The 72,089-nt window shown below is 40.6% G+C and overlaps 1 protein-coding gene across 6 annotated transcripts; it reads right to left on the bottom strand.

Moving 5' to 3' along the window:
- Positions 1 to 35,170: 35,170 nt before the first annotated feature.
- On the bottom strand, positions 35,171 to 53,239 carry pdcd4a (programmed cell death 4a). Of its 6 annotated transcripts, none has more exons than XM_026911080.3 (12): positions 52,952 to 53,239; positions 52,415 to 52,479; positions 42,506 to 42,799; positions 42,133 to 42,230; positions 41,944 to 42,057; positions 41,177 to 41,401; positions 40,961 to 41,058; positions 40,684 to 40,798; positions 39,494 to 39,601; positions 38,674 to 38,784; positions 37,602 to 37,741; positions 35,171 to 35,602 (listed from the first exon to the last, which is right to left on the bottom strand). In XM_026911080.3, exons 2-12 carry the CDS (start codon positions 52,458 to 52,460, stop codon positions 35,548 to 35,550), a joined length of 1,404 nt encoding a protein of 467 aa, XP_026766881.1. In that variant the 5' UTR covers positions 52,461 to 52,479; positions 52,952 to 53,239; the 3' UTR covers positions 35,171 to 35,547. The 6 variants fall into 6 exon arrangements, with proteins under 6 accessions (XP_026766881.1, XP_026766880.1, XP_053088602.1 ...); XM_026911079.3 differs by lacking the exon at positions 52,952 to 53,239 and adding an exon at positions 52,558 to 52,860; XM_053232627.1 differs by lacking the exon at positions 52,952 to 53,239 and adding an exon at positions 52,558 to 52,860 and having other exon boundaries at positions 52,415 to 52,464.
- Positions 53,240 to 72,089: the final 18,850 nt, after the last annotated feature.

The raw sequence follows: 72,089 nt of genomic DNA, 5'->3' as shown, positions 1-72,089 counted from the left end.
ACTGTAGCAAAAATTAACTAGGAACAAGACTACCATAGAAGCATACACACCATCAGTTTCTATATGTCTATCTAATTATCTATCTAGCTATCTAATATGTAATAGTGATGACTTTATTAAATTATAAAATTATAATTATAATTATAAAAATTTATATTAATTTAAATTTTCAATGACAAAATATTAGCCAAAAAATTCACTTTTAATTTAAAGTGAGACAAGTTGATAACTGACCATCTAGACAATATAACTACATCAGATCAACAATTAGAATGCTTTACTACCATTTGGCAGATGCCCTAATCCAGACTAACTTACAGTTTATCTCATTTATACAACTGAGCAGTTAAGGGTTAAGGGCCTTGCTTGATAGCCCAGCAGTAGCAGTCCTGAGATTTGAACCCACCACCTTCCAACATGGGGGCAGTCGTGGCCTAATGGATAGAGAGTTGGACTTGCAACCCGAAGGTGAACCTGAAGGTTGTGGGTTCGAGTCGCGGGTCTGGCAGGGATTGTAGGTGGGGGGAGTGAATGACCAGCGCTCTCTCCCCCCCTCAATACCACCGACCCCCAAACTGCTCCCTGGGCGCCACAGCAAAAAGGCTGCCCACTGCTTGTGTGTGTTCGCGGCGTGTGTGTGTGTTCACTACTGTGTGTGTGCACTTGGATGGGTTAAATGCAGAGCACAAATTCTGAGTATGGGTCACCATACTTGGCCACAAGTCACTTCACTTCACTACTTCAATCAGTAGGCCAATGTCTTAATCACTGAGCTACCACTGCCCCCTTTGAGAAGCTAAACTAGACTGTGCACCCTTAGATTCACAGAAACTAATCTATCTACCAGAATCTAACCCCTGTTAAAAATAACCAATTCTTCCTTTTGTGCATAATTCTTTGCTATGTACCTAATCTTTTATACTAGCAGTTATCAAACCCATAATTAAAAACTTGACCTCAACCCCTGTCAGCTGTCCAACTATAGGTCAATATCAAACCTAGATCCTAGAAAAGGTTGTAGCACAGCAGTTAGGCTCATTCTTGCTAAGGAATAACATTCATGAAATGTATCAGTCAGGATTTAGGCCTCATCACAGTATTGAGACAGCTCTTTTTAAAGTGGTAAATGACCTACTACTGGCTTCTGATCAGGATTGTGTTTCCTTGGTTGTGCTGCTTGACCTTAGTGCAGCATTTGACACTATAGATCATAACATTCTTCTAGATAGACTAAAAAATGTCATTGGACTTAACAGAACAGCCCTCTGAATGAGTTTCCTTGGACAGTCTTAGGACTGCAATTGCTATAAACAGTTTTGCACTCAAACCTCCATCATTGAACAGTTGATATCTTCAACAAAATAGACTTCAAGTTAAACCTATGATGAATTCAGAAATGACTCTGATGCACATAAGCTCATATAGTATACGGCTATGGAAGGAAAATTATTTAGAGTCGCTCTTCTGCTGTCACTCAGATGAGGATGGGTTCCCTTTTGAGTCTGGTTCCTCTCAAGGTTTCTTCCTCATGTCGCCTCTGGCTTGCTCATTAGGGATAAATTTATTAATTTAAAATTTAAATCTGGAATTTATATATTTCTGTAAAGCTGCTTTGTGACAAAGTCCATTGTTAAAAGTGCTATACAAATAAAATGGAACTGAATTGAATTCTCTCTCTCTCGCTCCCTTCTCTTGCCCTTCTCCCTCTCTGTTGAGCTACACGTTACCCCTGAGATACTAGCAATCCTGACACGTTCTGCCCTCTAGGCTTGCCAGCTCCATCCTGATACCCCACTTATGCTTGAAGCCTCGTTCTCCTGAAAAATCACTTGCTGCTACTGAGGATGGTCTTGTATGGACATCCTACAGATCACCATGGGATTACTGTGGATGGTACCAGACAGACACCCTTATGTTGGCTGTGGATGTTCATCCTTGGATAGCCTAAAGACAGCAATTGCTAAGAACAGGTTACACTCAACTCTTAATCATTGAGCAGTTTCTAACTTCAGTTTGATACGATGGATTTAAGGTTAAAACTCTAATGATGCTCATATTCAAGTTCCTTTTAATACAATTAGCAATATTTGACTCAGTAGTGTACAGTTATAGAAGAGAAATTATTTATAATCGAACTATCCGGTGTCACCTAGACACAAAGCTGCTTTGTGACAATGTCCATTGTTAAAAGTGATATATAAATAAATTGAATTGAATTGAAGGATTGCAGATAATCTGTCTCAAGTATTGTAGATGTCATTGCATCCAGGCTTCTTCTACTCCCATTCTCACTTACATTCTGCAATGCTATCTTCTCCCCTTAATCCCATAAATATTGGTCTTCATCCCTTCATCTAAACTCACCTTGGGACTCTTATTCTACATGATCCATCTCTCAATGACCTCAGCCTCTCTGTCTCTCAATGGGTAAAGAAGAAGAAGAAGAAGAAGAGACCTTTATTTATTACCTGTACATTACAGTACCCTGAAAATCTTCCTTCACATATCACAGCTTGTTAGAAAGTTGGGGTCATGGCCCTCGGAGCAGAGAAGATTAAGGGCCAAATAGTAACAGCTTGGTAATGCTGGGGCTTGAACCTCTGACTTTCTGTGCAGTAACCCAAAGTCACAACAGTCCTTTCCATCTGTCAATGCTTACAGTGCATTTTTCTCACTCATGGATTGTAGCCCCTCAATCTCTGAAAGATTACAGATGTTCTGTCTCAAAGAATGCAGACAATCTCTGTTATTCATGAATCACAGATGCTCTCACTCTGTTTATTGGGGATTAAGCCTGTATATCCATTAATCTTAAGGATTGCCATCTGTTTTTTTAAACACAGCCCTATTGCCTTTCATGCAACCTCTGTCTACATCAACCCACCCTCTATTCATTGCAATCCTCTATACATCCAAATTCAAATTTCACATTCCAATTATGCTTGAGAGAAGAGATAATTCTGAATAAGTGTTCCAAAACTTTCTCCTACCCTTACTCCATACCACTTTGTATGCACAAAAAAAGCCTGAGGTCAAATTGGAATTCTAGATGAGGGTGTGACAAAGACAAGATGAATATCTCATTGTCTCTGTCTGTCTCTCCTACAAACACACACCCTTTTAAGTAGTACAAATGACCAAATTACCAAGTATACAATTACATGATTTGAAATAATATTTAATGGTCAATTATATTATGCAATCACACTGTGCTTTATCATGCTGACAAATTGCACAATGAGGTTGATTCATTATCGTTGAGCATGTACTTATATGAATATGTGATAATTTTCTCCATGTAACAGAAAGCTGTTTATTCGAACAACTAAAATAGCCAGGAGATTTTCATCTGGTCACTGAAGTTAGGTTTAGGGAGTTAGGTTTAGATGCAGGCATAATATTATTTTTATACAGTAATACAGACTTTAATCAAAATGTTTTTGTGTCAGTGTGTATGCAAGTATGTTTTTGTATGAATGGTTGAGGAGAATAAATAATTAATCTGTACATTCAAGCTGGGTTTCTGAGAACAGCTATTTCGTGTATGTCCACAACTTCTACCATATAGTAAAGGACATCAGTGTAAAGACTGAGGAAGTGTGAATAATCCACATAGTCTGGGCTTTCAGTAAAACAGGCATTAGGTGACAACTGTGGATAATTAAAAAAAATTACAATAACATTAAATGCAAACATTATTATAAAAATTATCCTATTAAGAACATCAACTTGTAAACTGAATGGTTAGAATATGTAACAAAGAACTCTGACCTTGTATAATTATGAGAACATTTTTATTCCCAGCTTTTAACTAAATTTTTTACTTAGGTCATAAGTAGACCTATAAGACTATTTTAAAGATTAATTCTCAGAAACTTTATACATACCAGATTATCTGAGTGACTGCTTTTAGTTCGTAAAGCTCAATTAGTAAATGTAAATGGTGAGTTCTTTATGTGCATAGAAGTAAACGTGGTGTCACAATGCTCTGTTCAAGGCCACGTTCTTTTTTTCCCTGTTAACCTGGGTAAAATTGTTCATAAACATGGTGTTAGCTTCCACCATTTTGCTGATGACATGCAGCCATATGTTTCAGCCAAACCAGATGGCTTTCTGCTGCAGTGGATAATCTCAGTTGGATACCATAGATTTGCCACATCCTAAGAACTCCTTCTGTGGTCTTAAAAAACTGCCCCATGTTAATTCCAGGGCTCCTATTCATAATACGATCACAGCAAACATTAATAATAATAATATGTTTAATTTACATATTGTCATTCTCACACTTAAGATCACTTTACAATTACAAAAAACTCAGAAAAAACAAAAACATAGAGTCTTCCAAAAGCTGCCGGGATCTAATTTCAGTGGCATAGTTGCTCATAGTTCCACTGAAGGCCTACACAGGTATGTGTGGTTTCTCACAAGGTTTCTTCCTCATATGGAGTTTTTCCTTGCCACCATCGCCTCTGGCTTGCTCATTAGGGATAAATTTCTAAATTTTAAATTTATATCCAGAATTTATATATTTGTGACAATATCCATTTGTGACAATGTCAATTGTTAAAAGTGCTATACAGATAAAATTGAATTGAATTGAATAAGCAAAAAGAAGGAACACCTCAGCAAAGCAAGCATTTGAGTGCCTCAAAGAGGTTCTCACCTCGGCCCCCATACTCAAACAACCTGACCCCCCCAAGCCCTTCATAGTGGAGGTGGATTCCTCTGAAACAGGAGCGGGGGCCATCCTGTCACAGAGATTTTGAGTGAAGGCCAAACTCCACCCCATGGCCTTCTTCTCCAAAAAGTTTTCCCTAGCCGAATGCATCTATGACATTGGTAACAGCAAGCTCCTGGCCATGAAGTTAGCCTTGGAGGAATGGCGCCACTGAGTCGAGGGGGCCCCCCCATCAGTTCACCTTTTTTACAGACCACAAGAACCTAGACTAAAGTCAGCTAAAAGATTAAATTCTCACCAGGAACACTGGCCCCTTCTTCACCAGGTTGCAATTTACCATCTCCTATTGACCAGGTTCCAAGAACACAATGACACTCTCTACTGTCTCTGTCCAGCCCCTCACAGAGAAACCACAGAGGACTGTATTGGGAGATTGTACACTGAGGACACACACAGAGAACCCACACAATGCCCAGCCATCAGAAAATACATGCCTCCTCACCTCAGAGACAATCTGATCAAGTGGGCTCACGCCTCTCCAGCTACTGGACACCCCAGCACTAATAGAACACACCATCATCTTCAGGGCAAATACTGGTGGACCAGTATTTCTCACCCACAGTAGACAAGTCAAGGCAAGTCAAGTCAAGTGTGATTTTATTGTCACTCCTCTATATAGCATGTATACATTGGAATGTGTCGTTTTATTCAGGACCATGATGCAGCACATAACAGTACACAAGACAACATAAAGTGCAAATACACAGCAGCATGAGATGAGTGCAGGACAATAAATACACAGAACATGGTCTGTAAACTGTAAACTATTTAGTAGTGCAGCAACAATAAGTATATCTGTAGCAGCAATAAGTATAGCATTCCATAAAGTATCTGATGCATTTTTGTGCCGTGTGTAGTGGTATTAAGTCATACTGGGTTAGGTGTTTGACTAGCCCAGCAGAGCATTGGGAGGCAGCAGGGAAGAAACTGTTACAGATGCTCCTGTACCTTCTGCCAGATTGGGGGGGGGGTGGGGGGGGGGGGTTGAAGAGTCTGTGAGATGGGTGAGAGGGCTGAGGGGGTGAAATGGGTGTGACTGTCCAGTTCCTGTAACACATAGTGAGACAGCTGGTCAGGACACTTTCTTTTGTCGCTCTGTAGATGTTGGTGAGGACAGGGGGGAGGTTGACTCTCTTCAGCCTCCGCAAGAAGTGGTGATGCTGCTGGCCCTCCTTGTCTAGGCAGGTGGTGTTGAGAGTCCAGAAGAGGTCCCTTTCATGTGCACATGAAGAAACTTGGTGCTTTTGACTCTTTCCACAGTTATTTCATGGATGAGTGGTCTACTCGGGTCCTCCTAAAGTAGATGATCATCTCTTTAGTCTTGTCAACATTAAGAGATAGATAGATTGTTGTCTCCACAACATTTTGTGAGCTGGTTCACCTCCTACCTGTATGCTGACTCATCATTGTTGCTGATGAGGCCCACAAATTTAGTGTCATCAGCAAACTTGATTAAATGATTTGAACTGTATTTTGTAGCACAGTCCTGAGTCAGCAATGTTCAGTGTGGTGGTGCTGGAAGTGGTGTTGCCTATCCTGAAGGACTGGGGTTTTGCAGACAAAATGTCCAGGATCCAGTTGCAGAGAGAGATGGTCAAACCCAGCAGCCTTAGCTTTCCGCTCAGTTGTTGTGGGGTTATTGTGTTGAATGCTGAACAGAAGTCTATGAACAGCATCCTTACATAGTTGTCCTTTTTGTCCAGACGGGTCAGAGAACAGCGGATAGTTGCAGATATGGGGTCCTGAAATGGGTTCACTGTGGTGGGAAGACTGTTCTTTATATGTTTCATGGTTAGCCGATTGAAGCACTTCATAATGATAGATGTGAGTGCAATGGGCCAGCAGTCATTCAGGCAGGACAGAGACGATTTCTTCGGCACAGGTATGATGGTGATTGTCTTGAAGCACACAGGGACAACTATTTGGCCCAGGAAAATTTTGAAGATGTCTGTGAGGACATCAGCAAGCTGATCAGCACATCCCCTGAGCACCTGGCCAGTTATATTGCGAGGGCCCACAGCTTTCTGTGGGTTGACTCTGGACAGAGTCTTCCTGTCATCTACTGCAGACAGAATAAGTACTTGGTTGGTGGGAGGGGGAGGTGGTCTTCCCTGCTGGCATTTTGTTCTGTGCTTTGAACCGTGTGTAGAAATTATTCAGTGCATCTGGGCGTGAGGCATCACCATCACAGACAAGTGCTGTAGCTTTGTAGTCTTTTATGGCCTGAATGCCTCACCACATATGCCGTGTGTCCTTGGTGTTTATGAAGTGAACATGGATTCTTTCTGCACAGTCTCTGATAGCCCAGGACAGATTGGCCCTTGCTGTATGGAGGGCTGCCTTGTAGTCAGACCCGGAAGGCAGTGTCTCAGGTTTTCAGCAGCAAGCGCACTTCACCAGTCATCCACGGTTTCTGGTTTGCATGTGTGGTGATAGTCTTGAAGGAAGTCACACAGCCAGCCACAGATGCTATGTATTCCTCCAAATCTGTGGTGTTGTAGTATGTAGCAGCCGCCCTGAATATATTCCAGTCTGTGTGCTCATAAAAAGTGCAGAGATGGCTCCCTCAGACCAGATTATTATCCATTTCAGAACTGGTTGGCACACTTCAGAAGAGGTCTGTATGCGAGGATTAGCATAACAGAGATGTGGAGGGGTGCAGCTTGTAATTACCATAAATGCTGGTGTAAATAAGGTCTATGATGGTAAACTTTCTGGGGAGGTAGGTTGGCCAGCACTTTACAGTCATAAATGCCACCAGCAACAAACAGTTCAACCACAACCACAACAGCATTCCTGTACCATTCATTGTTTGTGTAAATACACAGAGAGTCTTACCAGACTCTGCTGCTATCCTGTCAGCATGATGTGCGGTTAACCCAGATACCTGAATGGCTGCATCTAGAATGCTGTCGTTGAGCCACGTTTCTGTAAGAACAAAGACATAGCAGTCCTTCAGTTCACGGTTGGTAGTTTACTGTAGTTTGAGGAAGTCCAGTTCAAGGGAGCAAACATTGGAAAGGAGAATAGATTTGTTTTCCAATGCTCAGCAAAGTTGGCAATGATAGACATGTTCACCAGTGTTTCCAATGCACATGCCTGGTAAAAGTTTTCCAGTTGGTATGGATTACACGTAACATAGCACCATATTTGTGGAACCTAAGTGGCCGCTGCATGCTACCGTGCCATCTTGGAGTTAACTTGTTTGGCAGGGTGAATAGATGAGGGAAATGATACTGTTTCTGGTTTTTCATTCTTGCCTTGCCTTATTATTGCCTTAGTATTTGGATCTTTTGGGTAATTTTCTAAATAAAGCTGTTTGTACCTGCACTTGCGTCTGTCCCTGCTGCCTAACAAACATGATATAGCCCTTTAAACAATGGACATTGTCACAAAGCACCTTTACAGAAATCTATATATAAATTGTAAATTTTAAATTCATGAATGTATCCCTAATAAGCAAGCCAGAGGTGATGGTGGCATGGAAAAACTCCCTGAGACAACATGAGGAAGAGATTTTGAGAGTAACCAGACTCAAAAGGGAACCCATCCTCATTCAATTCAATTCAATTTTATTTGTATAGCGCTTTTAACAATGGACATTGTCACAAAGCCGCTTTACAGAAATAAATGGATTCACAAAAAAATATATTGTAAATATGTGAATTTATCCCTAATGAGCGAGCCAGAGGCGACGGTGGCAAGGAAAAACTCCCTGAGATGATATGAGGAAGAAACCTTGAGAGGAACCAGGCTCAAAAGGGAACCCATCCTCATCTGGGCGCAACAGCAATTATAAATAAATCCCTTTTATTATTGTGTACTATATGGACAAATAGTGCAATTGTGCAACCAATAAATTCACCACAGTTTTTGCAAGAAGTCCGGTTGGTTAAAATCTATCCCCTGTCCACTGATGGAGTCCTGAGTCTGAAGGTGTTCGTGGCAACCGAAGCCCCAAATCCACTACAGCAATCGCAGTCCCAGGCCATTACAGTAAAGCTCCCAATATGTGATCCCCAAGCCATCTCCACAGCCCCCAGGTGGGACTATCCCCAGCAAACCAAAGGGTTCTTCAGACCGTCCATATGGGGCCGCCCCCAACAGCAGCGAGCGAACTCAACCGATGAGAACTCCAACCAGAAGTACGGCATCAGGATGGGTCAAGCAGCGAGGAGGAGCAGAAGGGGCATCAGGATGGGTCAGGGGGCAAGGAGGAGCAGAAGGGGTCAGGATCACTGGCATTTCAGAAGTAGCATGTGTAGCTCAACAGAGAGTGAGGGAGAGATGGAGAGAAAGGAAGAGATTGTTAGGTAAGCTTTTGTCCTCTAATGGTTAAGGACAATGTACTTTGCATGCAGAGTGCAAGCAGGGACTCTGGCAGGACTAGCTATGACAGCATAACTGAAAGGGAGAGCCAGAAGCTAACACAGACAGGAGGGCGTCCTGGGACATAAAGCAGCAGCCACTCCACCATCAACAAACCTGTGTGAACGCGTGAGAGTGGGGGGGCGACAGCATCCAAAGTTCCCAGTTCACCACAACACTCTAAGCCTGTGAAACCCTCCAGACCTGCCCCTGTACCTAAGAAAAAACTATTCACAAAAGGCTTGACTAAACAAATATGTTTTCAGCCTAGACTTAAACACTGAGACTGTGTCTGAGCCCCGAACACTAAGTGGAAGGCTGTTCCATAACTGTGGGGCTTTGTAAGAGAAAGCTCTACCCCCTGCTGTAGCCCGCATTATTCGAGGTACCAACAAATAGCCTGCACCTTTTGATCTGAGTAGGCGTTGCGGATCATAAAAGCCCAAAAGTTCACTCAGGTACTGTGGCGCGAGACCAGTTAGTGCTTTATAGGTCAATAGTAGTATTTTATAATCAATACGAAATTTGATTGGGAGCCAATGCAGTGTGGATAAGATAGGGGTGATATGGTCATATCTTCTGGTTCTAGTAAGGATTCTTTCTGCTGCATTCTGGACTAACTGGAGCTTGTTTATGCTCCTACTGGAACATCCAGACAGTAAGGCATTACAATAATCCAACCTAGAGGTAACAAAAGCATGAACTAGTTTTTCTGCATCATGTAGTGACAATATAGTTCTTAGCAATATTTCTGAGATGAAAGAAAGCAATCCTAGTTATATTATGTACATGAGCTTCAAAAGAAAGACTAGAGTCAATAATCACACCAAGGTCTTTTACTGCTGCACATGATGAAGCAGAAAGGCCATCCAGAGTTATTATGTAATCAGAAAGCTTACTTCTAGCTGCATGTGGTCCTAGTACAAGTACTTCTGTCTTGTCAGAATTAAGTAAGAGAAAGTTAATAAACATCTAGTTTCTAATGTCTTTTACACATTCCTCAACTTTATTAAGCTGGTGTCTGTCATCTGGCTTTGCTGAAACATACAACTGTGTGTCATCAGCGTAACAGTGGAAGCTAATGTCATGCTTATGGATAATTTTACTCAGAGGTAGCATATATAAAGAAAAAAAGCAGTGGACCTAAAAGAGAACCTTGCAGAACCCCAAACTTTACCTTAGTATGCGTAGAGAAGTCATCGGTTACATCTACAAACTAATAACAATCAGTGAAATAAGACCTTAACACCAACAACATTTTCTAGTCTATCGAGGAAAATAGCATGATCAATGGTATCAAAAGCGTAACAGTGGAAGCTAATACCATGCTTACGGATAATTTTGCCCAGAGGTAGCATATATAAAGAAAAGAGCAGTGGCCCTAAAACAGAACCTTGTGGAACACCAAACTTTACCTTAGTATGAGAAGAGAAGTCACCATTTACGTTTACAAACTGATAACGATCAGTCACATAAGACCTGAGCCAGGAAAGGGCCGTTCCCTTAATGCCTACTACATTTTCCAGTCTATCGGGGAGAACAGCATGATCAGTGGTATCAAAAGCTGCACTAAGGTCAAGCAGCACAAGCAAGGAGACACAACCCTGATCAGAGGCCAGTAGTAAGTCATTTACCACTTTAACCAGCACTGTCTCTGTGCTATGATGAGGCCTAAATCCTGACTGATACATTTCATGAATGTTATTCCTATGTAAGTATGAGCATAGCTGCTGTGCTACAACCTTTTCTAGGACCTTGGAGCTGACAGGGGTCAAGGTCAGGTTTTTTAATCAAGGGCTTGATAACATAGCCAATGCTAAGGGAAGAATTGATTATTTTTAAAAGAGGTTTAATTATTTCAGGAGTTATCTGTTTGAGGATCTAGTATACAGGTTGATGATTTTGATGATGAAATTAGTGAAATTAGTTCAGTCTCTTCAAGGGGTGTAAAACATTGTAATTGTTGATCTGATATTATTATATTATCGTCTACAGGGTTAGTTATAAAACTGTCTGGTTGTAAATTAATAGTCTCATCTGTTCTCCTCATCTATGCAAACTGTACTAAGCAATTGCAGTCCTATAGCCATCTTAATGTTTCTATGTGGTACCATCCACAGTAATCTTTTGGTGAACTTTAGCCCTGGCTCTATCAATGTGGGACCAATTTTAGCAGCGAGTGATTTTCAAGTGACGAAACAGAAGGATCATGTCTAGCTTGAGAGAGAGCGAGGGAAGGGGAAGAAAGAGGGAGGGAGAAGAGAGAGAGAGAAAACACAAATTATTAGGTATGCTCTTGTCCTTTAATGGTTTAAGAAAATGTACATTGTGTGCAGAGTACAAGCAGGGACTCTGGAATTGGAAGGCCATAACTGTGGGGCTTTGTAAGAGAAAGCACTACCCCTTGCTGCACCTTTTGATCAAAGTAAGTGTGGCAGATCATAAAAGACCAGAGGTTCACTCAGGAAGGGACCATTCAGTGCTTTATAGGTTAATAGTAGTATTTTATAATAAAAAGTGAAATTTGATCGGGAGCCAGTGCAGTTTGGATAAGATAAAAGGTGTTGTGGTCATATCTTCTGGTTCTAGTAAGGACTCTGGCTGCTGCTTTCTGGACTAATTGGAGCTTGTTCGTGTGAATAAACTTTATGGAACTCTTGTGGTATTTATATGGAATCAGTTGCCATTGGCAATGGTCTAAAAGACACAGCAGAAAAATTATAAAGCCTAATCTAATCCTTCCAGAGAGGAAGTATAAATCCACAGCTCTAATTTCATTATCTTTTACAATTTCATTTATTTCAGTAGGGTCGTGCAGCAGGTAGCATTGTCTCCTCACAGCTGCAGGGTCCTGAGCTCAGGTTATGGTTTGTGTGGAGTTTATGTGCATGTTCTCTCCATGTCCATAAATGATTCCACTTCATTTTAATAGGTTAATACAAATGTCAGCAAAATAAAAACATTTGAAATGTCAATTTAATATATTAAGAATTTCAATAAGGCAATAAGAATTTCTTATTTTCAAAAAATAGTTGATATCTTGTTAGTTTGAAGAACAAAGTTTGGTTCCTGATGTCTCCTTGACACTCCCAGCCATCACATGGATTTGTTAAATTCCATCACCAGCATACACAGTGAAGTATTGAATAGCCAAACCAGGTATTGGATGATAACTACAAATAATACTGGGCTGCCACAATGTGGGGTTTGGAGATGGTTAAATGAATACATTAACATAAATAAAATCACTACTTTGTATATCATTGTTATATTCATGTGTAATATTTGTGTTTTTCTGAGCAAATTATTGCTTACTGCATAGATAGCTTTTTAAAAGTAATTTTATGTGGTGCCTAAAACTGCATTGAACTATACATTCAGTAAATGTGTTGAGATTATTCAGTTCAGTTGTATTTTATGTATATAGCACTTTTAATAATGGACCTTGTCACAAAGCAGCTTTACAGAAATCCCTAATGAGGGATTAGGTCATTAGGTCCCTAATGAACAAGCCACAGGTGACAGCAGCAAGGGAAAAACTCCCTGGGATCTCCTACTGGGAGACATCAGATAGTGGGATAATGAGTCATTACCCATCCACAACTGTATACTAGAAGTCAGTATAATGTATACTTTCACTAATTTTCTAATCAAAATCATCAACTTGTATAATAGATCCCTTACCTACGTGTTTCTTCAAACAGATAATTCCAGAACCAATCGAACCTCTTCTAAAAATAATCAATTCTTCCCTTAGCACTGGCTATGTGCTTAAATATTTTAAACTAGCAGTTATCACACCCCTGATTAAAAAATCTGAACTCATCCCCTGTCAATTGTCCAACTACAGACCAATATCAAACCTCCCCTTTATCTCCAAGATCCTAGAAAAGGTTGTAGCACAGCAGCTATGCTCACACTTACATAGGAATAACATTCATGAAATGTATCAGTCAGGATTTAGGCCTCATCATAGCACAGAGACAGCGCTGGTTAAAGTTCTAAATGACCTACTACTGGCCTCTGATCAGGGTTGTGTCTCCTTGCTTGTGCTGCTTGACCTTAGTACAGCTTTTGATACCACTGATCATGCTGTTCTCCTCAATAGACTAGAAAATGTTGTAGGCATTAAGGGAACGGCCCCCTCCTGGCTCAGGTCTTATTTGGCTAATCGTTCTCAGTGTGTAGATGTAAATGGTGACTTCTCTATGCATACTAAGGTAAAGTGTGGTGTTTCGCAAGGTTCTGTTTTAGGCCCACTGCTCTTTTCTTTATATATGCTAGATCCTAGAAAAGGCTGTAGCACAGAAGCTACACTGATCAGCCATAACATTAAAACCACTGATAGGTGAAGAGAATAACATATCTTGTTACAATAGCACCTGTCAAGAGGTGGTCTCAGCATAATAGTGGAAGCTAATACCATGTTTGCGAATAATTTTACCCAGAGGTAGCATATATAAAGAAAAAAGCAGTGGGCCTAAAACAGAACCTTGCAGAATACAAACCTTACATTAGTACACGTAGAGATATATTACTGCATCAGACATCGCCTTTTCTAATTTACAGACCTCTACAATGTTACTCTTTGTAACCTCTGACTGACAACAGGTATATATCATGCCTTTGAAAATCTGTGCTTGCCTATGAACCTAAGATTGCCTGCTATGACTGGTGCCCTGGCTCCTGGTATACACCTAATTAGTGCTGCTGGTGCCACTAAAGGCCTAGCTAATTTCATGTGACACGTGAAGTAGAGAGGAGTGGTGCTCCTGTGGTCACCTTTAGCCTTAGCTTTGGGTTCATATTTTAAGATCTTTGAAAGCAAAAAAACAATTATTTGCATGGATCGTTCTATGTTTGTAGAACTTAAAGAATTTAGTTAGAACAACTTGACTTTATGGGGGGCACAGTGGCTTAGTGGTTAGCGCTGTTACCTCACACCTCCAGGATTGGGGGTTTGATTCCCGCCTCCTCCCTGTGTGTGCGTGTCGTGTTTGTATGTTCTCTCTGTGCTTTGGGGGTTTTCTCCCCCAATCCAAAGACATGCGTTGTAGGCGGATTAGCATTTCCAAATTGCCCGTAGTGTGTGATTGTGCCTTGAGATGGGCTGGCATCCTATCAAGGCCCCCGCCTTGTGCCCTGAGTCCCTGGGATAGGCTCCAGGCTCCCCCATGACCCTGTGTAGGATAAGCATTACAGAAAATGGATGGAACTTGAATTTATAGTACTTCATTTTGAATTACTTTAGTTTTATTTTCTACAAAAACTTGAGTAAATTCCACATAAAAATTTTGATTTGATGGTTAAATAATATTAGGGTGAATGAACCTAGTGATTTTAGTTATCCTGTGGTAATTTATTCAGGTATATTGTAAATGACTTAGATATGTTCAGTTTAAAAGAACATAATGTTAATTCAACTCAGAAGGATCCATTGAAAAACAATGCCAAATACAATGCCTTAATTTTTTAAGTAATTTTAACTACTTATCTTTTAACTAAAATTAAAAGTAACTAAAAAATTAATAATAATTAGCTCAAAATAGTTTAATTTAAGTCATAAATGATGTTAGCCAAACATGCTTAATTACAGGAAAAAAAAAGTTTCAACATGATGAATTTAAGTTAATCTTAATCTTAAATAAACATTCATTTATTTATCTTCAATAAGCACTTTATCCTGGTCAGGGTGGTGGTGGATCTTCTTCATCTAGTCTTGTTCATCACTACATAACTCTGCCCTTTCAAGTCAATGGAGAACCTGTTTTTCTTTTTTAAATGTTTTACAGTTAAGAAAATGCATTTTAAATAAAATTCCAATTTTATTTGTATAGTGGTTTCAATAATAGACACAGAACAGTTTTATGGAAATCTGGATTTAGATTTAGATCACAATTTTAGAGGATATGGATATAAGAACAAATACCAATTATTATAATTGTATTGTCATTATAATTGTGATTTAATTGAGTGCAAGTTGTTTATATGTGCCAAAATGAGATTATTTATTTATTTATATTAATTTTATTTGATAAATATAGGCACCGCGTCCAGGGTGTCCCCCACCTTGTGCCCTGAGTCTCCTGTGATAGGCTCCAGGCTACACTACGATAAACATAAATCAAATATTTACTAAAGTTGAGCTTCAGTTAAATGATTTTTCACAGTGTTGAGATGTTTGAGATGTTACTGAGTGGGGTAGGTCACTTCAGGATAAAAAAAAGAAAAGACAAAATGAGCTTGTACATTGTTCTGTACAAACTGAGCCATGTATGAGGACTACTTTACTGCTCTCATTACAAACATTCAGTGATAATGAAAAGAAAAAAGCAGATACACAATGCTAAACACTGCAAAAATACTTGTTTAATCTCATACCCATTTACTTTTTAACATCAATTAAAAATAAAATTTGTACTAACCACATCGGGTTGCACCCAGTTTCCGGCATCGAATTACGCACAAATTTACCGCAGCATTGTTTCCCACCACAAAAGGCATTTTGAGAGATAAAGGAAACCAGAAAATGTTTGTGACTGCAGTTTCAGTAATGCTGCTTTACTGTGGTGCAGAAAAAGAGCTGCAGTCACGCCCGCTTTTATTCCTCTTCTACAATATACACTAGCTTTCAGCTCCTAAAAACAAACCACATGCTGTGACAATATTATTACCTTTATCTAATTTATGTACTAATACTAATTTTAAATCCTACTGTTAATAATCTTAACAAGAGTTTAAGCAAAATCAGCCCTGAGTCTAAAGAACTCAATTTAATTTATTGCTGATCTTATTTTAATCATCATTTGCTTTCCTTTTTTATTTTATAGTAATTTGTCAGTATTGTTGTTTGTTAAATAATAAAAGCAAAAAAAAAAAAAAAATCAACAAATAAAGAAGAACATTAAATTGTGTTATTACTGCAACTGCACTGTAACATCTATATTTATTTTATATAAATATATTAAATATTTATTATTAAATATTATATAAATATTTATTGTATATAAATAATATTTATATACATAAACTTTGCTGCAAGACACACATCATAAACAAAATCAAATCACAATGTATACATTTCTTCATTTAAAAAAAACAGTTTCGGATTCTGAATTTATTTTATAAATGCATATCACTTCCTGGTGGGCAACATGTTTATTATTGTCAGAAACACAGGTGATTGTCCACATGCCTGAATGACATGAATCTTTTACGACATGAAAACGCTGCTCTTTGTAGTGGGTCTGTCACAAAATTGGGCTTTAAAAAGAAACAACACAAAGTCATCAAGTGTAATTCTAGACATTTGATGCGTAAAATTAGAGGTTACACTATTACAATAATTCGCATAGAGGGAACAGGGAATTCACATACAAAGATCTTTTTCTAACAATAAAACCCTCAAGCTCCAAGCTTATGACATCTTTAAGTGTATAATTATACAAAAATGGTAATCGTGGTTAGACACAGTGATTATAAATCTTTAGATGACAAAATGTTTGATGTCTCTATACATATAAGCTTCAGAATAATCTTTATTCTGTAATTAAAGATGTGAACTCTGGTTCCTTTTTTTAAAAAATCAGTTCCTCTGGTCCACATATGGATAGAAGCCTGGAGCTTTGTGTTTATCAAACACACTAAGCCTTTTTAGAATGCACCCCTATATGACTGTTATTGGCAGTATATATATGACTGACAGCCATCCATATGACAAACCGGTTCTACAAAGACGTTCTTGTTAAGCCAGGTGATATAGTAGAACCTGAAATTGGAGATATGTCTAACAACAAATTCTCCACCCTTTCCTTTCAGAAGAGCACTATTGTTTCCTGGAATGCAGTTCTTCAAGTCCTGCACTTTGTAGTTAATTAAATACTTTAACTCTTTTAAGCCTAAAGTTCTGTGAGTGATAATAGGGAGTGATTTAATTCCAGAATATTTATTTATTTGTACAGCGCTTTTAACAATGTGCACTGTCACAAAGCAGCTTTACAGAAATAAATACATTCAGGATATAAATTTTAAATGTATGACTTTATCCCTAATAAGAAAGCCAGAGGTGATGGTGGCCAGGCAAAACTCCCTGAGACGATATGAGGAAGAAACCTTGAGAGGAACCAGACTCAAAAGGGAACCATCCTCATCTGGGTGACACCCGATAGTGCGATTATAAATAAATCCCTTCTATAACTGTGTACTATGTGGACAAATAGTGCAATTGTGTAACCACAAAAGTTCATTATAGTTTACGCATGAATTCTATTTTGTTGAAGTTATCAACTGTTCACTGATGGAGACTTGAGTGCAAAACTGTTAGTGGGAATTTCAGTCCTAAAGCTATCAAAGCAATTGCAGTCCTAAGCCATCACAGCAAAACTGTTCATATCAATTGAAGTCCAAAGCCATCTTTATGGTTTCTAAGTGGTACTATCCACAGTAATCTCATGTCACTTTAGGCTGTCCTTGTGGGGCCATCCTCAGCAGTATGCAAACAGCCCAGTTCACCAAAATGCTCTATGCCCGTGAACCCTGGAGATCTGCAACTTTACCTAAGAAAAACTATTCACAAAAGCCTTGACTAAACAAAGATGCAATGTTGAAGGAATTAGCAGATTGTTGACTAGTGTAGATGAACTGAAAGTTTTGTTGGTTTAAACTTGGTGGAAACTTCCACCACAACTGTTACAGAAACTGGCTGATGTCTACACGTTGTCAAGATGTTCTCCGAAATAAAGGATGGCAAACTAAATACTAAAACACTGTAACTGGGATCATTAATGAAGCCACTACTGACTGTCCCAATTTATAATTTTTTGTCTAATTATGACCAGTATATGTATTAATTTTATATTTCTAAATATTCCTATTAATATTTTAACTTTCTTAACATCTATTTTTTTTGGAAATGTTTTGCTTGAAAAGTGTGCTAGTGGTATCTTTCTTTAAAATAATTTTCTTTTAAAATCTCTCCCACTAAATTGTTATTGCTGCCAAAAGCAATTCCTAAACCGCTGTGAGCTCTCCAGCTCTCATAAAAAAAAAAAAATAAAAAAAAAAAACACTGCTCCTGTTATACACATTCAGGTGAAGATTGGATGCATAATGGCATATTTAAGAAAAATATTTAAACACAGAGCCATGCGCTGGTTTAAAGGTCAGTACTAATCTTTTGTGGTTTCTTGTTTGATCTGCTGGTAAATTTTATTTGACAAGTGAAAGCTTGAATGCATGTTGGAGCCCTGCCCTTTTAGACGACATACACACACACACACACACACACACACACACACTCACACACACAGAGTGTCACTGTTAATGCTGTAATTTGACTTCATTAGTCAAGAATGTTAGAGTGTTAGTGTTAGCTGAATGATAGTGTGTTTTCTATTAAACGTGTGTAGCAGAAAAACAGTAAACAGTTCTGCAGTAATTCTCTGTGTGGGTTTGTGTGTGTGTGTGTTGGAATATATCATTACAGATATTATCTAACCTCAGTGTGTTTGTGAAGTGGCGTGATGCTGCTGCGGGTTTCCAGACTGACACAGCATCATTCTGTGGTATGATGATGTCAAACTCCAGCATGACACAGAAACACTGATTTAGTTTCCTTACTGTTGGAATGGTCATGTGGATTAGCTCAGATTTACTCTTCAGTAAATAAAAAAACACTGGAAAATTATTTCAGGTGACTGTGCTGTGACAAGCCAGTGATCTGCATAAAGACTTGTTTATTATTTGTGAGTATTAGGAAATAAAAGTGCAAGTGATGAGGTAAAAGTAGTGAGAAACTAAAAGTATATAGACAAAACATGCATTGTCCAATCAGAGTACAAATTAAACAAAAGGACAGACATCAGAACAGTAAGTTTGTGTATAAGGAATCTTGATAAATTATGTTTAGTCCTTTTCCTAAAGGAGTAAGCCCAAAATGATGTAATTCTCAGTACATATGAGTAGTTATGAGCTAATTCCATCTCTGAGGAAGGCAGTTCAATATCTTCTGTTAGGAAGAGAGGAACCTCCGGATCTGATCACTGAGCTATGGAGGATGTCATCTCTGTCTAACTCACAGAAGATGAGGTGTTGCCTCGTCTTATTCTAGGCATCACACAAAAACTTGGGCATGAAGTTGATACATTTGAAGTTATAGTAAAATAACATAGGTAGCCACAAAAAATAAGTCTACCCAGTCATTTCCACTAATTATTATTTACAGACCCCCAGGGCCGTTTTCTGATTTCATGAATTTGTGGATTTCATCTCAAACCTGGTTGTTACTTTTGACAAGGTATACCTGCCTGATCCATCCTGATGCCCTACTTCTGGTTGGAGTTCTCATCGGTTGGACATCGCTCACTGCTGCTGGGGGCGGCCCCATATGGAAGATCATTGGGATTGTTGGAGATGGCTAGGGGATCTCATATGGGTTGCCGTGAGCAGTTTTGCACTCAGGTCTCCATCAGTGGACAGAGGATAGGTTCAACAAAACAGACTTCATGCATAAACTATAACAAACTTTCATGGTTACACAATTGCAGTTTTTGACCATATAGGATACAGTTATAGAAGGGAATTATTTATAATCACACTATTCTGTGTCACCCAGATGAGGATGTGTTCTCTTTTGAGTCTGGTTCCTCTCAAAGTTTATTCCGCATATAGTCTCAGGGAGTTTTTCCTCATGACTGTCACCTCTGGCTTGCTCATTAGGGATAAATTCACACATACAATTTATATCCTGAATGTACTTATTTCTGTAAAGCTGCTTTGTGACAATGTCCATTGATAAAAGTGCTGTACAGATAAAATTTAATTGAATTGAATTGTAGGATACTTTAATATTCATTTTCATATTCCAGAAGACCCTCTAAGAACAGCAGTTGTATCAATTCTAGACTCATTAGGGGTTAATTAGAACATAATATGACCCACTCATAATGGTAGACACACTCTTCATTTAACAATGACATTCGGATTAAATATAGAAAATGTAGTCACATTTCCACAGTCTGAAGCTATCTCAGCTCATTACCTCATCTCATTTAAAATGTGTCTTAGTCATAATATATGCACCTTGCCATCCTACTACTTCAAATGTACATTCATGTCAGCTAGGTTTAGGGTTAGGTCCCTATATCTGACTAATCAGAATCAAGTATTTAACAGCATGTATTATGTATAAATGGGTATATAGCATTTTTGATGAATTGCATATATATATATATATATATATATATATATATATATATATATATATATATATATATATATATATATACTGTATATATATATATATATATATATATATATATATATCAGCCGCAGAGAGTTTTATCAATAATCTCCCAGAGTCATCAACTATGATTGGATCACTGTCTGATCCCACAGAACTTGATCAGGCGACTGAATGCTTAGAGTCATTGTTATACTACACAGCAAGTGAACAGTCAGTTCTCGAAATTGATGTGCTTGAAGCAGGGAAAATGGGTAAGCGTAAGGATCTGAGCGATAGTCACATTTCCACAGTCGGAAGCTATCTCAGATCATTACCTCATCTCATTTCAAATGTGTCTTAATCATAATATATGCACCATGCCACGCTACCACATCAGACGTACGTTCACTTCAGCAGAGTTTTATCAGTAATCTCCCAGAGTTATCAACTATGATTGGATCACCGTCTGATCCCAAAGAACTTGATCAGGCAACTGAATGCTTAGAGTCAAAGTTCTGCTGCACACCCTGGTATAACGATCACACACACACACCTTAAAAAAAGACCACTTGAAAATTTGAATGTAAATGGCGCCAAACTAAATTGGTAGTATTTCATACAGCATGGAAGGAGAGCCTCCAGAGCTATAGAAAAGCTCTTAGTGCTGCTAGATCAGTGTATCTCTCCACCCTAAGAGAAAATAACAAAAATAACCCTAGATTCTAATTCAATAATGTAGCAAAATTAACTAGGAATAAGACCACCACAGAAATATTGACACCATCAATAATGTAGCAGGGATGACTTCATTAAATTTTTCAATGAAAAAATTGAAAATATCAGGCAGAAAATTCTGACTATAAATTTAAAACCAGACAGTTTTATAACTAACCCTGTAGATAATAATATAACAATATCAGATCAGCTATTTTAATGTTTTACTCCACTTTGAGAGACCGAACAAATTTCACTAATTTTCACAAATTTCACAAATTTCACTCCTCATCAATATCATCAACTTGTATACAAGATCCCTTACGTACATGTTTCTTCAAACAGATAATTCCAGAAGCAAAACTCTTTTAAAAGTAATCAATTCTTCCCTTAGCACTGGCTATGTACCTAAATCACTTAAATCAACCCCTGTCAATTGTCCAACTACAGGCCAATATCAAACCTCCCCTTTATCTCCAATATCTTAGAAAAGGTTGTAGCGCAGCAGCTATGCTCATACTTACATAGGAATAACATTCATGAAATGTATCAGTCAGGATTTAGGCCTCATCATAGCACAGAGACAGCGCTGGTAAAAGAGGTAAATGACCTACTACTGGCCTCTGATCAGGGTTGTGTCTCCTTGCTTGTGCTGCTTGACCTTAGTGCAGCTTTTGATACCATTGATCATGCTATTTTCCTCGAAAGACTAGAAAATGTTGTTGGTGTTAAGGTCTTATTTCAATGATCGTTATTAGTTTGTAGATGTAACCGATGACTTCTCTACGCATACTAAGGTAAAGTTTGGGGTTCTGCAAGGTTCTCTTTTAGGCCCACTGCTTTTTTTCTTTATATATGCTACCTCTGTGTAAAATTATCCATAAGCATGGTATTAGCTTCCACTGTTACGCTGATGACACACAGTTGTATGTTTCAGCAAAGCCAGATGACAGACACCAGCTTAATAAAGTTGAGGAATGTGTAAAAGACATTAGAAACTGGATGCTTATTAACTTTCTCTTACTTAAATCTGACAAGACAGAAGAACTTGTACTAGGACCACATGCAGTTAAAAGTAAGCTTTCTGATTACATAATAACTCTAGATGGCCTTTCTGTTTCATCAGGTGCAGCAGTAAAAGACCTTGGTGTGATTATCGACTCTAGTCTTTCTTTTGAAGCTCATGTAGATAATATCACTAGGATCGCTTTCCTTCATCTCAGAAATATTGCTAAGATAAGAAATATAATGTTACTACATGATGCAGAAAAATTAGTTCATGCTTTTGTTACCTCTAGGTTGATTATTGTAATGCCTTACTGTCTGGATGTTCCAGTAGATGCATAAACAAGCTTCAGTTAGTCCAGAATGCAGCAGCTAGAGTCCTTACTAGAACCAGAAGATACCTTACTAGAATCGAAAGATATGACCACATCACCCCTATTATAAAATACCACTATTGACCTATAAAGCACTGAATGGTCTTGCGCCACAGTACCTGAGTGAATGTTTGGTCTTTTACGATCTGCCACGCCTACTTAGATCAAAAGGTGCAGGCTATTTGTTGGTACCTCGAATAGTGCGTGCTACAGCAGGGGGTAGAGCTTTCTCTTACAAAGCCCCACAGTTATGGAACAGCCTTCCACTTAGTGTTCGGGGCTCAGACACAGTCTCAGTGTTTAAGTCTAGGCTGAAAACATATTTGTTTAGTCAAGCCTTTTGTGAATTGTTTAGTTATGCTGTCATAGCTAGTCTTGCCAGAGTCCCAGCTTGCACTCTGCAATCAAAGTACATTGTCCTTAAACATTACGAGACAAAAAGCATACCTGCTTTTTACGAGACAAAAAGCATACCTGTCCCACACGGACAGCCTGAAGATAATTGAAATTACTGTGGATGGTGCCACTTAAAAACCATGAAGATGGCTTTGGACCACAATTCATATGGACATCACCCATTCACCCCGCTGTGAAGGCTCTAATGCTGGAGTTGGGGGATTGCTAACTCTGGCTAAAGCATCCAAACTTTCCCCTACAGAAACTACGCTGCTCTTACTCTTCCTAACCCTCTCGCATCTGAATGCACAGCTCTAATGCTGCAAGTCCCTGTGAATGAGCTGTTACTACAGAAACGACAACATATTAGAACAAATGCATTAATATTAATCAGTGATTTGCAGCTGCACTACAGTCAGAGCTGCTGTTATAGAAAATCAATTCAATTTTATTCATATAGCAGTTTTAATATTGGACATTGTCACAAAGCAGCTTTACAGAAATAAATACATTCAGGATATAAATTTTAAGTTCATGAATTTATCCCTAATGAGCAAGCCAGAGGTGATGGTGGTGAGGAAAAACTCCCTGAGACGATATGAGGAAGAAACCTTGAGAGGAACCAGACTCAAAAGGGACCCATCCTCATCTGGCTGACACCAGATAGTGCGATTATAAATAATTCCCTTCTATAACTGTGTACTATATGGTCAAAAAGTGCAATTGTGTAGCCATGAAAGTTCGTTATAGTTTACGCATGAAGTCTATTTTGTTGAAGTTATCAACTGTTCACCGATGGATTCTTAAGTGCAAAACTGTTAGTGGGAATTGCAGTCCTAAAGCTATCAAAGCAATTGTAGTCACAGCAAACTGTTCATATCAATTGAAGTCCAAAGCCATCTTCATGGTTTTATGTGGCTTTAGGCTGTCTGTGTGGGGTCACAATCACTAGTATCTCAGAAGTAGCATGTGAAGCTTGACAGAGGGGGAGAGAGAGAGATTGTTAGGTATGCTAATTGTCATGTAATGGTTAAAGAAAATGTACAGAGTGCAAGCAGGGACTCCGGCAGGACTAGCTGTGACAGCATAACTAAAAGGGAGAGCCAGAAGCTAGCACAGACATGAGGGAGTCCTGGGACATAAAGCATCCAGCCACTCCACCGTCGACACACCTGAGTGAACGTGTGAGAGTGGGGGGCGATAGCATCCAAACATCCCAGTTCACCACAACACTCTATGCCTGTGAAACCCTCCAGACCTGCTCATGTACCTAAGAAAAAACTATTCACAAAAGGCTTGACTAAACAAATATGTTTTCAGCCTAGACTTAAACACAGACTGTGTCTGAGCCCCAAACACTAAGTGGAAGGCTGTTCCATAACTGTGGGGCTTTGTAAGAGAAAGCTCTACCCCCTGCTGTAGCCTTCACTGTTTGAGGTACACCTTCACCACCACCTTGAATCACCACCTTCTGATTCAAGAATTCAGCAGTTCTGTGGTGTAATGTGTATAATATGATCAGATCCTCACTAATTTATTGCTGATATTTCATGCTTTATCGGCAACAAATTTGTGTGTATAGCTGTGGGCTGTGTGTGTGTGTGTGTGTGTGTGTGAGAGAGAGAGTGTCTGTACTTGTGGGCAGTTTGTGTGTGTGTCTGTTCTTGTTGTTTTGTATTATTTCTCTGTAATTAGGTGTCATCACTTACTATGTATTCATGTGATGCAGTGTGTAATTATTTAAAACCACAAAATGACATCAGTGTGCTTTATTCTTTATAAACCTCAGGCTGCTCTGCCATAAAGACACACACACACACACACACACACACACACACACACAGCAGCTGTTCATCTGAGGACTTATACACACACGGCGTAGTATTTACATTTTTGTTCGCATTATATCCTGAATTTCTGTATGATATATCATCATTGTAGTGATTGTTTCCATGTTTGTGTGTGTATACAGAAAATGATCTGTCTGTGGTGGATTATCTTCAAAACATTTTTCCTCCTGGTAAGATATAAAACTCTTATTTTTGCAGTTTACTTATTTCTGTGTTAATGATTTTTGTTTGTGTTTAGGTGAAGGGAGGAGCTTCATCAGGAAGTGCAGAGGTAAAACTAATGAGAATAATTACAGTCTGAGTGTGCTGTGCTATTAATCATTTATTAAACTGTAATAAAGACCATGGTATTTTCTGATTGGCTGAGACCAGCAAGGTGTGTTCTGATTCGCAGTACTTTGTCTTCTAATTGGCCGAGAGCACTACAGTATGTTCTGATCGGCTGAGAGCAGTACAGTGTGTTCTGATCGGCTGAGAGCAGTACAGTGTGTTCTGAGTGGCAGAGAAAAGTACAGATTGGTTGAGAGCAGTATGTTGTGTTTTGACTGGCTAAGAGCAGCACCGTGTTTTATGTCTTTTTTACTTAGCTTCTTTTTCTTCTTTCCTCTTCCCAATTTTAGAGTGTTTTTTATATCCTTAAAATGGAATAGAATATATGGAATACATTTATGGCACTTGGCAGATGCCCTTATCCAGAGCAACTTACAGAAGTACTTTGAAGTCACTATCAATAAATACACCCTCTTCCTGGTTCACTAGGTCACGGACTAAGAATAAATCTGATGCAGGCAGCTACAGAAAGCCATTAGAGGGAGCGTAGCAATGGGGTGGTGTGGAAGAACTTAGGAAGGTTGAAAACAAGTCATGCAGCTGCATTCTGGATCAGTCCAGTCTGAACAATCATCTGACTGGCCTGTGTGGGTACAAATGAACAAATTCTTCTGGTGTTATAAAGGAGAAATCAGCATGAGTGTGTCAGATTATCAACGAGAGAGGGAAAGGACAATTGATTGTCCATGGTTACCCCAAAGATGCCTGCAGGGACAGAAGGTGAGATCTGAGAGTTTTCCAGGGAGATCATAGGATTCTGACATGGGGATGAATCACCTGGGATGAACAGCAGTTCACTTTTGCTGGGATTAAGTTTCAGCTGATGAGCTGCCATCCATGATGAGATGTCTGCCAGATATGCTGAGATCTGAGCAGAAACATGAGTGTCTGAGGGAGGGAAGGAGAGGATGAAATGAGTGTCATCCGCATAGCAGTGGTATGAAAACCCACGTGAGAATATGACCTCACCAAGCAATCGAGTCTAGCGGGAGAACAGGAGAGGACCAAATACTGACATTTGTGGGACAGCAGTGGAGAGTCTGTGAGGAGCAGATTTGGATCCCCTCCACGTCACCTGATATGCCTGACCTTCCAGGTAGGAATCAAACAATTGCCATGCTGTGCAACAAAGTTCAAGACTCATGAGGGTGGACAAGAGAGTTGGCTGACTGTGTCAAAAGCTGCTGAAAGATCGAGGAGGATGAGGACTGATGACAGTTTGGAATGGTTAGGATTTGGAGATTGTTCTGTGAGAGATGGAAAGACAGTTGATTGTAGACAGTAAGTTTGAGGGTTTTAGAAAGAAAAGAGAGAAGTGATACCGGTCAGCAGTTGCTGATATCTAAGGGATCCAGAGTGGGTTTCTTCAAGATGGGAATAACCCTTGGTGTCTTGAATGCAGTTGGTACAAGACCAGATGTAATGGAGCCATTATTGATAGTAGTGATGAATGGGAGAAGGAGGTCTTGTGAGATTGTCAGGAGCATTGTGGATGGGATTGGATCTAATGGGCAGGTAATACGATTGCAGGACAAGATGACTTGCAAGATTTCTTCTGTTGCTAGATGAAAAAAAAATGTGCCAGTGAAAGATAAGGGGAATCATGAATGTATAGTGTAGGAGTTGGGGTAGAATTGGACATCTGGCACATTTTTTTCAATCTTCCCATCATAAAAGGTTGGCAAAGTCTTCAACAGTCAGAGAGGGTGGAGCAGGAGGAGCCAGCAGGTTAATAAATGAAGAAAAGATGTGGAGCTTGCAAGGATCTTGTGCAGACATTACCAGCTTTTACATTTAGAAGGGAGGATCTGTGTTGATTTGTGATTTCTTCCACCTTCTCTCTGCTGTTCTTAATTCACTCCGATTGCTGCACAACACCTCCAATAGCCAAGGAACCGGACTAGAAATCTTCCTGGGTTTAGAAGGTTGAGGGCAGAGGAGGTAAATGGATGAGGAGAGGAAATTGTCTGTGGCTAACACCAATGGTAGGGAGGAAACTGAATCAGGGTCTGGAAGGGATGATAGAGTGCAGGAAGCTACGGAGGAAGAGATAGAGTGGCAGTTTTGTGGGAGAAAAATATCGAGAACTGATTTTAGGCAGGATAGGGAGGGTGATGGTGAAAGATACCAATTGATTATTGGAGATGTGGAGTGGGGTAGCATTGATGTCTATAACTGGAGAGGGGCTACTGAAGACCAGGTCCAGGACATTTCCTCCCTTGTGTGTGGGAGGGCAGCTGTTCATTATTAAGGAGCATCTAAGGAAAATGTTATAGTGTTTAATCACTCTGTGTGTGTGTGTGTGTGTGTGTGTGTGTGTTTAGGCTGCAGGTGGTCTGAAAGGCGGTGCAGGACAAAATGCAGCTGGAGTAATGAACAGCATGGTTCTCCCACAGGTGTGTGTCTGTGGACTGCATCCTAAAACATATGTTACTAAACATTGTGTAAATAATAAGCACTACAGCAGGATGTGGTTTGGGATATGTTTTCATGGTAACCAGGAGAGTATTGCTGGTATACGTGACACTGAACACTTCTCCTGATAAACCTTACTCTCTTAATGTAAGTTTTTAATGCATTGGTTAGTGACTCAGTTGTGTGTGTAGCGGGCACTGTTCGCTTTTTTCAGGTTGACTGAATGATGTGATATTTAACAAAACACAGCTGTAATGACCTAAAGATTTTTAAAATATATTTTCCTTCTGCTTTATTTCAGTTGCTGCTTATTCAACAGGTTCCTGCTCCTATTGGTGCAAATAATAACCAGGGGGCAGGACTTCCTGTGGTATTTGTTCAGCAGCAGCAGGCTGGAGTCCCGAACAGTCAGGCTCAGCCCAATCCCCCCGTGAGCACTTTATCATAATATTATTATTTATAAAAGAACATTACTGTTTAATATTAATTCTCTTTCCTGGTTAAATTTCTAGATGGTTCCAGTTTTAGCTTTACTGCCACAAGAACCGAATGGAGTGAATGGACAACAAGTTCAGGTAAAAGCAAGAAGAAAGATAATTTACAGTCAGAAACATTAGCATCAAGTCTGCAGAATACAATATAACATTATGTGTGTGTTTCTCAGTTGGTTCCTGTTGTTGCTCTGAATGTCCAGCAGGGGGCAGCAGCAGCAGGAAAAGCACGAGTGAAGGTGCAGTAATAATAATAATAAAAATAATAATAATAATAATAATAATAATAATAGTTTTTAATTAAGGATGTGATGTTTAACCATGTATTATATAATAAATCAGATTATAAAGGGTTTATAATCTGCCATGAGATTGCTGTGGAGAGTACTCTTTAGGGATCTAAATCAAAATCCATATTCAGATTTTTGTGAAGCTGTCTGTGACCATGTCCATTGTTAAATGCGCTATATAAATAAAACTGAACTGAATAAGTAGTCATGTCCACATACTTGTAAATATATATGATTTTATGTTTCTTCTGCAGCATTCAGTAAGTGACTGGCTGTATACAAACATGGTACACACACACACACACACACACACACAGTGAGAAACAGAAACACATTCAGTTTTTTAAAAATGTGTGCTTTTAACTAAAACATCTAAAATATTTCCTGTTGGGTTACAGAGAGTAAAGTTAAGGGTTAGTTAACTCTCTCTCTCTCTCTCTCTCTCACACACACACACACACACAAAATTTATTTAGTTTCTCTCTCATCAGGTGAATGAAGATCTGAGACCAGTTTCTGATAATCGCTGAAACTTTGGTAAATTATCCTCACAAATCAAACAGTAAAATTGTATAATTAATAAATAGGAATTTACAGTTTGCAAAGCAAGATTCATTTTTAATTTTTAATTGCTCTTACACTCCACAGGTTCCAGAGGCTCTTCAGTTCTTTTAATCACTCAGCCATGTTAATGTCATAAACATGTTTCGTATGAATTAAATAAATTGCAAGAATTTTGCATATGGGTGCCAGTTTGTTTTGGATGTGAATCTGGGATTTGAACTCATCATGAACTCATCAGTGTGAGCTTTATAGATAATTGGAGTAGTGTTGAGGGCAAGGCTGGCCTGTTAGGGCGGGACGGTGCCCATCCCACTCGGGAAGGTGCTGCTCTAATTTCTTGCAGCATAGCACATAGTCTCAGAACAGGCCTAGTTAATCGGACAATTCGGAGCCAAGGCCAGGGAGCAGACAAGCAGGCTAAACCGACCGTCTGCTAGCTGCACTGAGTCATCACTCAGGTTCCAACATATTGAGACTGTGTCTGTTCCTTAGCTAAACAGAAGTGCAGAAATACTCAGAAAGTTGGTTTCTGTAACCTAATTAACATAAAATTAGATCACACTGAATGCACAGCCAGCTATCTTTGATCTGAAGCTAGGAATCTTAAATATTAGATCTCTTACATCTAAAGTGCTTATTGTTAATGAAACTATTACTGATCATGAACTAATTGTACTGCATTTAACAGAAACGTTGATTAAATGAAGCCAGTCCTCCCAGGTACAGTTACATACATCAGCCACAAAAAACAAGTCTACCCAAATGATTCCACTAATTATTATTTACAGACCCCCAGGGTCATATTCGGAATTCCTATGTGAATTTGCGGATTTCATCTCTAACCTGGTTGCTTCTTTAGACAATGCATTTATTGTTGGAGACATTAATATTCATTTTGATAATCCAGAAGACCCTCTGAGAACAGTGGTTGTTTCCATTCTAGACTCAGTAGGAGTTATTACATTATTATTATACATTTATTTATAGGCGCCTTTCATGGCACTCAAGGACACCTTACAAAGTCCATAAAACAGAATAACATTAAACAATAAAGGCCAAAACAACAAACAAACATAAAATCACATAAAAGCCTGCCTAAAAAATAAGTTTTAAGACGAGATTTAAAGACTGGAAGACTTGAACTATTGCGAACTTGTACAGGAAGTGAGTTCTATAAAATCTGGGAGTTAATCAGAATGTAATAGGATCCACTCATAGAGGTGGTCATACTCTTGATTTAATACTAACATTTGGATTAAATATAGAAAATATAGTCACATTTCCAGAGTCTGAAGCTATCTCAGATCATATATGCACCTTGCCACGCTATAATCAGTTCTTCCCTTAGCACGGTCTATGTTACCTCTAGGTTGGATTATTGTAATGTCTTACCGTCTGGATGTTCCAGTAGATGCATAAACAAACTCCAGTTAATCAAGAATGCAGCAGCCAGAGTCCTTACTAGAACCAGAAGATATGACCACATCACCCCTATCTTATCCACACCGAATTGACTCCCAATCAAATTTCTCATTGATTATAAAATATTACTATTGGCATATACAGCACTGGATGCTCTCAAGCCTCAGTAGCTGAGCATTCTTTTGGTCTTTTATGATCTGCCACGCCAACTTCGATCAAAAGGTGCAGGCTATTTGTTGGTACCTTGAATAGTGAAGGCTACAGCAGGGGGGTAGAGCTTTCTCTTACAAAGCCCTACAGTTATGGAACAGCCTTCCACTTAGTGTTTGGGGTTCAGACACAGTCTCAGTGTTTAAGTCTAGGCTGAAAACATATTTGTTTAGTCAAGCCTTTTGTGAATAGTTTATTCTTAGGTAAAGGAGCAGGTCTGGAGGGTTCCCAGGCATAGAGTGTTGTGGTGAATTGGGATGTTTGGATGCTGTCACCCAGGACTCCCTCATGTCTGTGTTAGCTTCTGGCTCTCCCTTTTAGTTATGCTGTCATAGCTAGTCTTGCTGGAGTCCCTGCTTGCACTCTGCATGCAAAGTACAAAAAAAACATTACAGGACAAAAAGCATACCTAACAATCTCCCCCTCTCTCTCTGTCGGGCTACGCATGCTACTCCTGAAATACCAGTGAAAAAGGAAAAGTTGGAAACCTCTGCACAAGATCCTCGCAAGCTCCATAACATCTTTTCTTCACTATTCAACCTCCCTGACTGCTGAAGACTTTGCCACTTTTTATGATGAGAAGTTTGAAAAAATCTGCCAGACATTCATTTCTAACCCACACTACACTACACACTGAGGATTCTCGTTCTCATTCGCTTTGCACATTTTTCTAAACTTGCAACAGAAGACATCCTGCAAATCATCTGGTCCTGCAATCCTACCACCTGCCCATTGGATCCAATCCCATCCACAATGCTCCAGACCATCTCTCAAAACCTCCCCCCCTTCATCACCACTATCATCAATGGCTCCATAACATCTGGTCATGTACCAACCTCATTCAAGAGAGCAAGGGTTATTCCCACCCTGAAGAAACCCACTCTGGATCCCTCTGACATCAGCAACTACCGACCGGTATCACTTCTCTCTTTTATTTCTTTTGCTCCTCGCAGACTCTCCACTGGTGTCCCACAAGGCTCAGTACTTGGTCCTCTCCTGTTCTCCCTCTATACTCGATCTCTTGGTGCGGTCATATCCTCACATGGGTTTTCATACCACTGCTATGCAGATGACACTCAACTCATCCTATCAGACATATCAGCATGTCTGGCAGACATCTCATCATGGATGGCAGCTCATCAGCTGAAACTTAATCACAGCAAAACTGAACTGCTGTTCATCCCAGGTGATTCATCCCCATCCCAGGATCTTGCAATCTCCCTGGATAACTCACTGATCTCGCCTTCGGTTACTGCACGCAACCTTGGGGTAACCATGGACAACCAACTGTCCTTCTCCTCTCACATTGCTAATCTGACACGCTCATGCCGACGTTTCCTTTATAATATCAGAAGAATTCATCCATTTCTTTCCACATGGATGCTTGTTCAGTTCCTTGTCATTTCAAGACTGGACTACTGCAACTCACTCCTGGCAGGTCTGCCTCTGAGCGCCATTCGTCCTCTACAACTGATCCAAAATGCAGCTGCATGACTGGTTTTCAACCTTCCTAAGTTCTCCCACACCACCCCATTGCTGCCCTCCCTCCACTGGCTTCCTGTAGCTGCTGCATCAGATTTAAAACACGGATGCTTGCCTACAAAGCCAAAAACAGTCCAGCACCCGCTTACCTCAAAGCACTTATCACATCCCACATGGCACCACGCTCCCTCCGATCCTCTAGTACTGCTCGACTGCTCCCACCATTTCTCAGGGTACAAGGAAGACCTGCATTGAGACTCTTCTCTGTTCTGGCACCAAGGTGGTGGTATGAACTTCCCCTAGATGTCCGAACAGCTGAGTCACTGGCAGTCTTCAAACGATGGTTGAAGACTTACCTCTTCCTAAAGTACTTAAATTAGCACTTAAAAAAAGTATTGTCTGAGCGCTTGTCTATCACCTCCCCAACAGTTTTTGGACTGATGGTATTCCTAATCCGTGACCTAGTGAGCCAGTATCAGAAAGTATTTATCGATAGACTTCAAAGCAGTAAGTCGCTCTGGATAAGGGTGTCTGCCAAATGCCGTAAATGTAAATGTACCAGTGATCCTGACCCCTTCTGATCCATCCTGATGCCTTACTTCTGGTTGGAGTTCTCATCGGTTGGAGATCGCTCGCTGCTGCTGCTGGGGGTGGGCCCACACGGGCGCCCTGAAGATCATTGTGATTGCCTGGGATTGTGCTGCTTGGGGGCCGTGGAGATGGCTTTGGACTGCAGTTCATATGGGCAGTTGTACTGTGATGGCTTGAGACTGCGATTGCTGTGGTGGCCGCAAGCAGTTTTGCATTCAGATCTCCATCAGTGCACAATGAATAGATTCAACAAAACAGACTTCATGTGAAAACTGCAATCAATTTCCTGGTTACACAACTGCACTATTTGTCCATGTAGTACACAGTTATAGAAGGGAATTATTTATAATCACACTATCTGGTGTCTTCCAGATGAGGATGGGTTCCCTTTTGAGTTCTTTTCTGGCTCCTCTCAAGGTTTCTTCCTCATATTGCCTCAGGGAGTTTTTCCTTGCCACCATCACCAAATGTATGAATGATAAATTCATACATTTACAATTTATATCCTGAATGTCTTTATTTCTGTAAAGCTGCTTTGTGACAATGTCCACTGTTAAAACTGCTATACAAATACACTAGAGACCAGGTGAGAGCTGCGCTCAGGAAAATGAAAGCAAGGAAGGCTGCTGGTCCTGGTGGCATCAGTGCTAGGCTCCTTAAGTCCTGTGCAGACCCGCTATGTGGGATAGTGGAGTTCATTTTCACTGAGCTTGAAACTGGGGAGAGTGCCACAGCTGTGGAAAACATCCTGCGTGGTTCCAGTGCCGAAGACGCCACACCCCAAGGACTTCAACAGCTACAGGCCAGTGGCTCTGACATCCCATCTGATGAAGACTCTGGAGAGGCTGGTCCTTGTGCATCTCCGTCATCTGGTGAACCCATCAATGGACCCACTCCAGTTTGCAGACCAGCCTGGCATTGGGGTGGACGATGCAGTCATCTTCCTCCTGCACAGGGCCCTCTCTCACCTGGACAAGCCTGGGAACACTGTGAGAATCATGTTTTTTTATTTTTCCAGTGCTTTCAACACTATACAGCCTGTGCTTCTGAGAGACAAGCTGGAACACACAGGGGTGGACCAGCACCTTGCATCCTGGATCCTGGACTACCTTACCAACCGTCCACAGTATGTGAGGGCTCATAACTGTGTGAGTAGGGCCTTTCGCACCACGGGAACCTTTTCATAGTACCTGAACTAATTGTGGAACTACCCACTTTTTGGCGTTTTCGCACCTCCGGAACTGGGTGTGATTTTAGTACCGTACTGCCTTTTTCGAGAACCAAATTAGCTCCTACTCCAGAGCAGGGTCTAACCAGCACAACTGGTACTATCCGTGACGTAAGTAGACGTTGATTGGCCAAACGCGTACGAAAACGCCCTCACCCGCCATGATTTAAAACGCCGTGTAAACATACTGTAGCGTCAACTTATTTTGCAAGTATGGAGAACAGCGATAGATGGACACGAGACACAACAAAAACACAGCTCCGATCACAGCGTCCTCCATCCTCCGGTTGTTTACGTTGTTCTTCTGTTTCTGTTGTTGAACGCCGCGCACAAATGATTGGATTTTTGCAGACACGTACACTTACCCCTGACACCGGTGAACATCCAAGGAATGGACATTGAGATAGTGGACTCATAAGTACCTGGGTGTTCACCTCAACAATAAAATGGACTGGACAGACATCTCCACTGCACTCTACAACAAAGGACAGAGCAGACTGTACCTGCTGAGGAGACTTAGGTTTTTTGGAGTGCAGGGAGCACTTCTTAAGACTTTTTTGACTCTTTGGTGGCATCTGCTACCTTTTATGGGGTTTTCTGTTGGGGTAGTGGCATCTCTGCTGCAGACAGGGAGAGACTGGATAAAATCATAAGGAGGGCCAGCTCTGTTGTGGGATGCACTCTTGACCCAGTGCAGGTGGTGGGAGAAAGGAGGATGATGGCCAAGCTATCACGTATGCTGGAGAACGACTCCCACCCCATGCATGTGACTCTGGAGTCACTGGGCAGCTCCTTTAGTGACAGGCTGCTCCACCCAAATGTGTGAAGGAGCGATATCACAGGTCCTTCCTATATTTACATTTACAGTATTTGGCAGACACCCTTATCCACTTACATTTATCTCATTTATACAACTGAGCAGTTGAGGGTTAAGGGGCTTGGTCAGGGGCCCAGCAGTGGCAGCTTGGTGGTGCTGGGGATTGAACTCATGACCTTCTGATAAGTAGTCCAACATCTTAACCACTGAGCTGCCACTTCCCTTCCTCCCTGCTGCTGTGAGACTGTACAACCAGCACTGCTCTCAGCAGACCCCACCACTTAACTGGACAATAAATCTTTGGTAACCCCCATCTCATGGGAACAGTGCAATAATGCAGGGGCCCAGCAGTTAACACAAACAAAGTTAAAAAAACACAAACACACCTGTTGTGTGTTTGTGTTTTTGTGCATTCTTGGTGCGTCTCTTTTACACTTATATTTTTTAAATTTTTTATATCTTTATATCTGCTGCTGTAACAATGCAAATTTCCCCATTTTGACGAATAAAAGGATTATCTTATCTTAAATAAAACTGAATTTAATTGAATCACCTGCTGAACTGCTGCCCCCCGCTGGCAAGCATGTGAACACACACACAGTTTATCTTAATATGGATTATAAAATCTTTCTAAATCTACTGATTTAATCCAAAACACAAAAGAGAAAATGCAGAAAATCTTTATTTTTTTCTTTGTAATACACAGTGTGAAAATGTGTGAATTTAATGCCAAGGCCAAAAAAGCTTTCACTCTGCATGCACACATACACACCCACACACAGTGCAACATGCCTGAGTAAAAGCTCAATAATTACTCAATAATAACTTCAGATGGGGAAAAAAAAAAAAAACTGTCTGAGAGTGTGTGAATGTATTAGTATGTAAGCACAGCTGTGTATCTTTAAGTGCTTCATTTTTTTTTTTTTTTTTACATGCAAATTAACTGTGACCAAATTCAACTCTGCCTAAATCCTTACATCACCACTTAAAACTCAAACTTGGTGTGGGTGTGTGTGTGTGTTCGTTCTCTCCGCTCCATCTTCAGCTTTTAATGATCCCTCCATCTCCTTCACTCACAAACCGCTTTCTCCCCCTGCTGGACAAATAAATCAGTGTTACATAATGACATCCACTCGCCTTTGCTCACTTCAACAAATCACTATAAAATACACATCATTTAGGGCACTCCAGTGTGCACTTACAGTGTTTATAAGAACAAACTGTTTAAATGGGAACACACAAACCAGAATGCATACACGCGCATATATATATCACACACACACACACACACACACATGATCATCTCACGATCATCTCATTAGAATGGCACCTGTCAAGAAGTAGGATTTACTAGGGAGCAAGTGAAGTCAGTTCTCGAAGTTGATGTGTTGGAAGAAGGAAAAATGGGCAAGCGTAAGGATCTGAGCGACTTTGACAAGGGCCACACTGTGATGTCTAGATGACTGGGTCAGAGCATCGCCAGAACAGCAGGTCTTGTGGGGTGTTCCCAGTGTGCAGTGGTTAGTACCTACCAAAAGTGGTCCAAGGAAGGACATTCGGTGAACCAGTGACAGGGTCATGGACGCCCAAGACTCACTGATGCACGTGGGGAGCGAAGGCCCGTCTGGTCCGATCCCACAGAAGCGCTACTGTAGGACAATTTGATGAATGAGATAATGTTCGCTATGATAGAAAGGTGTCAGAACACACAGTGCAGTGCAGCTTGCGGCGTATGGAGCTGCGTAGCTGCAGAGCGGTCAGAGAGCCCATGCTGACCCTGTCCACTGCCAAAAGCTCCTACAATGGGCACGAGAGCATCAGAACTGGACCATGGAGCAATGGAAGAAGGTGGCCTGGTCTGATGAATCACATCATGTGGAAGGCTGTGTGTGTGCGCGTCGCTTACCTGGGGAAGAGATGGCACCAGGATGCACTATGGGAAGAAGGCAAGCCGGTGGAGGCAGTGTGATGCTCTGGGTAATGTTCTGCTGGGAAACCTTGGGTCTTTCATGTGGAGATTATTTGACACGTACCACCTACCTAAACATTGTTGCAGACCAAGTACACCCCTTCAGGCAACTGTGTTCCCTAATGGAAGTGGCCTCTTTCAGCAGGATGATGTTCCCTGACACACTGCAAAAAATTGTTCAGAAATGGTTTGAGGAACATGACAGAGTTCAAGGTGTTGACTTGGCCTCCAAATTCCCCAGATCTCAATCCGATCTAGCATCTTTGGGACGTGCTGGACAAACAAGTCTGATCCATGGAGGCTGCACCTCGCAACTTACAGGACTTAAATGCACTGCTGCTAAAGACTTGGTGCCAGAAACCACACACAACTTCAGATGTCTTGTGGAGTCCATGCCTCGACGAATCAGAGCTGTTTTAGCGGCACAAGGAGAACCTACACAATATTAGACAGGTGGTTTTAATATTATGGCTGATCAGTGTACGTACACACACACACACAAAAAAAAAAAACTCTGGTTACCAGGCTAACATATGGGCATTTTACAGAATATGTGTGAGCATTTACAATGCACAAAACTAATAAAAGTGTATTGCCCTCGATAACACAGTGGAACAAGGTCTCTATAAAAGGTGTATAAATTTCAATTTGTACTGCTGTCAAATGGCACTATACAAATCCAAAATAACACTTTCCTACTCATCAGAAATTTCCTAATAGATTCATTCTATTTCTTCAGAACCCACCTGAGAACTGGATTTGTTCTGCTGGATTGGAATTGAGCTGCATGTTAATGCAAAACTGTGGTGGCATATAGTTGATCTAATCATGTTTACTTGAATCATGTTTACGCTGGGGCAGAGCTTACAGAAAAACTGAGGCACTAAGCTGTGGTTGGGCTCTGCATTACTGCATCATTTTATTCCACACAGTATTTTATGTAAGGTTTCTGAAAGTTTACACTCACTACTCTCAGTGTATCATTTAGTACTTAACAACCCAAGGCACCCTCAGTATGAAGTTTACCTGCTGTGACTCGAGTGCCAATATTTTAACCAATCATGTCCTGAGTCACAGGCACTGCGGGTGAACACAGCTGCCTATCAAATATGTAACTGAGGAATACCTGGAGGGGCAGGCATCTCTGAGCTGCTTGGTGATGACAGACTGCTGATGACAAACATCCACAAACGTCTCCATGATGGAGTGAGCATGAGGAACATCCAGGCTGATCTCCGGGAGCTCATCATACACACGCTGGAAGCCCTACACACACACACACACACACAGAGTTTACAATGTAAAGTTCTAAATCTAATTTACTCAAACAGCTATAACTCATGAGTGCTTATGTGGATTCACACAAAGTTTGAAAGGCATATACATTACAAGATTCTGACGTCATCTGCAGTTTGGGGCATGGTCATCCAAAGTGGGTGGGGGTAAGGTCAGATATCTGTTTCTCAGGAACCATAAATCCAATCGAGCTGAAATATGGTTTGATGCATCTATGTGCTAATCTCTAAGTGGATTTAGATAACCTAACTCGAAACTTGAATGGTAGGTTCGGGTAGGGACCCTCTATTATCTCATAGAAGCTCTCTCAAATTGGCCATTATTGTTGACAGATTTAAAATTTTGCCTTTAAATGGTAACGTTATGATAGGTTTAATTGTTTATTAAGTTTAATTCTTGTGATTGTGATTCCATGTATCTGGGTGCTACAGGACAGTATGCATACTTTTGTGTACTAGTTCTGGGATTTTTGGCCTATCTTCACAATTGTGGTGTCAAACTACTCTGCAGTATAACCTCAACGATTATCAAAAACATGTTGACATTTGTAAACCTATACAATCAGTTCCAAGGAGATGAAGCTAGATTACTCAAATAGCTGTAATTCATGACTGGTGATATGAATTTGAAAAACTTGAAAAACCATGTTCAGTACATAGATATAAGGACATCCAATTAAGCTGAACTTGATCTGCTAATCTAACTATATTTGTAGCCATCATGGAATTCAGTGGAAATTTCACACAGATAGCTTTGAGTTATCGCCACAAAACTTGAGAAGTATGTTAATGCATGTTTTTCTTTATTATTCTATGTATCTTGGCAAGAACTGGCCACTCAGGGCAGTATTTGTGAGTGCTTGGACCGTGTAGATCGCCACATGCAGCTATATTTAGCATTACCCGGTTCATCTGGTCCAGTGTGATGAGTCCAGACTTCCAAAATGACTGCAGCAGTATCACCATCGACTGAATTGCTGCATCTCCATTAGACTCCAACACCATCAACACCGCCTACACACACACACAATAATAACGCCTATACAATAAACTTTACACCATCAGGAAGTCATTATCTCAGGTGTATTCCAACATGGTGGCTCCCGTGAGTCGCACAAATGGCTCACAGCTTCACATTCTCACACAGGACAAACAATAATAATATTTACAAAAACCTCAAGGCTAAAAGTAGCTTCTAACTGTCAGATTTAGGAGAATATATTGACAATTAGGCTAAACAAAACCAACCTTTACGAAGGATTTTAGGTCTCCATAAACCAAAGACTCATGTCATTGTGACTGAATCACTAACATTAAAGATATTACTAATGATACAATAAAGTTCATGTGATTGAAATATTTCATAATAATAATACCAGGCTTTAATAAGATCTCGAGAATTACAGACACTGTAGCCTTAACAAGGAGGCAACCAGTTACACAGCACAGGCAAACCCCAAATATCTGCAACTTTCACAAACAGGAAGTGTTCCCTCCAGATTCACATGATCCGACATCAACCTGTTTATATTCATACAATCACTAAATCAGGCGATGTCTGGAGTTCAGTGTGGAGTTTGTCTGGAGTCTCTGACTGTCATTACAGTGAGCTCAGGACTCAAAAGATTTTAACAAGTAACATTTACAAATTTATCATGGTAAAAATACACATTTTATTAAAATGAATCCAGATTCATAACAAATCACTCTAAAGTGTGTATACCTCATAGACCAGTTCGTGGTGGAAGTGTGGAACCTCGAGGTCGCGCAGACAATGTTCCGCCTCCAACAGCTCACCTGAGACCAGGTACTCCTTTAAAAGCAGATTCATCTACCCCCCCCCACACACACACACACACACAGTGTAATAACTAAATAATAAACTCTTATTAGAAATGTTTGTAGCTTTTTTACTTTACAGGTATGTCTAAGTGCAGACTGGAATGAGTGTGCAGGTAATCCAACACACTCTGCAGTGGTATTATCTGGCACGCATGCACACGCACACGCATGCACGCACACACGCGAATATGTACTTAAAGCCTTTAAACTGGCAGTTATCAAACCACTGATCAAAATACCCAACCCTGACCCCCGTCAGCTGTCTAACTATAGGCCAATATCAAACCTCCCCTTTATATCCAAGATCCTAGAAAAGTGTGTAGCACAGCAGTTAAGCTCATGCCTACATAGGAATAACATTCATGAACATGCATATCATTGTGCTGTCACATTTCAGTCAGCAATTAGGCCTCATCAAAGTACTGAGACAGCATCGCTTAAAGTAGTAAATGACAAAACATTGGCCTCTAATCAGGGTTGCGTCTCTCTGCTTGTGTTGCTCAATGTCAGTTCAGCTTCTGATACCATAGGTCATAATCTTCTAGACAGACTAGAAAATGTTGTTGGAGTTAAGAGAATGGCTGTTTCTTGGCTCAGGTCTTATGTGACTGATCGGTTTGTAGATGTAAATGGTACTTCTCTATGCATACTAAAGTAAAGTTTGGTGTTTCACAAGGCTCTGTTCTAGGCCCATTGCTCTTCTCTCTATGTACGCCACCTCTGCGTAAAATTCTTCATAAACATTAGCTTCCACTGTTATGCTGATGACACACGATTAATTGCTTCAGCAAAGCCAGATGACAGACACTGACATAATTAAGTTGTGGAATGTGTTAAAGGACATTAGCCACTGGATGCTGCCTAACCTCCTCCTACTTAATTCTTACAAGACAGAGATAAGTCTACTAGGACTATTATCACGTCACTCTGGATGGCCTTTCAGTTATGTCATGTGAAGCAGTGAAAGATCTCTGTGCGATTATTGACTCCAGTTTTCAACTTAGAAATTTTGCTAAGATATGAAATATATATAAAAAAATTATATGAAGTTGCAGCCATGCCCCCTCATACCTCTTTGATAAGGAGTTTGACAGGTCTCTGGCCACCACCCACTCCCCACACGTTATCCAATCGCACAGTCTCTCGCTTCATGGACAGCAAGACTGATGCTCGGTCCAGAGCTGCCCTGAAACACATACAACATGCATTTCCCATAATGCACCAGTTTTCTCTGATGCATCCTAATCCCCATCCTACAATGTGTATGTAAAGGTATTAATACTACACTGTGTTTAACATGTACTACCCACAATGCATTAGTCCTCTGTACAGAAACACAGATCCATACCGAGCATGCTCACAGTCCACTTTTCCTTTGTACTGGTCCAGGAAGTCCATGGGCAGGGCGTGGTCAGCGATGGCTCGGGCAATAAACTGTCCCAGCATCTGAGGGGGTGGGAAACAGCATGAGCTCAACATACTTATCAATCAGGTGTATCCAGGATGAGCTCAGATAGCTGTATAAGCGTATGTGCAAGTGTGAGCATCTGTGGGTGAGTGTTACCTGAGGAGCGTCAGGTGTGTCCAAGATGAGCTCAGGCAGCTGTGTGAGTGTGTGGTTGAAGGCAGTCGTCATGTCACCCTCATTCAGGACTTGTTTTGCAATGAGGTCAGACAGCAGGCGGGACGTGAGCTCACGCTGACTGGCTTTACACTCCAGAGACAAACACACAGCCAGAGATGGGAACACACACTGTCGCGGTCCCAGGTTCAGGTCTTTCAGGAGCATCTAACACACAGATATTGCTGTGAATACGCCTGCACTACATGCTCCATACGCCTGCACTTCGCCATACACCGCGTACGCCTGCACTAGGCCTGTATGCCTATACCTCACTACACACCCAGTACAGCTGCACTATAGGCCCTGTATGCTTGCATGATATGCCCCAAACACCTATACTCCATTACATAGCCCATATGCCTGCCCTGCAGTACACTCCACAAGTCTCAAATTAAACTCCAGGTCTTTATGTTACTAAACCATGGTTAAACCTTCATGGGAACTAAAGGAGAATTTCTCATACAGATCCAGATCCTTCAGGAGTATCTTACACTCACACCTGGGTTTCACTGTAAACTATACAACTATAGTACACGCCCCATTACAGAGAATTTCTCACAGTTAGACACTGGCAGTGGCGCAGTCTTCTCACGGTGCGTCAGCCTTTCAATAAAATATAAAGCACAGCATCCTCCAGTGGCCCCAACCACTGCTACATATAATTGTGTGTGTGTCTATGTGGGTGTGAACGTGTGTGTTAATCTCACCTCCACCTCTTTAGTGTCTCCATGTTCAAAGTACTCCTGTATGATGGGGTTCATGACCTTCTCCAGCTCTCCTTCTTCCAGCTCAGGAACCACTGTGGCATATACTGTGTCCCCCTACACACACACAGAGATCACTTATAAATGCAAGGTCTTGATAAATAATGCTAGGCAGGTGTGTGTTCCACTCACCTGTGCAGACTCATCATAGTTTGGATCTTTACAGTCTGGTTCTTCCATCTCGTACACCAAACCAGCAGCTCCCCACACACCCTTTCCCCCAGCGCCACCTACACACTCGCACACATGCATGCATGTACACAGAGACACACACACACACACCCTTTGAAGTGCAGTGACATATCATAGGTTTAAAACACACCCATAGTGTGACCTGACATTAAAATTCACCTGCACGACTTTTTAGACTTCCTAGATTCTCCACGGAGATTTATTGCAACCAATTATCTGCACTGATCTCTATGACATCACAAATTTACATAAAACAGAAAGCTCTACAAGTGCGTGCATGTGTATGTATGTCAGCATTAGCAAGGTCACTTACCTTTCTTGGGCAGTCCTCGTCCTTTTCCCATGCGAGACTTCCTGTCGTGTGTTTGCGTTTTTCCTTTAGGGCTGTGAGGGTCAGGCACATCCCCGGTCACACATTCAGACAGAGAATCGCGGGTGGAGTCACGTGATGATGACGACTTCCTGAGACGACGTTTAGCCTTTGCTTTGAGCCGGGCCTCATGAAGAGCCTTTTCCTGTGGAGTCCAGTTCCCATTCACCTCACTGTCAATCAGCTCCTCATCATACACTGACTCCGCCTCCTCATCTGCCCCCACTGAGAACACACCTGTCAACCCCCACCACACACACACACACACACACACACACACACACACACACACACACACACACACACCCACACACCCACACACCCAGGCTCAGTGCATTTCAGCAGTGAAATATAGGTGCAAATTATTTCCACTAATTCAGGCTGGCGCTTCAATTGAAGTGTTAATCTTTGACCAGTTGATAACATCAGTTATAAGAGATACAAATTCAAGAGAAATTCAAATACAAGAGAGACTTCAAGTTATAACTCTAATGATGCTCATACTCAAGTTCCTTTTAACACATTTAACACTGCTTGACTTTATAGTACACAGTTGTAGAAGAGAAATGATTTATAATCGCACTATCTGGTGTCATCCAGATGAGGATGGGTTCCCTTTTGGGTCTGGTTCCTCTCAAGGTTTCTTCCTCTTGCCACCTTCACCTCTGGCTTGCTCATTAGCGATCAATTTAAATTTTATATCCAGACTGTAAAGCTGCTTTGCGACAATGTCCATTGCTAAAAGCACTATAAAAATAAAATTAAATTACTAACATTTAGATTAAATACAGAAAATATTTTCACACTACCCCAGTCTGAATCTATCTCAGATCATTACCTCATCTCATTTAAAATGTGTTTTAATCATAATGTATTCACTTCACCACGCTACCACATCAAACATACAGTAACATCAGCTACAGGACATAGTTTTAGCGATTATCGCTAAAACTGAGTTATCGATCAGGAAACTGAATGCTTAGAGTCAACTTTCCACCACACTCTAGATAATGTAGCCTCACTTAAAAATAATTAGAGAGAAAAAGCTGCACTCTGATATAACGATCACGTACACACCTTAAAACAGACCACTCGAAAATCAGAACGCAAATGGCATCAAACTAAACCGGTAGTATTCCAAATTGCACGGAAGGAGAGCCATCTTAGCTATAGAAACTCTCTTCACTCATGCCGACAAGAAAAAAAAAAAAAAACCCAGTGGAGTCACAGCACCTGAAAAATCTAAAATATGGAGAGAAATTACAGAAGTGAAGTTGGTGTCAACCATCCACACACACACACGCATGCACCTGCACACACATGCAGTATTCAGTCATATTGCTGGAGAACTCTCACGTCGTTCTGCTTTCAGTGTGTCACTTTTTTTTTTTTGTTGAGACAAATGCGTTTTTTCTGCCCACCGTTTAACTTGAATAAACACATACGCCACAGTGTGATATGTTAGAGAAGACGTTTAGCGCTGAATGTGCAAACACAGATAAGAGCTGATAAAGTGCATTTGTCTTAAACATGACCGTTTATTTCTGTGCTGAGAAAAAAAGCAGATGTTACAGACATTAAATTCACACCAACGTCTGCACAGCCATTTGCAACTCAGCATACACAGCTGCTTCATCATATTATTATTAGTATTAAAATTAAATTAAAATTTTCTTCATGTATATACCATCTTTATTATTATTTTATAATAATAATTACTATTATTAAAACAAAATCCTAGTGATACAATTTCAACAAACAAAATAATATTTATTCATTATTCCTAAGTCGCAGTGATTTTCAGTGGTTCTTTGATGTGTAAATAAGTAAATTCTAGTGTGGTTCATGTGACAGCTCCTAAACTATTTGCCTCTGCTTGTAACAGGGCCAAAATTTTAAGGGAACTGGATGTCTAGCTGCGGAAATATGTTTTATCCATAGAAGAGAACCACAGATTACATTCTTTACATGAGTAATTGAATCAAATCTATTTGGAAGAATCTAAGGCAGCCTTTATTAAGTCTAGAACCAAATGGCTGGAGTTTGGAGAAAAGAATTCTGCCTATATTTATACTCTAGAAAAGAAAGGAGACAAATTGAAAAAGATATTTACTTTGCTTATTGAGATTATCTGCATCTCTGATGAGAAACATATTTCTTCCTATGTGTCTAAATTCTACAAGAATTTATACAGCTCTTCTTCTGATATTGTTTAATTTAAAAAATGTTTTGATAAAACTCAGGAGTTTATCCATATCACAATTATGGAAATTGTAAAATCTGTGTTGCCCCACTAACTATGGCAGAACTGGAGGGTGTATTAAAGAAGACTCCTTCAAATAAGGCACCAGGGACAGATGGGCTCCCCTTCAAATTTTATAAAATATTTCGGAATATAATTTTAAAAAATTAATTTCAGACGTTTTTATGGAATATATTAATCAATGGGAATTTACTGTGTCTATGAAGCAATGTCTCATAACCTTAATCCCCGAACCAGACAAAAATCTATTACTTCTTGATTATTGGCATCCAATAACTTTATTAAATTCTGACTAAAAGTCACATGCATCAGTTTATTCTAACAGGCTTAGGCTTTGTATACAAGAAATAATCGCAAATACACAATCAGGTTTTATGAAGGGACGTCATATTTCAAACAATATTTGCCTTATCTTGGATATGTCAGACTATTCAGATCTCAGTCAGCATGCTCTTATTCTTTTTGCTTTTTTTAAAGACTTTTATAAAGCCTTTGATTCAGTGGAGCATGGATCTATTTATGTGGCACCTAAACGTTTTGGATTTGGGGAAAAGTTTATTCAAGTTAGAAACACTTTATAAAAATATTAACAGCAGTGTAGTCAGTAGGAAATGACCAGGTTGTCCCATCTCAGCTTATTTGTTTTCAGTAGTCACAGAACTCCGGAATTTGTGACTTACTGTTCTGACATAGACGCTATTAAGATTGGAAGATTGGTGATATTATTATTTTATCAGTCAGTTGGCTGATTTTTGAAGAATAGTGCTCAAGTGCCCATTATTTTAGAACATCATCAGGTATTTAAAAAAAATAAATAAATAAAAAAATAAAATAAAAAATCACTTAAGTATTTGGGAATCAAATCAAAAAATTTCCCCCTAAAATATACAGTTAGCTATTATATTTAAATTCATTTGGCAAAATAAAGTAGATTATATTAAAAGAATAACATTTATATGGAAATACACTCAGGGTGGATTCAGTGTTATAGACTTCCCTTCATTAAATGTTTTTAAAAGAAATTGGCTCAAGCAATATTTAAAAAAAAAAAAAAAAAAAGAGCATCTTCAGAGGTTCTATGCATGTAATATGGAGTTTAAATGATGTGGTCTTAGGTTTCTACTTTTGTGGAATTTGTATATTTGTAGAAAGCTACCTATTATAAGCTATCACATTCACAAACACGCCTTGGAGTCATGAAAGCTAGCTTTTAAACAATTTCTCTCCACACTCCTGTACTATTTGGAATATTCAAGATATTTTTCAAAGTAAAAGAATATACATTAAGTCATGGATAGATATTGGGAATAATGGGCAGAACATTTTTAAAAGATTATGATAGAGTTATTCCAGGATCACTAGATCCTGGAATCCTGGTGTCTTACCTCAGGAGCTCCGCCAAGCTGACCTAAAAATTTCTCGATTTTTATATTAATCTAGTCCTATTTCTTAAACTTTGTATAGTATTTATAGTAGCTGATAGTATATTATAATATTCTCATTCGAAACGCTTTTTATAACACTAGTTTTATTTTATTTTGTTCTAGAACACCCGCTTCTAGCCGGTTAGCCCATTAGCATCGCTAGCCCGTTAGCACAGCTACCACAAGTTTGTTTACGCTTCTCACCGATTATTTCTGTTACACTACTGCTCTAAAACACCATGTCGGTTGTGTGTCTGCCTTTGAGTGCAGGTGAGGATACACCCGAGCTTCACTCGGTGGATCTGGAGTTGGAGGCCGTGGAGAAACAGATCCGCGACCTACAGGTGAAGCAGGCCCAGCTGCGACAACAGAAAGCCGCGCTGGAATCGTCCCGGACTGACGCTCACCTGTCCCAGGTAAATCCGCGGCGGGAAACAAACACTCCCAAAACCTCAACTCCGCGTACTTCTCTGTCCAGGCCTAGTGCACCAAGGACGCGGCCCGCCCAGGTTTCGTTCACTCCGGCGCCGGGGTACCACGGAGCCTGGATGCAGCAGCAGCGGAAGACACGAGCCAGGACCCGGGTGAGGACCTCTCCCCCTCCGCCGCCACCCGTTTTCAAGATCTCAACCAGGAACCGCTTCGCTCCACTTCGCTCCACTTCGCGAGTCGGAAAGCGACGCGGTGATCATCGGAGACTCCATCGTCCGGCACGTCCGTGCTACCACGGCTAAAGGTAAGGTGCGCATTCGCTGTTTTCCTGGTGCTCGTGTTCTTGACGTCGCTGCACAGGTACCCGCGATACTGAATGGGAAGAACAGCGGAGCTGTGGTCCTCCATGCTGGCACGAACGACACCAGGCTGAGGCAGACGGAGATCCTGAAGAAGGACTTCAGAAGCCTGATTGAGAAGGTACGCAGCACATCGCCCACGACGAGGATCATCGTGTCAGGACCGCTTCCCAAGTTCCAGCGAGGAATTGAGAGGTTCAGTAGGCTATTTGCTTTTAATGAATGGTTACAGTCATGGTGTCAAGACCAGAAATTACCCTTTATTGATAACTGGAATATTTTCTGGGAGCGTCCTAGGCTCTACCACACTGACGGCCTGCACCCAAGCAGAGCTGGAGCAGCGGTCCTCTCGGACAACATCTCTAGGACACTACGCACCATCTGACTGGTAAGCCATACCTTAGATTACAATTATAATGGCCACTGTCCAACTCACCAGACTGATACAATTGGCTTAACCCAACCGTCTGCTAGCCGCCTAGAGTCGTCACCTAGGGTACATAGCATTGAGACTGTGTCTGTTCCCCGTGCTGTATTAAAATTAAGAAAGAATAAAGTCTGTTTTAGCAATTTAATAAACATACCTACATTAGATAATAATACTGAGAGTGCAGCCTGCACCTCTACTCTAAAGCTAGGTTTGCTAAATATCAGATCTCTTGAGTCTAAAACGCTCTTAGTTAATGAACTGATCACGGACCAGGAGTATGACGCGTTATGTTTAACAGAAACGTGGATTAGGCAGAACAAATATGTTGCATTAAATGAAGCTAGTCCGCCCGCTTATAGCTACATACATCAGCCTTGTTTAACCGGTAGAGGAGGAGGCGTCGCAGTTATTCATAAGGATAATCTGACCATCGTACAGAAACTAGGACAAAACTTTAATTCATTTGAAGCACTTTATAGTAACATAAGTGCAGTCGCTAATGATAAGTCATCACAGTCCCTTCCGTTAGTTATTATCTACAGACCCCCAGGACCGTACTCTGAATTTCTTAGTGAATTTACAGATTTCCTATCAAACCTAGTTGTTTCTGTGGACCGAGCGTTAATTGCCGGAGACTTTAACATTCATTTTGAGAATATAGGCAACCCGCTGAAGATAGCGTTTACATCCATACTTGACTCATTGGGAGTCAATCAGTGTGTTGTAGGATCCACACATAAAGCAGGTCATACGTTAGACTTAATATTATCTTTTGGAGTTAATATAACAGATATAGTAATAATCCCGCAGTCTGAGGCAATATCAGATCACAGTCTGATTTCGTTTTGTGTGCGTCACAGTAGCATTGTACACACAGAACCGCGCTACCGATTTAGCCGTACAATAACACCTGCGACCGCGCAGAGCTTTATTAATCACCTACCAGAATTATCCGCTAGTATAGGGTCACCATCAGACCCTTTAGAACTCGAACAGGCGACAGAATTTTTAGAGTCGACATTCCGCTGTACCTTAGATAATGTAGCCCCACTTAGAAGAAAAACAATTAAAGATAAGAAACTCGCTCCGTGGTATAGTGACCACACCCGCTCTCTAAAACAGAACGCCCGAAAGCTAGAGCGTAAATGGCACCAGACCAAACTCCTAGCATTTAAAATAGCATGGAAAGACAGTATTTTAGCCTATAAAAAAGCTCTAAGGCAAGCTAGGTCCACTTACTTATCAACGCTTATAGAAAATAATAAAAGTAATCCTAAATTCTTATTTAACACCATAGCAGAATTAACTAGGAATAAGACATGGACAGAAATCTCCACAATAACAGCATACAAAAGTAACGATTTCATGAAATTCTTTGATAGCAAAATTGAAAACATTAGGCAGGAGATACAGGCCCAAAGTCCAAATTATACAATAGACTGGGAGGATAGACTAACCATAGATCAGAGCTTAGAAAGTTTTACTCCTCTTGAAGAGAATGATTTAATCTCGCTCATCTCTTCTGCTAAATCATCAACCTGTCTATTAGATCCGGTACCAACACGTCTTCTTAAGCAAATAGTTGGAACCGTAACTGTACCCCTGCTTAAAATAATTAACTCCTCACTGAGCAATGGGTACGTTCCAAAATCACTTAAATTAGCTGTTATTAAACCACTAGTGAAGAAACCAGACCTTGACCCTAACAACTTAACTAACTATAGGCCGATTTCAAACCTTCCCTTTCTATCTAAAATATTAGAGAAAGTAGTAGCGCAGCAGCTAATTTCATATCTACAAAGTAATAATATCTATGAACTTTATCAGTCAGGTTTCAGGCCCCACCACAGCACAGAGACAGCATTAGTCAAAGTAGTCAATGACTTGCTATTAGCCTCTGATCGGGGTTGCATTAGTCTATTAATTTTACTCGACCTTAGCGCAACGTTCGACACTATCGACCATAATATCCTTCTTCACAGACTGGAAAAGGTCGTAGGAATTAAGGGCTCAGCCCTCGACTGGTTTAGATCTTATTTAACCGACCGCTATCAGTTTGTAGATTTAAACGGTGACCACTCAGCACGTTATCGAGTAGAATATGGCGTTCCGCAGGGTTCAGTCTTAGGCCCACTGCTTTTCACGTTATACATGCTCCCTTTAGGTAACATAATCCGCAAACATAATATTAGCTTCCATTGTTATGCTGATGACACACAGTTATACGTCTCAGCTAGGCCAGATGAGAATAGCCAGTTAAAGAAAGTTGAGGCATGTGCGATAGACATAAGAGACTGGATGCTAAGCAACTTTCTCCTGCTAAACCCAGAAAAAACAGAGGTTCTGGTACTGGGACCACAAGCTGCTAGAAGTAAGTTTAGAGATCACACTGTTACTTTAGATGGTCTCTCTGTTTCAAGTAGTCTAACAGTAAAAGATCTCGGTGTGATTATAGACTCTAATCTCTCATTTGAGGCGCATGTAGATAATGTAAGCAGGTTAGCATTTTTCCACCTCAGAAATATTGCTAAGATTAGAAATATACTTTCACTAAGTGATGCTGAAAAACTAGTCCATGCATTTATCACGTCCAGATTAGATTACTGTAATGCTTTACTATCTGGATGCTCGTCTAGATGCATAAATAAGCTTCAGATAGTTCAGAACGCAGCAGCGAGGGTCCTTACTAGGACTAGGAAGTATGAGCATATCACGCCAGTCTTATCTACATTACACTGGCTCCCAGTAAGATTCCGCATCGATTTTAAAATATTACTCCTAACCTATAAAGCATTAAACGGTCTCGCTCCGCAGTATTTAAGCGATATGTTAGTACCTTACGTTCCGCCGTGCCTACTTCGCTCTAAGGATGCAGGCTGTCTATCAGTACCACGCATTGCCAAAACCACGGCAGGGGGCAGAGCTTTCTCTTACCAAGCCCCAAAATTATGGAATAGTCTCCCAGTTAATGTGCGTGAAGCAGACACGGTCTCAGTGTTTAAGTCGAGGTTGAAGACTTATTTATTTAACCTAGCATTTAGCGACTAGTGTTTTTATCAAAGGAGTAGATCTGGGGGACTCGTGGATGTTGAGTTTTATCTCCACACGGTGACTGTGAGTGTACCTAACCACTTTCCTTCTCCTTCTGCCGAGCTACACTCCTGAGCTGCCGGTGATCCAGACCTCCCCCCCCTTCACTCTGGACCAGATGAGCATCACTCCTGAGCTGCTGGTGATCCAGACCTCCCCCCCTTCACTCTGGACCAGATGAGCATCACTCCTGAGCTGCTGGTGATCCAGACCTCCCCCCCTTCACTCTGGACCTGTCCACCGGCAATGCTTCATACTGCCACGAAAACGCTTCAGCTGTTTTCCATGGACTACACCAACACACATTGTGCTCACACACACGCACACTACAGTGTAAACCCATATGAGGATGGGTTCTCTGTTGAGCCTGGTTCCTCTCAAGGTTTCTTCCTATCACCATCTCAGGGAGTTTTTCCTTGCCACCGTCGCCCTGCTTGCTCATCAGAGACGTCACACACACACTTCACTTTACTTTTGTTTGTGTAAAGCTGCTTTGAGACAATGACCTTTGTAAAAAGCGCTATACAAATAAGAATGAATTGAATTGAATTGAATTAAGAGCCTGCCACATAATTTTCTCCATTTACTAGATTGGTCATTAATGTACAGCAGACGAGTGGGGAACCTCCCCTCATCCAATATCCCCTCCTCACAAACACAATATTACTCATATCAGAAATGTTAGCATGTCAGATTAGCATCCCCCTAGGTCAGAGATTTTCTTACCCTGACATCCCATTTAAAAAATATTTATACTTATTGTAATAAATTATTTCTACTTAATAAGATCAAAGAAATACACTTGAAAATTTTACATAGTTTTTACCAATATAAGGCCTTACTGAACACTTTTATTGATGCTCCCATTAACTGCTCTTTCTGCTTAGATCAGCGGCAGTCTTTGGAACATTTGTGCTTTAAATGCGATTTGATTTCAGGTTTTTTTGGAGAGAAATTTTCCTCTTTCTCAACTTTTAACAGGCTTGTTTATTAATAACTGCATTGTAATGCTTTTATTTTGTAACACTGGATGCAGACATATGCTATAAAATTATCACTTTTAGGGAAATACTACTTCAAAAGTGTTCTGTGATCAAACGTAAACCCCAGATAAGAGATGTTTGTATAGACCTGGTATATATGAGACTCTCATAAAAATTTAAAACAACAAAAAAATCTCTATTTACTTCCCAAATTCTAACAACTATCTTATCTGCAAATTTTAATTTATTTATTTTTTTTAATTGTTTGGGTCCCCCCGTCCTCTTTTACTTGCTATAATAGTCTGTTGGATTTGAGATACTATATTCCATATATGCAGTTCTTCAATATTTAACTCTTAAAATGTGAAATAAAAAAAAATGCTACCTTTAAAAGTTAGCTTAGCACATATGCTAGCGCGCTAACGTGCCACCCCAAGCTCCCCGACTGCGCATGCGCTAGATTACAGTACACGCGTTACATTTAGTGCGCGTGCGTTGAAGTAGTGCGCATGCGTAGTGCACTTCGGTCGTGTTGTTTAGCTGAGAGCTAACAGGAAAGGGTTAAAGAAACACACCTACACGTGTCATTTTACAGACATTCATCAGAAATTATTAAAGATATACATCTATATTTATCTCACATTGCACTTTTAGTAACACAGCCTAACCATAATGACATTAATATTAGCCAACATTAGCTGTGTTAGCTTTACAAAAGGAGAGCACATGGCGGAGAAAGGAAGCGCGTGCATTAACCAGTGCAGGATAAACACACTGGTACAGGGTTTACTCGCTCATGTAGGACTGAGGGAGGATAAACACGGTGCAAAGGAGTGTGTGTGTGTGTGTGTGTGTGTGTAAACGCGCTTACCGTCGCGCTGAGCTGCGCAGTTCCACGCCTCCACCTCCGCTGCCATTTAACTGCAGATTTAAAGCCTGTTTACACACCGATAAAAAGCTGCAGTGATTTATTCAGAAACGTCGCCTGCTGAACTTTAATAACGCTGAATTCACCTCAACACTGAAATGCACAACTTCTGCTACTTTTGCCCAAAAATCAAAACAAATCCTCAGTTTTAAGGCAAAACAAAATGAACACGTGTCTGTAAATCCTCTGAGAGTTAATAACAATGTGATTTATCTCGGTAAAAACCTGCTGTCAAAGCCTTGGGGTGGTTTGTTTCTGCAGCTGAGGAGAAGTAAACACTCTGTTTATAACGCCACTATCAGGTCACGTGACCAGGCCACAGACGGGGGCGTGGCTTTCAGCCAATCAGATTTCAACAAGGGTTTAAAGGTCGCGCGACCCGTTTCTCTGCTTTTATGCTGCGTTAATGACAGCTGCTAACCCTAGCCCTACTTCCCACATCAACAGCCTTGTGGAGTGGGAAATAAAATGAACACTCACCGTAATCTGTCTAGTAAAACTGGAATCAAAGAGTTGTTTGGTTAGAGCTTAATTTATTTTTAAAGGGTATGTGATAATTCACCGTTAATAGCGCCGAAAATTACATTAAGAGCAGCTTGATCAAAAGATACCGCAGAAAGCGAATTAACGTTTCGATTATCAAAGTATCACCTAGCATTTAGCGATTTCAAATATAATCAGCAACTCAAAAGACTGCTTAAACCCCTTAAATTACGCCGTTATTTCTTGTTCTTCCTTTTTATTATGAGCGCCGCCATGTTGAAGTGACGTCACGGGGACGGGCTCAAGATGGTCTCGTGAACGGTCGTGGAATTTCAAGCAGAGAAACAGGGTTGGGAGGGTTACTTTAAAAATGTATTCCGTTACAGTTACAAATTACTTCATTCACTTCATTAATCCAAGTATCACAATATGAAAGTAACATTATCTGATTACTTTTGGATTACTTCAAGGTCACGTAAATAAAGTCAAAAGAAAAGCAATATGAACAACATCAGCAGCATCACAAAAGCATTTCAGAGAACAACTTTAGAGTTTCAGCTGAAGTTATGATGGAAATGAGAAGTGACAGTGGAGCACATTTCTGCAAGAACGGTGACCAATCCAAAATCTGATGATCGAAAATATTATTAATTTCATACTTTTGCCGCATGATCTTAGATAAGTGCGATCCAGAAAAAATCAAGTTCTTTGTACATTTTGTTCTTACACATTCAAATTTCATTAACTGATGTTAATAAGTACAAGGACAAAATGTCATTACCATCACACACACACACACACCATAAAAAAAAGTCTACACCATCTACATTAGGCTATTTCAAAATACATGTTGATCAAGGCCGTGATCTTTCTTCGTTTCATTGATCAAGCTTGGGGGATTAGCAGGAGTTCCCCTTACTGGCTTTGACAGCAGGCATCCCCTGTACCGGGAATAGATGGAATGGGGTGAATGGACGGAGCGGGGTGATCATGGGGGTGGAGTCATGTTCATTTCTACCAGAATACAGGACGTTCCCAGCTAAGTCAGCACAGCTGGCAGCTTCACCCACAGCTGTGATCCTGCAAACCAGGGAATATGAAAGCACTAACCAACACTAAATAATTTTAGCTAACATAGCTAACATGATTTCTGTGCTTCAATGCTTCTTTAAATTAAATGTCGAGTCCTTTGATAAAGACCGCGTCTTCACAGCAGGAAGGCATAACACTGTACCGTGATGATGTTGTTTCCATTTTCTCCTTTATAGACAAAATTTCCACAATTATAACGCATATTTATCAGTATTATCTATTATTATTATAAATATTTATCAGTATTATCTATTAGTATTATTATAAATATTTATTTATTAGTATTATCAACAAAGAGTGTCATTTAATGGCCCGTGATAGTTTAACACTGCTTAGAGCAACTTTTGGCGACTTTATTAAGGGGCTAACAGCACTTGATAATCACCTCGAAATTGATGGACAATGTTAAAGTTGGAAGACTCTACGGAAATGGGAACAGAATTTGCAAAAGAAAAAGGTGTATAAAAGATCTCCATTCTTATGCTTGCAAAGTGGTTGAAGGAGGTACTCGTGATTCCAATCCCAGTACTCCAATCAAACGTCCACTAAAGAAAGCTAAGAATGATGGAGGGAATGTACCATCTTTGCTTGAACTCCAAGAGAACATCATTCACATTTTGATGGCAAAAATCAACCAAAGAGCTGATCAAATTGACATGGCAGTTAAACAAAGTCACTCAATAACTGTTATCAAGACATTGCTGATTTAAATAAGGAATATACATGTTTTAAAATATAGTGCATTGAATCTCTAAATAAGATTACAGAAATGGAGCAGAAGATGATTGATGCAGAGCGGTACAACAGACGATGGAACCTGCAGCTTTACGGAACCTCTGAGGGATCAGAATGAGACATCAAAGCGGTTGTGAAAGAAATATGTTGAGAGGTCCTTCCAGAAACTGAGTGCAATTCTGTATTTTACAGGATGGGCAAACCTCAAGAGCTGAAGAACATTATCACACCGCGACCAGTGATCATCAGGTTTCTTTCACGGACAGCAATAGATTTGGTGTGGACTAATGCCAAAGTGAATGAGCATTTGGAAAGTAAACACCATTTTCTCCGTTTTAAAGAGGATCTGACCGCCACGTCAAGCATGCATTAAACTCTGGCCTCTCGTGGAAAAGGCACGGAACGATGGAAAGAAAGCATATTTTGTAAATAATAAGGCTTACAAACATAAGAAAGAAGTTTGCGTGGCTTAATGCTACAGTAATTGAATTGAATTTCCCTTAGAAATACTCAAACTACCTTGCTTTTGAGTAAGCAATGTGTAGGCTGTATAGGTAACAAGTTGTAGTTATGCTAAATAATGATACCTATACATAATGTGTTATAATTCCTGGTCTCATCAATTGGAAATCACTGCTGAGGATGGCCCCACATGGACAGTCTGAAGATCATTGAGATTACTGTGAATGGTACCACTTAAAAACCATGAAGAGAGCTTTGGACCACAATTCATATGAACAGTTATGCTATGATGGCTTAGGACTACAATTGCCATGAACAGTTTTTCACTCGAGTCTCCATCAGTGCTGCTGGGGGTGACCCCACATGGAAGACCTGAAGATCATTGGGATTGCTGGGGATGGCGCTGCTTGAGGTCTGTGGAGATGGCTTTGGACTGTGGTTCATATGGGCAGTTGTGCTGTGATGGCTTGGGACTGTGATTGCTGTGGTGACTTTGGGGCTGCGGTTGCCGTGAGTAGTTTTGCACTCAGGTGTCCATCAGTGGACAGTGGATTGGTTCAACAAACCAGACTTGAGAAAACTAATGAATTTCCTGGTTACACAATTGCACTATTTGACCATATAGTATACAGTTATAGAGAGAGAGAATTATTTATTTATAATCACACTATCTGGTGTCACCCAGATGAGGATGGGTTTCCTTTTGAGTCTGGTTCCTCTCAAGGTTTCTTCCTCATAAAAACTCTCAGGGAGTTTTTCCTCACCACCATCACCTCTGTCATTAGGGATAAATTCATACATTTAAAATCTATATCCTGAATGTATTTATTTCTGTAAAGCTGCTTTGTGATAATATCTGTTATAAGTGCTATACAAATAAACTTGAATTGAATATATAAAATTGTTTTTGTTTAATTGGTTTCTATGCCTACAATTGCAACTATATAAGTATACAATCTGTATTTATAGTTTGTGTTACATATTGAATGTGTATTGCAGAATGTTATATACTGAAGATATTTCTGCACCAGAAATTATTGAAAGACCCTAGTAATTTAAAGATATTAAGAGAAGGACAAGTGTAAAGTTTGATATCTTTCAGTTTTTTTTCAATTAATGCCAGAGGTTTGCATAATCTTTTGAAAAGCAAATCTTTATTTTTATACTGTAAAGGAAAGGGTGTCGATTATTATGCAGGAAACACCTGCATGTAAAGATGAAAAGTTCTGGAAAAGTCAATGGGGAAATAACATATGGTTTTCACATTGTAGCACTAGATCAGCAGGGGTCACTATACTAAAAGGAAATTTCAGAGATTGGATCTTTAGCCATGAAACTGATAGATTGGGAAGAATAGAAATATTATATGTTAACATTCATCATACTCATTACACTCTTGTGAATTCATATGTAACCAATAATAGACAGCTATAATTACACATTTTATACATATATTGAAACCAAATTGAAACAAATAAAAAATAAATTTCCTGTGGCCAAAATACTCTGGGGACATGATTTCAATAGTGTATTTAATGAGGACTTAGACAGTGGACATCAGTGGACATCAGTGGACATCAAGAAATAATAAAACTCCTTGTGAAATTAAAAATGTATGTACTCGTATAGGTTTAAATTGACATTTGGCAACACAAAAATCCAGATAAAAGGATGTATACATGGAGTAACAAAGATTATTCTAAATAATTGCACATTGATTTTTTTCCTGATATCATATGAACTAGAAAATTGTGTCCAGCCTGTTTCTATAAAGGCAACTGTTTTAACTCACCTTAAGGGTATATCAATGTTTGTTAATATATATGGTTCATCTGAGTTTAAATAAAAAAAGGGGATATTGGCACGACGGCTTGTGCTTCCGGGTTGACAGTGTGTTTTTGTTTTGGTTTCGGGCCTGTCTCTGCCCCTGCCCCTGTCATGTCATTGGTTGCTCCCTAATGTGTCTTATTCATTCACACCTATTCCTAATTTTCCCCTTGATTAGTCTGTGTATTTCTCACCTCCAGAGCTCAAGCCTGAGGCTGAAGGAGCGGCCTCCCCTGCAGAGCTCCAGCTAGAGGCTAGAGGCCACCGGGTCATGAACATAGGATTATTATGTACGAAAGTCAGTATGCTGCTGAAAATGATTTTTTTTATCTAATCATTTTATAATTATAAATAATAAATTAAGAATTAACTTTTGTTGTTATGGAGATCAATTTTATAAAGTATTTAAAAATTTCCCATGGCCAGCTTTACAGAAATCTGGATATAAAATTATCCATAATGAGCAAGCCAGAGGCAATGGTGGCATGGAACAACTACCTTGAGAGGAACTAGCTTGGTGGCTAGTTGGTGGCTAGCACAATGGTGGCTGAATGGTTAATGCTCTGGGTTACTAAGCAGAAGGTCAGGAGTTCAAGCCCCAAGCACTGTCAAACAGCTACTGTTGGGCATTTGAGCAAGGCCCTTAACCACATCTGCTGCAGGGGTGACCATCATGGCTGACCCCAGCTTCCTAGCAAGCTGGGATATGTGAAAAACTGCATTTCATTGGGTCTGTACTCATACTCTGCACAATGACAAAGTTGATGCTATCTATCCTCTTCTGGGTGATACCGGATAGTGTGATTATAAATTACTCTATAACTGTACACTATAGAGTCAAGTATTATATAATTTTATTTTCTGTAAAGCTGCCTTGTGACAATGGCCATTGTTTAAAGTGCTCTACAAGAATCAAGATTTTTATTGTCATATGTACTTTGGTACAATGAAATTCATATTTTGTTTTTTTCCTCACGAGAAAGATGGGGTAGACAAACAATAAATTACAAAGACAATAAAAACACACACAAAAAAAAACACAAATTGAATTGAATAATTAGTATTGAATATTTTCATAATCATCTGATACTTTTGTTTTGACTTTGGAATTTGATGATAACTGTTCTTGTACATTCCAAATCAATTAATTTGACCAAAGGAATTACAAAATTTAAGAGTGTATGCAAATTAGAGTTCTTTTTGCTTCATTATTACTCTCATTTGTTTGCCTATTTAATTTATTATAATGTCATTAATAAGCAAGCAAAGCAGCGTCTTTAAGAGCTAAATCTATCATCTGGTAGATTACATAGACAGTTTAAAGTAGTATTTATTTCATGTACTCATTGTGAATGTAAATTCATATTGTTTTATTGTTTTCCTTTCTATTTCATAGTTTTACCTCATCCTTATTAAAAACTGGAAAGAGACATTCCGTGTCTGAACTTTTAATGAAGGTGGAGTTTAGCTTGATGTCGAAGTATACAGAGGGCATATATAGAGGACAGTACAGTAAAACGACGGCCTGGTCAGGCAGGACATCGCAGTTCAAGCTGATCCTACACAGCGACAAGCAAGTAATCTTAAGTTCTTCAAACCATGTCAAAGAAAAGCTCACCAACATGGAAGAACAGGTCTTCAGCTTGTGTCTCCACACAACATTCAAGTAACTCATCAACATGTTCTGCTGCTGTGCTAGCATAAGCGAAAGCAGAGGCTGCAAAGGCATTTGCTGAGAAAGAAATAAAAATGAAAATAGAAAAATAGCTTCTATGGACATTTTAAACCAAGATAAAGAAACTGCTGCAGCTGTAGCAAAGGCTTATGCGCTCAAAGCTGCTGTTGATCATAACAGTGAAAGGTTAAGCTGTAGGCTCTTACCAAATCACACTCCCATAGACTCAGCACAGCACACAAAAGATTATGTCATGCAGCAAGCAGAGACAAACAGCCCATCTCTCTCTATGCCTGGTGAAGAGCCATTTTCTGATGACCAAATAGGACAAGTTTATCAGCCACAATCATCTAACATCTCATCACGATGCCAACATTTCATCCGGAGTGCAACATTTCTCCAGGGCTCTCATCTGTTTCTTCCTACATTCATAATAACTCCAACAAACTTTGTTCGTTATCTAGACTAGGGGAATGTTATGGCTCACCTGAAGTGATAGAGAATTCACTATTTAAACACCTTGAGAGTTTTCCCAAGCTATCAAATAAAGATTATGCAAAAGAGAGTTAAATGACTTGTTCATGGAGGTACGGTCAGCCAAGGTGGATGGAGACTTGCCTGGACTGGCAGTACTTGACATTGCTCACAGTGTAAATCCCATAGTTGAAAAACTTCCTTTCAGACTTCAAGAAATTCAATTCAAGTTTATTTTTTAGCTCTTTTAACAATGGACATTGTCACAATGCAGCTTTACAGAAATAATTCAATTCAAATTAAGTTAAAACAAAATAAATTGTAAATGTGTGAATTTATCCCTAATGAGCAAGCCAGTGGCGACAGTGGCAAGGAAAAACTCCCTAAGACGATATGAGGAAGAAAACTTGAGAGGAACCAGACTCAAAAGGGAACCATCCTCATCTGGGTGCAACGGATAGTGCACTTATAAATAAATCCCTTCTGTAACTGTGTACTATATGGACAAATAGTGTAATTGTGTAACCAGTAAATTCATCAGTTTTCACAAGAAGTCCAGTTTGTTGAACCTGTCCACTGTCCACTGATGGAGTCCTGAGTATGAAGCTGCTCATGGCAACTGCAGCCCCAAAGCACCACAGCAATCACAATCCCAAGCCATCACAGTACAACACTCCATATGAGATCTCCAAGCCATCACCACAGCCCCCAAGGGGCACCATCCCCAGAAATCCCAACGATCTTCTGGCTGTCCATGTGGGGCCACCCCCAGCAGCAGCAAGCGATCTCCAACCAATGAGAACTCCAACCAGAAGTAGGGCATCAGGATGGGTCAGGCAGGTCCAGAGAGCAGAAGGGGTCAGGATCACTGGTATCTCAGGAGTAGCATGTGTAGCTCGACAGAGAGAGAGAGAGAGAGAGAGAGAGAGAGAAAGGGAGAGTTTATTAGGTATGCTTATTGTCATGTAACGGTTAAGGACAATGTACTTGTGTGCAGAGTGCAAGCAGAGAGTCCGGCAAGACTAGCTATGACAGCGTAACTAAAAGGGAGAGCCAGAAGCTAACACAGACATGAGGGAGTCCTGGGACATAAAGCAGCAGCCACTCCACCAACACACCTGAGTGAACGTGTGAGAGTGGGGGGGCATCAGCATCCAAACATCCCAGTTCACCACAACACTCTATGCCTGTGAAACCCTCCAGACCTGCCCCTGTACCTAAGAAAAAACTATTCACTAAAGGCTTGACTAAACAAATATGTTTTCAGCCTAGACTTAAACACTGAGACTGTGTCTGAGCCCCGAACACTAAGTGGAAGGCTGTTCCATAGCTGTGGGGCTTTGTAAGAGAAACCTCTACCCCCTGCTGTAGACTTCACTATTCGAGATACCAACAAATAGCCTGCACCTTTTGATCTAAGTAGGTGTGGCGGATCGTAAAAGACCAAACATTCACTCAGGTACTGTGGCGCAAGACCATTCTGTGCTTTATATGTCTAAATAGTAGTATTTTATAATCAATACGAAATTTGATTGGAAGCCAATGCAGTGTGGATAAGATAGGGGTGATGTGGTCATATCTTCTGGTTCTAGTAAGGACTCTCGCTGTTGCATTCTGAACTAACTGGAGCTTGTTTATGCTCCTACTGGAACATCCAGACAGTAAGGCATTACAATAATCCAACCTAGAGGTAACAAAAGCATGAACTAATTTTTCTGCGTCGTGTAGTGACAATTGATTTCTTATTTTAGCAATAATTCTGAGATGAAAGAAAGCGATCCTAGTTATATTATCTACATCAGCTTCAAAAGAAAGACTAGAGTCAATAATCACACCAAGGTCTTTTACTGCTGCAGATGATGAAACAGAAAGGCCATCCAGAGTTATTATGTAATCAGAAAGCTTACTTCTAGCTGCATGTGGTCCTAGTACAAGTACTTCTGTCTTGTCAGAATTAAGTAAGAGAAAGTTAATAAGCATCCAGTTTCTAATGTCTTTTACACATTCCTCAACTTCATTAAGCTGGTGTCTGTCATCTGGCTTTGCTGAAACATACAGCTGTGTGTCATCAGCATAACAGTGGAAGCTAATACCATGTTTACGGATAATTTTACCCAGAGGTAGCATATATAGAGAAAAGAGCAGTGGGCCTAAAACAGAGCTTTGTGGAACACCAAAATTTACTGTAAGAATGTGTAGAGAAGTCACCATTTACATCTACAAACTGATAACGATTAGCCAAATAAGACCTGAGCCAGGAAAGGGCCGTTCCCTTAATGCCTACTACATTTTCCAGTCTATCGAGGAGAATAGCATGATCAAATGGTATCAAAAGCTGCACTAAGGTCAAGCAGCACAAGCAAGGAGACACAACCCTGATCAGAGGCCAGTAGTAAGTCATTTACCACTTTAACCAGTGCTGTCTCTGTGCTATGATGAGGCCGAAATCCTGACTGATACATAAGAATAACATTCATGAAATGTAAGTATAAGCATAGCTACTGTGATACAACATTTTCTAGGATCCTGGAGATAAAGGGGAGGTTTGATATTGGCCTATAGTTAGACAGCTGACAGGGATTGAGATTAGATTTTTTAATCAGGGGTTTGATAACTGCTGGTGTAAAAGATTTAGGTACATAGCCAGTGCTAAGGGAAGAACTGATTGTCTTTAGAAGAGGTTTAATTGTTTCTGGAATGATCTGTTTGAAGAAACATGTAGGTAAAGGATCTAGTATACAGGTTGATGATTTTGATGATGAAATTAGTTCAGTCTCTTCAAGGGGAGTAAAACATTGTAATAGGTGACCTAATATTGTTCTATTATTATCTACAGGATTAGTTATAACACTGGTCTTTAAAAGAAATCAGATGAGACTTTATTACTATTCTAAAACAAACACAGAAACTAATCTAACACAAACACAGACGCGCACACACACATACGTAAACAGGGGTGAAAATGGCTTTGAAAAGAGAGTGATTGAAATTCCAAGTTTCTAGCAGTTTCTCAGACCATAACCTGAACAAATCATCAACTTATCAGTTTGATTTACCATTCGCTTCGTTTAGAAGGGCTTTAAACTTGTATTAAATGCACCAGTTCAGCGAGAATCTGGAGGTACTATACTTGCATTTGTGTTGCCAGGGATTCCCTCGTTGCGTTGTTGTTTCGAAGGAGTTTCCGGCGATGTTGATTGGTCGGCGGTCTGGTCGGCCTTATGTAGCGTCTCGAAAGACCAATGAGGAAGATAAACAGAGTGAGGCACAAACCCCGGAGGAGTCTCGTAGGCATGTTGCAGAACTTTGATGAATGGTTCACAGCTGTGCGAAAGCAAGAGTTGGAGGCTTTGCAAGAACCAGTCTGGGTGCAGAGTCTCGGAGCAAGCGTGATCTCCTCCTGATGAACTTCTAAAGCTCTCGGTTGATGAGACTTCCTTCAGATGTGGATGGAGACTCTTGAGCTGTTAGTTGAAGTACCACATTAAAATCGTACTTGAGTATTAAAAAAGTAAAACCGCAAGAATGAAAACTAGAGATTCTTGTTCAAGCATTTAATCTTTCACAATATGAAATGAATGAACCACATACAATGTTTTATCCTGCTTTAGAACTGTGTGTATTTAATTGTATTTAACAAAACATGCCTTATGCTAATATGCAACGTGCTACTCAAAGTTGTAAATCCTCTGGTTTAACTTCAGCAGAAGCTGATTTTCAAAATTGTTAGAGTCAAGCCTAGCTCTTCTGGGGCTGAAAAGCAATCCTGCAGTGCTGAAGAGCCTCTCACAGGCAGCCAATGCAGGAAGAGGTGTATTGGTCTTAACAGAGAGGCAGCAAATAGCAGGGAACGTGAGCAGAGACTCCCTGGTGTCTGAAACGCAGGCCAGATATCATGTGTTGTCGGCTTCAAAGAAGCCAAGAAATCTTCATCAGATGAACTGTTGTGCAATTCCTTATTGTGGTCCAAGGGTTCCAAATGCAGTCTCATGTAGTCCAGGCCTACAAGCAAAGTGAGGAGACACACAGAGAAAGGTTTGGTCGAGGGGGTTCTGGGAACAAATTTTATGGGTTTTGTCATTAACTACATTTACATGCAGTCATCGACATCTAAATGTCTAACACCATGCCAATCCTCTATTTTAGCATAAATTCTAACAGCATTTCCAAGCCACACAAAATATGAGAGTATTGTTTCAAGAAACACTGAGGTACAACTACAACCTGCTGCATGAATACTGTACATCGATATTCATTGAGATTGCACCCCAAGAATGGGTTATAATATTCATAAAAGGTGTACTTGTAATAGTAAGAACCATGTTAAGATTTTGGCTTTTAGATGCAAGTACGCCAAAAAAAGTCTGCTGAGTCATATTGGTATGGCTCAGAAATTGCCAAGATTAGAATTTTTCTTCAAGTTTTTTGTTTGCATTAATTTACCTTTTTTTATGATGGTTTCATCATTTGTCCAAGAGGTCCGAAATTTAGGGAGAAGGATGGCAGCTGCGATGACCTCAGGATCTTCAAACATATGCTCGAATCGTGTTTGGATTCCTTGTTGAAGGGCATCCACAAGTGGGCCACAGTACCTGAGAGAATGGTTGAGTCGCTGAAGTTTCAAGCTTAACTGATGGACGCTTGGCAGCAGCCACCCCAGCTGTGTATTTGTTTCTGCTTGCAAGATGTTCAGTACTTTTGCAACCAGACGAATTGTGTTGGCCCAGTCTGTCAAGAACAGCATTTCTGCTGGATTAAACCGGGTTTATCCAGTGAGCAGTCACACCAATGAATGATTTTTCTACATGTAGTCCAGCAATCCACTGTGGTTGCAATCCATTCGACTTCACTCATGGCAGCAGTCACGTTTGGTTTAACGATCAGAGCAGCTTCAGCTATCTTGGAGCGTAAAGTAGGCCTTGTAATGACAGAACTGCCAGGCTGCAGTGTACTAATCAGCTCTTTAAATGATGGCAGATCAACAGTGCTGAAAGGATGAAGTCCTTGAATGTTGTACCTCAATATAGCTTTGTTCACAGTGACTGGAGACACATGTTTGACTGGAGTCAACTTTCAGTTGCTTACTGCTAGAAGCATGGGTGGAGATCCCAATCTTTCTCTTCTGTGCTGTTAATTTAGAGTAGTTTTTGAGGCAATTTGTGTGCATTCTCTGTAAAACAAAAAGGAAAAAAAAAACACAACAAATAAATAAACAAATAAAGAAAACATGTCTTTATATTGGTATGCAATATAAATGTAACTTAATTACACTTATGCACTCTCTGATTAAAGCATTAATAAAAACTGAGACATTTGCAGCCAATTGCACACTTTATAATGTTAAACACTTGTTGATTTTAGAGATACAATATAATTTATTCACTATCAAACATGAATTTATATTTCTCATTGACAAAAACACAGAACTGCAAGGCTGGCATGACAGGGTGGACAGATTCGATAGTCATTTGTAATGATTTAGTTGCACTAGTTTTGCAACGTTCGGTAATCCAGATCTTGTTGCAGAAACACATTTTCCCACTTGGGTGAGCAATTCACGGATATCTTTTCTTGCGCATGAATTCAACCACAATGAGATCGCGGGACAATAATGACAATTCAAAGCAATACAGGTAACATTATAGGCACCAAAGTTGTCGAAACCCTCAACAACTGCCACAGATTGCAGACAGTTACCATAGCAAATAATTTACAGACAATTATGCACTCCTAACATTTTATTACATAAGCCTTATATTGTCAATCACATGCATTAGCGAGCATAGGCCTACTACACAGATAAGCAGCTTGCCAGTCAAGGTCAAAAAGTCAAAAAAAAAAAAAAAAGTACCAGCAAAACAAAAAGATTAGATTAGATTAGATTCAACTTTGTCATTACACGTATAAATACAGAGTAACGAAATGCAGTTTAGCATCTAATCAGTAGTGCAAAAAGCAGCAAGTGCAGTATGTACAGTATAAACAGTGTGTATAAACAGTAGTAAATATATATATATATAATATTTCTAAACTAACAACAGAAGAGATCCTGCAAATCATCTTATCCTGCAATCCTACCACCTGCCCATTGGATCCAATCCCTTCGACAATGCTCCAGACCATCTCTCAAGACCTCCTCCCCTTCATCACCACTATCATCAATGGCTCCATAACATCTGGTCATGTACCAACTTCATTCAAGAGAGCAAGAGTTATTCCCATCCTGAAGAAACCCACTCTAGATCCCTCTGTCATCAGCAACTACCGACCGGTATCACTTCTCTCTTTTCTTTCTAAAACCCTTGAACGGACTGTCTATAATCAACTGTCTTGCTATCTCTCACAGAACAACCTCCAAGATCCCAATCAGTCTGGCTTTAAACCGGCACACTCCACAGAGACTGCACTTTTGGCCGTCACTGAGAAGCTACATGCCGCTAGATCAGCCAAACTGTCTTCAGTTCTCATCCTCCTTGACCTTTCAGCAGCGTTTGACACGGTGAACCACAAGACTCTCCTATCCACCCTCATGAGTCTTGGAATTCATGGTGCAGCATGGCAATGGTTTGCTTCCTACCTGGAAGATCGGTCATATCGGGTGACATGGAGGGGATCCACATCTGCTCCTCGCAGACTCTCCACTGGTGTTCCACAAGGCTCAGTACTTGGTCCTCTCCTGTTCTCCCTCTATACCCGATCTCTTGGTGCGGTCATATCCTCACACGGGTTTTCATACCACTGCTATGCAGATGACACTCAACTCATCCTCTCCTTCCCTCCCTCAGACTCTCATGTTTCTGCTCGGATATCAGCTTGTCTGGCTGACATCTCATCATGGATGACAACTCACCAGCTGAAACTTAATCCCACCAAAACTGAACTGCTGTTCATCCCATGTGATTCATCCCCATCTCAGGATCTTGCAATCTCGCCTTCGGTTACCGCACGCAACCTTGGGGTAACCATGGACAATCAACTGTCCTTCTCCTCTCACATTGCTAATCTAACTCGCTCATGTCGATTTCTCCTTTATAACATCAGAAGAATTCGTCCATTTCTTTCCTCACAGGCCACACAGGTGCTTGTTCAGTCCCTTGTCATTTCGAGACTGGACTACTGCAACTCACTCCTGGCAGGTCTGCCTCTGAGCGCCATTCGTCCTCTGCAACTGATCCAGAATGCAGCTGCACGACTGGTTTTCAACCTTCCTAAATTTTCCCACACCACCCCATTGCTGCGCTCCCTCCACTGGCTTCCTGTAGCTGCCCGCATCAGATTTAAAACACTGATGCTCGCCTACAAAGCCAAAAACGGACCAGCACCCACTTATCTCAAAGCACTTATCACACCTCGAGCGCCACCACGCTCCCTCAGGTCCTCTAGCACTGCTTGACTGGTCCCTCCATCTCTCAGGGTACAAGGAAGGCATGCATCGAGACTCTTCTCTGTTCTGGCACCAAGGTGGTGGAATGAACTTCCCCTAGATGTCCGAACAGCTGAGTCACTGGCAGTCTTCAAACGACGGCTAAAGACTTACCTCTTCATAAAATACTTAAATTAGCACTTTCACAAAAAAAAAAAAAAAAAAAAACCCTCCCCAACAGAGTTTTGGACTGATGGTATTCCTAGTTTGTGACCTACCGAGCCAATATCAGAATGTACTTGATAGACTTCAAAGCACTATTGTAAGTCGCTCTGGATAAGGGCGTCTGCTAAATGCCATAAATGTAAATGTAAAATATAAATATAAACAGTATGTATAAACAGTAGTAAATAAACGGAATGTACAATATAAACAGTATGTATAAACAGTAGTAAATAATGGAATGTACAATATAAACAGTATGTATAAACAGTAGTAAATAAACGGAATGTACAGTATAAACAGTATGTATAATCAGTAGTAAATAAACAGAATGTACAAGAGCAGTTATGTACAGACAAGGGCAGTGAGAGATAAGTGGGATTAAATTAAGATAGTGCAAGAATATACAGATGTAATATGTACAATATACAGGTGTGCTATACTAATGCTAATATGCAGATGTAGTATGAACTAATCTACAGATGTGCTATACTAATGTACAGATGGGCAATTGAAAGACCTGGTAAGAGCAATATGTACAAGTACAGAGATGAGGTATGAACAATATATACAGATATGTATATACAGTTAGATATAGTTATATACAGTTCAGTGGGGGACAGAGTTCAGTAGGGAGACAGCTGTAGGGAAAAAGCTGTTCCTAAACCTACTGGTTTTGTTCTAGAGGCTCCTGTAGCGCCTCCAGGAGGGGAGGAGCTGGAAAAGACTGTGGGCAGGATGGGAGGAGTCCTTAAGAATGTTGCGTGCCCGGCGTAGACAGCGTTTCTTCTGGACCACCTAAATAGCAGGTAGTGGAATCTTTGTGATGCGCTGGGTGGTTTTCACCACCCTCTGCAGTGCCTTCCGGTCTGCGACAGAGCAATTCCCATACCAGACTGTGATACAGTTGGTAAGGATGCTCTCAATCGCACAGCGGTAGAAGTTGCTCAGGATGTCAGCGGAGAGGCGGTTTTTCTTTAGTGTTCTCAGGAAGAAGAGGCGCTGATGAGCCTTCTTGATCAGGCTGGAGGTGTTGGTTGACCAGGACAGGTTCTCTGAGATGTGGGTCCCTAGGAACTTGAAGCTGGAGACACGTTCAACAGCCATGCCATTGATGTGGATGGGATCATGTGGCACGCTCTTCTCCTTCCTGAAGTCCACAATGAGCTCCTTGGTTTTGCTAGTGTTGAGTAGCAGGTTATTGTCAGCGCACCATGCAGCTAAGTGCTCCAGCTCTGCCCTGTAGTCAGACTCATCGTTGTCACTGATGAGCCCAATCATCGTGGTGTCATCTGCAAACTTTATGATGGAGTTAGATCCATACACAGGCTTGCAGTCATGAGTGAACAGGGAGTAGAGGAACGGGCTCAGCACACAGCCCTGGGGTGCGCCAGTGTTGACTGTGATGGTGGTGGAGCAGTTGTGGCCTGACCTAACATTCTGAGGTCTGTCGGTCAGGAAGTCCATGATCCAGGTGCAGAGGGAGGGACTGATGCCAAGATCCCCAAGCTTAGTGATTAGCTTGGAGGGAATGACTGTATTGAATGCTGAGCTGAAATCAACAAACAGCATCCTTGCGTATGTGTTCTTGTTCTCCAGGTGGGAGAGCACACAGTGCAGTGCTGTGGACACAGCATCCTCTGTGCTTCTATTGCTTCGATAGGCAAATTGGTGAGGGTCCAGTGTGGGGGGCAGGCAAGTCTTGAGGTGAGCCAGGACCAGTCGCTCAAAACACTTCATCACAATGGGTGTGAGTGCTACAGGGCGATAGTCATTTAGGCACGCTGGAGAGGAGTGTTTCGGCACTGGCACAATGGAGGTGGTCTTGAAGCATGCTGGTACTACTGTCTGGGCAAGGGACAGGTTGAAGATGTCTGTAAAGACGCCTGCCAGCTGCTCAGCGCATGCTCTGAGCACACGTCCAGGTATGCCATCAGGGCCAGCAGCCTTGCGTGCGTTGATTCTGCTCAGTGCATTATGGACGTCAGCGGAGGAGAGTGTGAGGGTCTGATGGTCATCAGAGGGTTCTGTATAGGCAGCCTTTTCCTTGTTGCCCTTATCAAAGCGGGCGTAAACGTCATTTAGCTCGTTGAGGAAGGACACATTCATGACTGCCGGTGTGGAGTTACTGGGCTTATAGTCTGTGATGGCCTGAATGCCCTGCTACATGCGTCGGGGGTCGGAATTGACAAAGTGTTCCTCCACCTTCAGCTTGTAGTCTAGCTTGGCCTTCTTGATGCCCCTCTTCAGGTCCGCTCTGGATGTACTATAGGCCTGTGCGTCACCTGATCTGAATGCATTGTTACGGGCCTCCAGCAGGAGCCGCACTTCCTTGTTCATCCAAGGCTTCTGATTGGGGTACGTGGTGATCTGTCTCTCCGTTGTTACACTGTCAATTGTGGTGTTGATATATTCCAGTACTGAGTGGGAGTAAGACTCAATGTTTGTGTGAGAGCCACAGGTAGCCTGAGAGGCAATCATACTCCAGTCCGTGTCTTTAAACCTGTCCTGGAGTACGGAGTCCACCCCTGCTGGCCACACTTTGATGGTCCTCACTGATGGCTTCACACGGCTGATGAGTGGAGAGTACTTGGGGGTGAGGAACAAAGAGAGGTGATCAGATTGTCCCAGGTGGGGGAGGGAGGTTGCTGTGTAGGCTCCAGCAATATTGGTGTAGACATGGTCCAAAGTTTTATCCCCTCTCGTGTGGCAGGAGACATGCCGATAGAATTTGGGAAGTACTGTCTTGAGGTTGGAGTGGTTGAAGTCACCCGCCACAATAAATGCAGCCTCTGGGTGTGCAGTTTGTTGTTTGCTAATAGCCACATGCAGTTCGTTCATGGCAAGCTTAGCATTAGCATCCGGGGGAATATATGCAGCTGTTATTATAGTTGAAGTGAACTCCTTCGGCAGATAGAATGGTCTACACTTCACCATGAGAAACTCAAGGTTAGCTGAGCAGTGTCTTCCAACAATGACAGAGTTCGTACACCAAGCCTTGTTGACAAAAATGCACAACCCACCGCCTTTTGTTTTACCGGAAAGTTCTGCTGTTCTGTCTGCCCTGAGAGTGAGGCGTCCGGCTAGCTCAATAGCATTGTCGGGTATTCCGCTGTGTAACCATGTTTCCGTGAATAACATGACGTTACAAGTCCATAAGTCTCTTGTTGTTGGTGATTCGAAGTCGTAACTCATCCATTTTGCTTGCCAGTGACCGCACATTAGCGAGGAAAATGCTGGGAAGAGAAAGCCGGTGTGGTGTTAGCTTTAGCTTAGTTCTTAGACCTCCACGCTTCCCCCGTCTTTGTTTACGGTCTCTGCGCCGCCTTCGAGCGCTTCCGGTCGGCCGGGTAGCCTGCGTAGCGTCGGGTGTTCTACTGAGCTCAGGGATGAGACGAAGATTGCTGATAAAACCGTTGGAATATTGCAATCTAATATCCAAAAGCTCTTGTCGGGTGTAGGATGTTAAAGAGAAGCTGTTCTGAATGAACAAACCCAAAATGAGCAGGAATATCGCTGCCAATTTGCAAAAACTGAAGAGACGCTGAGCCTCGTGTTGTGCACGCGCCGCCATCTTGGTCACATACACTGTGTCATGTGACCAAGTGTATGTGACTATGTAAAAAACTAACTTACCTCAATATGCTTCTTTAAGTTTGATGGCGAACTTTTGAAGGCAAATATTTCCTTGGTGAGTGGGAGACAAAGAATACATTTCATCTTGTATGAATCCTTACTAATACCACTACAAGAAAAGAAGCTAAGGTACGGTCACGGGTGCTCTTGATCCTGTGGCTGATTTTGGACTGTATTCGCAGCTGAATCATGTTCCTCCATTTTCTTCCACTGATTGTTATAATTTCTCTCAGATCCAGGTCAAGGTTCTGTGCATTGTGGTAACTGATGTGACATGACGTCAAGGACCAATGAACATGTCTGGCCAATTTCATTGAATGTTAAAACAAATCTCATTGGCAGAACAAATAACATTTAAATTAAACTGGGCATCAGTGCAATTTACTTGGTTTGTTAGTAGTAAACAAAGATAGAGGAAAGTGATCTCCAAAAAATGAGTACTTTGAGTGTAAATAAAATTGTAAGGAGTAAAAAGTATTTTTTTTCTTTAAAAATGTAATTAAGTAAAAGTGCAAGTATTCATTTTTAATTGTATTCAAGTAAAGTACAAATCCCCAAAAATAATACTTAAAGTACAGTAATCAAGTAAAATTACTCAAGTACTTTACACCTCTGGTGGGTAGTGGTGGTTAAGTCTTAGGTGTGGTCAGGATCAGTTAACTGAATTGTGATTGGCTGTATTTTATGTTTTCCCAAGGAGCAGTTTTGTCTGTGGCTTTGGTTTTCCCTCCAAAATGAGGGTGCTGACTTGGCAGCTTCTGTTTGGTCCCTTTATCTGAGGCTTCCATGTTGGTTGCCTTGGTTAGATTTTCAAAATAGGAGTCCCTGTGTCTATGTCCTCCATTTTGGTTACTTTAGGTAGCACTTCAAAATAGGAGTCCCTACATCTACATTCTCCACTTCAGTTGGTTCAGGTAAGTTTTCAGAATGGAAATACTTATGTCTAAGTCCTTCATTATAATGGGCAAGATTTAAAAAAATAAATTTAGTTTTTACTTTTAAAACAATTTTAAAAATAGGAGTCCTTATGTGTAGACCCTCCATTTTGCTTGCTTCAGGTGAATTTTTTTCAAAATGAGAGTCCCTATATCTAGGTCTTCCATTTTAGTTTCTTCAGATAAGTTTTCATAATGCCAGTCTCTAAATCGCCATTTTCTAATTTTTTAAATAATGTAGATGGAGAGGAAAGAAGACCAGGGTTAGGGTTAGGGGATAAGGGCTGGGAGTTAGGGTTACTAGAGTTAGGGTTACTAGGTTTAAGGTTAGGGTCAGGGTTACTAGGGTCAGCGTTACTAAGGTTAGGTATTGGTGAGAGTATAATGATTCCCTCATCAAAATCAATTGCGTGGTTGAAAAGGGAACCAAGGAAAGTGCACAGCGCTTGTTAAGCACTGCCATTGTTCCTGTAGCAAACCCCTGCATGGGTTCTGCTAATTTAACAAAGCCAATTGAGCGTAACTTGAGTGTGTAAGGGTGTAAGGCTGTGCAGGTGTGAAAAAAAAGGAGTTTAAGTGGTAGGTGTTAGGGTGAGGTATTAGGTTTAGTGCTGAGATTCAAGGTTTAGAGTCAGGTGGTTTAAGGTGGGGGTTAGGGTCAGGGTTAGGTTTTTTGAATTTATAATGACCCCATCACAGTCCGAAAACTGCGTG

Source organism: Pangasianodon hypophthalmus, chromosome 3 (assembly GCF_027358585.1).
Source record: "Pangasianodon hypophthalmus isolate fPanHyp1 chromosome 3, fPanHyp1.pri, whole genome shotgun sequence".
NCBI classification, from domain to species: Eukaryota; Metazoa; Chordata; class Actinopteri; order Siluriformes; family Pangasiidae; genus Pangasianodon; species Pangasianodon hypophthalmus.
This window is presented reverse-complemented; position numbering and strand designations above follow the sequence as displayed.

Coding starts and splice junctions, on each gene's coding strand:
- pdcd4a (XM_026911080.3), bottom strand. CDS start 52,460: ATGGCAGCGGAGGTGGAGGCGTGGAACTGCGCAGCTCAGCGCGACG. Junction 42,231..42,505: donor ACGAGGACTGCCCAAGAAAG/GTAAGTGACCTT, acceptor GCGAGTGTGTAG/GTGGCGCTGGGGGAAAGGGT. Junction 40,799..40,960: donor GTGGACTGTGAGCATGCTCG/GTATGGATCTGT, acceptor TATGTGTTTCAG/GGCAGCTCTGGACCGAGCAT.